This window comes from Molothrus aeneus, chromosome 2, assembly GCF_037042795.1.
Source record: "Molothrus aeneus isolate 106 chromosome 2, BPBGC_Maene_1.0, whole genome shotgun sequence".
Taxonomy (NCBI): Eukaryota; Metazoa; Chordata; class Aves; order Passeriformes; family Icteridae; genus Molothrus; species Molothrus aeneus.
Window position 1 is genome coordinate 109,411,556 of NC_089647.1, and position 72,089 is coordinate 109,483,644.

At 41.9% G+C, this 72,089-nt stretch overlaps 1 protein-coding gene across 1 annotated transcript; it reads right to left on the reverse strand.

The window, feature by feature from the left end:
• Window positions 1–8,053: 8,053 nt before the first annotated feature.
• MED14 (mediator complex subunit 14) lies at window positions 8,054–42,710 on the reverse strand. Its single transcript, XM_066545489.1, has 31 exons — window positions 42,535–42,710; window positions 41,184–41,210; window positions 36,737–36,842; window positions 35,965–36,138; window positions 35,413–35,542; window positions 33,580–33,708; window positions 33,108–33,215; window positions 32,115–32,247; window positions 31,436–31,586; window positions 28,868–28,979; window positions 28,105–28,230; window positions 27,233–27,311; window positions 25,502–25,661; window positions 24,926–25,120; window positions 24,248–24,382; window positions 23,745–23,821; window positions 22,053–22,213; window positions 21,634–21,780; window positions 21,455–21,546; window positions 20,031–20,183; window positions 19,562–19,831; window positions 18,197–18,352; window positions 17,553–17,664; window positions 16,802–16,933; window positions 15,573–15,755; window positions 14,662–14,897; window positions 13,840–14,019; window positions 13,535–13,642; window positions 12,957–13,082; window positions 12,158–12,347; window positions 8,054–8,648 (listed from the first exon to the last, which is right to left on the reverse strand). Exons 1-31 carry the CDS (start codon window positions 42,708–42,710, stop codon window positions 8,575–8,577), a joined length of 4,338 nt encoding a protein of 1,445 aa, XP_066401586.1. The 3' UTR covers window positions 8,054–8,574.
• Between the last annotated feature and the right edge of the window lie 29,379 nt (window positions 42,711–72,089).

Below are 72,089 nucleotides of genomic sequence, written 5' to 3' on the forward strand. Positions count from 1 at the left end.
AAATCACAACTTTAGAGCAGCTGCCTGACTCTGCTCCTAACTCTGCCCAAAGGGATTGAAACAAGATGGGAAAAGGGCAGGTTTTTTTCTTGGATTCTTACAAATATCACCTCATGCTCACAGCTTTCTCTGGCTGACTTCATCTCTGTAGTGCACCACAAAGCTCAGAGCAGTGAGGATCTCCATGAGCCTCCCTCCCTGAGGATTCAGGGAGGCCTTGGGAGTTTAGGCAAAAACCTGTAATTAAGACAGAGCCTGCCAAGTTTATAAACAGCATTTTACAGCACATTTGCCTGTAATTGATCTGGGTTTAGAGACACAGGAGGGCACTGCCAGTCCTACATTTCTTATGGAATCCAAAGCAGAACCCCTTCTTTTATTTTTCTTTTTACAGCTGTATGAGCTGTGGCACCTTCTGCACTGCATACAGTGAATCTTGTGTCTTCCTCCCAAATCCCTTTGGCTATGAGGAAGAAGAAACTCCCATTTCTGAGGAACACTGCAGCTCACTGAGGTCTCCAATCCACCAGGGAGAAGGGAAGAGCTGCAGCAGTGCCCCTGCAGGGCCATGACTGTGCTGAGCTCAGCTCTGGCACTGCTGCCCCCAAACACCCTGCACAGTGTGGGGCTGTGCAGTGCTGTGTGCTGTGAAAGCAAAGAGGACTCTTGGGAAATACTCTGGTCAGGGTCTCCTCTATGACTTTCTGCTGATGTCTGTAGTCCCAAAAGTTCAAAGGATGGAGGAGAGCTGCTGTGCTCCACCAAACTGACCCAAAAAACTTTCATCTGCCCACAAGCCAAGGAAACCTGCACAGCAAAACCCACATGGCTGATGGGTCACCTTGGGCCTCAGCAAGCTCTGTCTGCGGCCACTACCCACCATGAATGCCACTGGAGTTTGAAATTAAATTAAACAACCTGGAATAATCCTCTTCCAGGATGCCCAGGATGTGCTATTTGCATGCTGCAAACAACAGTGTGTTTGAATAAAAGGTTGATTCCTTCAACATTATCCCTGAAAATCTTCAGAAATCTTTCCCTGTTTGAGCAGCTGACTCTTGGGTAAGAGCTGCACACGGATGGTCCCACGCTGTGCCAAGCTGTGCAGCGAGCAAGAGGCAGGAGGTGTGTGGGCAAACTCTGGGTTTTTTTAAGGCACCCATCTGCAACAAAACAAAGCAGAAAAACAAATGCAAAAGTGTGTCAAGAAAAGCAACTTACAAACCCTATTCCACAGCTACCAAGTGTGTTTTCAAATCTAAAATGAATTGAAGTTGACTGTGACCAACTGTGGATGGATCTGATCACCCAAAGCATAGAAAAGAATTAATTTATTTCTAAAGATTGCCCTGGTCCCTGTCTGTGAGATACCATGAAAGGAAAGGCACTACCCACCAGTTGCTCCCACAGAAATCATAAGGAATTTATTGTTTCCCAGCATCCAGAGCTACCCTGAATGTGCATATGTACATTCATTAGGCCTGTACATTCATCCTGGAGCTTTGTGAAAGGGAGGGACTGTGCCTACACTGCAAAGTGAGAGGGACAGGGCCCAGTGTGGGCCCTTGGGACAAACATCCCTGACTGACTCACACCCAAATGCTTCCACATCCACCCTTAGCCAATTCAGCTTGCAGAGATCTCACTGGAGCAGTCCCACACAGAGCCAGGGATCTTGTTGTCCTGCAGCTTCTGCACAGCAAGCCTGAGTCCCCTACCTGGCCCACTTTATCTAGCAGAGGAAAACACACCCAAACAGAGACCACCCTTTGGAGACTCCTGCCAAGCTGAAAACAGTGGGACCACTGCAGGGGCCAAGAGTCTGGCAAAAGCCAAGGTCTGAGTTTGGGTTCCCAGCCAACTCCTGCCTGGCTGCTGGAGCTCTGTGATGGTGGAGAACACAAGGGCTGTTTCTCCACAGCAGTTGTGATTTTAGAAGCATCTTGCTTCTTTCTTTGGCACAAAGAACAACAACAAAATCCACACAGCCTCAGCTCTTTCTAAGACTGTAGTTAATGTTAAGGAGTGGAGGGAGCAGAGGGAGGAGAGCAGCAGGGACTGGCCCAGAGGTGCCCAGTGTCCTGCAGAGGGCTGGAGAGAGGCACAGCCCCTGGCTGCTTCTTCCCTCCTTCCCTGTGGCCTCTCTCCCAGCCCTGGTGCTGGCACATCCTCCAGCTGCTGGGCTGGTGCTGCTGGGAGAGTCACTGAGCAGCTTCTGGTGTGGTGTCCTGACACCTTAATCGAGAGCTGAACTGGAAAACTTGAACTCTGAGTGCAAAGCAGGTGGAAAGGGTAGAGCTGGGTTCAAACACGGGTTAGGTCTCAGCTTGGAGCTGGTAGCTCTCCTCTGGGCACTGATGTGACAGCCAAGCAGGACTGAGCTAGGCTTAAGCAGCTGCTTCAGTGTGGGGGGAGGATGTCTCAGTAGTATTTGGAGTTACACTTCAGTTCTCACACAGTACTGTTGTCAAAATAGCTATTTTCACATAGCTAAATCCCTAGGTATCAGTCAGCTTTACAGGCTGTCCAAGGAGTTAAAGCATACATCTATTTTTCCTTTTTTTTTTCCAAGATCATTGATGGCACATGTGCACAAACACCTCTTTTCCTTGCCTTGTCCTTGTCCTCCTTTTGATGGGAGGACAGAGCACAGATGTAAGTAAACAAGATGTATCTGTCCTGCTAGCTGATGTTTACATAGATCAGCAAGTCAGAGTGTTATTCCACAGCACCAGTGGGATAATCCCAGTGTCAGCTTGTGGAGTAGCTTCCGTGGGGGCACATGCACGGTGAGCAATGTGGTTTCCCAGCTGGGTGTGGAAACCATGACAAGTTCCTACAACATCTCAGCGCTTCACAAGCAGAGGCCTCGTGGGTACAAGGGGGAGAGGAGTGGCTGGAGGCAGCCCTGCAGGAAGGGACCCAGGGGAGTCAGTGATGCTCCAGCAGTCAGGAGTGCAGAGCCCATCCCGGGGTGCTCCAGCCATGGCACAGTGAGGTGCCAGCAGTGATTATCCCGCTGGACTCTGTGCTGGGCCCATCTGTTCAACAAGGATGTTGAAATCCTTGAATGTGTCCAAAGGAGGGCAACAAAGCTGGTGTAAAGGCTGGAAGGAATGTCCTGTGAGGAGTGGTTGAGGACTCTGGGTGTGTCTCCTTTGGAGAAGAGGAGGCTGAGAGGTGACCTCATTGCTCCCTGCATGTTCCTGAGGAGGGCAAATGGAGAGGGAGGCATTGAGATCTTCTCCCTGGGATCCAGGGACAGGATGTGTGGGAATGGCTCAAACCCACACTATCAGGAGACATTTAGACTGAACATCAGGAAGCATTTCTTTACTGAGAGGATGGTCAAATGTTGGGACAGGCTTCCTGCAGAGGTGGTCAATGCCCTGAGCCTGCCAGTGTTTAAGAGGCAGTTGGATTATGCCATTAACAACATGATTTAAATTTTGGTCAGCCCTGAATTGGTCAGGCAGTTGGACTAAAAGATCCTTGTAGGTCCTGTCCAACTGAAATAGTCCTATCCTATCCTATCCTATCCTATCCTATCCTATCCTATCCTATCCTATCCTATCCTATCCTATCCTATCCTTCCTCTGTAACCTCTAGCAGCAAGCTGGGAGCTCACATGCAGAGCAGCACCAGAGGCAGCACCACAGCTCCCAGCGCTGTGCCAGGCTGGCTCTGTCCCTGCTTTTTGGGATCGCCATCACAGAGGTCTGTGCTGAAAGCACAGCAAGGCCCAGCCTGCCCTGCAGCCCCCCAGCTGCCCCCTCCCTCCTGCTGCAAAATCAGCTCCAAAGGACAGGAGTGCTTTTCTTCATCTCTTTTAAATGCTGCTTTGCCAGCCTGCCAGCTGCTTTCAGCAGTGTACTCGTCACGGAGGAAGCCTTAAAACTACATGTGCAGGAAGGAGCGTTGTGCAGTGAGGCAGGGCCGCAGCACCAGAGCGCCCTGGGCAGGCCGGGGGTCCCGGGGGGCTGCAGGTGAGAGATGGGGCTCCCTGCCCACACACACCGGCTCATCACAATGTGGAGATTTGAGCGCCTCAGGGCCACGGGCAGGGGTCCCGAGGGTGGGTAGGACTCCTCGTCTGTTTTTGGTCAGCTGCCGTGACCCTGAGGGGGATGGACATCCATGAGGGATGCACGACATCCATGAGGGAGGCACATCCCCGTGTGGGGCGCAGGAGAGGGAGGGGACCCCCTCTTGCCTGAACCCCCTGAGCTCAGGGAGCTGCCTCCCCTAACACCGGGCAGGGATGTCAGCAACCCCCTTCCCACCCTGGAGCTTTCACAGCCCCATTTTTGTAACTTCTGACGAGCTCCCCCTTCAGCCGCTGCCCTCCAAGAGTGCAGGTGCGGGTGACGCTCCCGGCGCTCTGGCAGCCTCAGTGCAGCCCTTCCACTGCCCCGTGTGGAGGTGGGGATGGCAGGAGGAGTAAAATCAGCCCGTGGCAAGGCTGAGCACGCTTTCCCCGCTGTGGGAGCCCTGTCCCGCCCAGCAGGGCCGCGTTTCCCGCAGCACCGGCTGTGAGCTGAGCTCTCCAGCAGCCCTGCTGTGCCTCCAGCCCTCCGGAGGCCCCTCCGAGCTCCTGTTCTAGGGCAGTGTGAAAAATGCGTATTTTGATTGGCTTTTCGCAAATATTAAAATGAATATTATATGTGTTGTGCTAGAAAGTAATGCTGTATTAATTCTCTTAAGTAGTGTGTTAAATATAGTTTTAGGTTATAAAAAATGTTAAAATAGAAACTATGCTATGTAGGATACTTTTTTTTAAGAAAGGACTTGCAGCGAGATAGCAGCCACAGGACACCTAAATCTTTCAGAGAAAGAGAATTTCTTGCCCTCTTATCAGCCCTCGAAGGCGCTGTTAGGATTCAGAGGAAGAGGATGACGATGACCAGACAGAATCCTGTATTTGAATGGAATTTATGCATCATGTTTGAGGTGTATGAATATGTAACAGGCTATCGTTTTTAAGGGTTAATCCTCTGTTAACGGGTGTCCTTTTTCGGGCTCGTGCTGCCCAGAAAAGGTGCCTGGACGTCCGTAACTCATTGTCTCTATTGTCTCATATTGTCCTAATTCAAATTGTCCAAATTATTGTTACTCTAATTGTATTACAATTTTTATAACCATTTTATTACTATTAAACTTTTAAAATTATAAAAACAAGCGGTTGGCGTTTTTCACACAGGGATTGAAGCTGCCCAGGCTGAAGCTGCCGCATCCGTTCTGCCCTGCACAGCCTCACCCAGCCCTTCCCTCTCAGCATCCCTTATCTCCCGGAGCAGAGGCCGCACGCTTCCTGCCAGAGCCTCCACCAGGGTCATTTCCCAAAGAATTAATTCCTGCTCTGGAGGAACGTGAAGAGCTGGGAGCACGCGGGAGAGCGGCACGCAGTGAGGGGGCAGCTCTGCACCTGCTCCCGGAGCCAAAGTTCAGCCTTAAAAACATTCCCCTAAATAATGATCCACCCGCTGAGCAGCAAACCCCCGGCGGCTGCTGGAGCACCTCCGGAAAAGCGTCGTGCATTTGAAGTCAGCATGATTTAATCTAAATGTGAAAGTCTCAATTACATCGCTATTATGGGGTTACACAGAGTCACAGCTTGGTAATTACAGCCTCAATGCTATATATGGTTAATACATTTCAATTACACGTTAATTTATTGAAATACATTCTTACCTTAAAAACCTCTGAAATTCTGTGGTAGATGGAGAATTTGGGCCAGGGGAACAACTATAACCACTTGAGCTGAGATGGCCAGTGTGGCACAACTTCTGAAGTGACACCTTTGACAGACTAATCAAAGATCTGATTAAAATGACCCAAATATTCTCCGAGTAATCTATTTTTCATACAGAAGATTTTGCCTTAAAATGCCTGTGAACCACAGTAACTTCCAACTGACAGATGAAACCGAGCACATGCCTAAAGACAAACTGCAGCTCGTAAAGAAAAACAGCTTCTGGTTTTATGGAGCTTTGTTTTGTCTCAGCAGTTTATCATCAGAGCTTGTTTCCCTGCAGCCCTTGTAAACTCAGTTTAAAAAACACATCTGCAGACTCAAAGGTGACCGGTGGAACAGTCAAACGTGGAAAGATAACAAAGAATTAAAACTTAGTTTCAAACCAAAATCCCCCACCACCTCACCTTGATTCTGCTCCTTGTCTGAGTATTTGCAGGGCTCAAAAAAGTCTCTTCCCTATTTTCTATCTTGAGGAAACCTTTAACAGGATCAGTATTTGTTATCTGGAAAGCCACAAAATCTATGGCTGCCATTGGGAATGGCTTTCTGGACATGTAAAATGTGTTTCCATCTGACACTGGCTAACATTTCTAAGCCAGAGCTGTGGATCAGCTCAGAACAACTATTTTTCCTCTCTATAATACAATCATTCAATAACTCATCCTTGTCCCACAGGTGGGTTGATCAGGAACTTAGAAACCTCTAGAAATACAGAAGGATGTGGAGTCACTGCAGCACTTTCAGTGACATAAATGGACAAAGAAATCCACCATACGGAAGAAATCTACAAATAGTCTCAATGCAGCAGGTGGTCACATCATCTGGCTGCCAGAAAAAGGGAATGAACACATGGAAAATGAAACTTAAAACTGAAGTTGTAAATACACATGGAAAACAAAACTTAAAACTGCAATTGTAAATAGTCATTGCTTTGAAAGGAACAAGTGCATCTGGTGAGTGGGAAATGCTTCCTTTTACTAGTAGTGCTTACCTACAGAATTTAATTTTTTAGGAGAAATGTTTAAAATGTGGTGTATGTTATGAGTGCTGTGTATAATATAAAACAAAATTCAACCTTCCCATCATCTGGGATTTGGAGTGCCAGTCCATAACCATCTGTCAGTAGTTACATGGTTTGTTTTCTCTGCCCCGTGGGGAGGCCTCTCCCCTCCCTTTTATTTCCAAGTGCTGAAACTCTGCTACCGCCACACTTGACATCTCCTGCCCCTTCCCACAACGGGCAGCAGGTACTGCTCAATTTTAAAACATTAGTTTAGCTGTAAAAAGGCAGAAATATGGGCTCTTTCCAACTGAGCAGCAGCAGCATTTAGAAACTGCAGGTTTTCACTCCAGGGGATGGGTTTTGCTGTTCAGAAGCAGAAGCTGTATAACCATCTGTTAGATACTAACAGGTGAGAGCAGCAGTGACACAGAACCCACTCTCACACCACAGGTCCAAGGATGAAATCTGAGGTGGGCACCAAGCAAAAGGTGATTTCTAGCAACAAGAGGTTCACAGAAAGAAGCACTGTAAGGGCAATGGGCAGCCTTGAAGACAACAAGGTATCATTCACTAAAAGATATTTAAAATTAGTTTGAAGCATCCTTCAGCTGAGCAGGGCTTAGCTGCCAGAGCTCTGCAAAGGCAGGGAGGCAGCATGACTGAAAGTCACTGTTGTAAGAAGTCAGGAAACCAACTTCAACTCCATAAAAATTTGAGAATACTGATCCAAGAGGACAAATGGTTAAATGACAGAGTAACTCCTAAGGATAGACATTTTATTCAATTACAAGAGCCTTCAGTCATTACTGACAAAATTATCTACAAACATCCAATTCAGGAAGTTAAGTGTGAGGTTGTTTCTTTTTTGGATCATCCTCTCCAATTTTGTGGTAGCAGGTCCAGCTTCTACCTTACCTGCCTCTACAATAAGACAAGAGTCTGTTATTACAGATTACATAGAAGATGACAAAAGGTTCTTTCTTCCACTAAGCTTTGCTTTTGGGACAGAAGAGATGTAGTTCTTGATACAAGAAATGAAGCACCATTTTAAGTAGTTACTGATTATTTTTACAACCAGGAAAATGAACAAACTCTGTTCTGCTCTGATTTGGAACAAACGGAACCCAGAGGATAAATAAATAAATAAAGATTTGTTTGGGTTTTTAAGTTAGCAGCAAGTGTGCGTGTGAGTAACCAAGATCACATGCAGAGATAGTGCAGGAAGTGTGAACATAAGAGATCTGATCAGTAACTACACAGGAGAGGAATAAAGTTTAAGATGATACAACATCCAGTTTAAGATTTTTTAATCCAGTTTATTAAATATTGCTTTTTGGGGACATGTTTACAACAAGCCCAAATAAATTGTTTAAGGATTCAAAGCAGTCATATTAAAATACAGCTTCAATATAAAGTTTGTCACAGTTTTACAGTATTCAAAAATGACAGACCTGCCTTAAAAAAAGACTATTACACCAAAACATAAGAAAAACAGAAAAACAAACAAGTTTGGCATTTTCATAATCTTTATAGTATAAAACAGAATATTAAATCTATTACCAGCAAGCTGATACTTCAATCTATTACCTAGTCTGAAGTGTCTCCCATTAAAACACACTATACAACAGCACTATACAAAAGTCGTGGTGATACTCATGTGATGAAAGTGCATCCCTGAAAGTTTGCCAGTTTATAGTTAGCTCTTAGAAAAAAAGGTAAAATTAAAACGTCCTCTTTTAACTGAAGGCTTTATTTTATTTTTTTTTAAATTTTTTTTTGCTGTTTTTTCTCACTTTCAGCCTTCTTTTAAAAGTGTCTAGGGACGCCCCCCAGGGGGCAGCGTAAGATTAACCATCAAATCACGAACGGCTGCAAATATTGTGCATTCACCTGGAACAGGGAAAAGAGACAGGTTAGCACCGCGCCCCGGACAGCCCTTCCTCACTCTGGAGCAGGGAAAAGAGACAGGTTAGCCCCACACCCACAGCCCTTCCTCACTGAGCCCCCTGAGCCCCCAGGCCAGAGCCCAGGGTCCAGAGGCTGCCACTCCCACACCCCAGCAACCTCCAGGGATGTCGGGATTTGTGGGAGCTACCTGCTGAAGGAGCTCCAGCTTTCCCAGCAGGACTGCTCTTGTTGCTGGTGGAATTGCAAGTAGCTCTTAACTTTTAATTGTTTTTGAATGTCAAGATTGAATCTATGCTAGAATTGATTGCACATGGACTGTGGTCCGATTTTTTCTGTATGTTATTAATTAAGTGCACCTCATCATAAGAAAAGAAAACCCCAACTTTTTCAAATTTTATTTCTATTGATTACAAGCAGAAACTAAATATTTTGAAAGACTCAAGTCTGAAACAGCTGGAGGATGTTTTCTGTCCTAAGCTTAGTCTTGGAAACATTTCTAATTCCAAGACTGGGCAACAGCCAGGAATCTGTTTCTTTCAACCAAATTGCTCTGGCTCTACCCTTAACATCCAAACTGCAAAATAAAATACAGAGCAGGTGGACTTTGTTTCAAACAGCTGAGATTCAATACTGAGAGGAAAAACCAGCCACGGCTACCCCAAGTTTTAAATAGCACTTGTTGACAAAAACACACACGTTTTGAATAGCTTAAAGAAGTTAAAACCAACAGAAGCGAAAGGGTTAAAGAAGAACAACAAAAGATGAAGCAACAGGCAGCTGTGATTTTCATCTACTATTTCCTGCTAAGAGAATACAATTAGTAGCCACTGTTGTACCCTGGTCACTGTGGGCTGAATTTTTCCTGCATATTTCAAGAAATATAAATTAGAAGACATTGAATTTTGCTGCTGAAGGAGCAACAGTGTGAGCAGAGAGATAAGAGCAGAGCCTGTTGGGATGCATTAATCTGAACTGCCAGACTAGGGATTCCCAAGATTATTTTGGGTAAGTCATTATCATATCAAAGCTACAAATCTGGACTAAATACCATCCACTGCATCACTGAAAATCAGACACTGAAAAATGTTTAGTTGTGAAGTGCTTTAAGAATCATCACGAGTCCCTTGAGCTCCTCTCTCAGGGTCACCTCCAGCATCCGTAGGGACTTTAATTTCCTTACCAGATTGATGTCCACTACATACTGTAGGTTTTGGACTTACAGCTCAAGTTTAAACTTATTATTGCAGGGCATTGATTTCCTCTCAGTTCATGCAAGTATTTCCCCAAAGTAAAGTATTTTCTCCCATGGAGGCATAGGTAAAGGGGTCTTAGACAACGTGTACTCACAATGAGTCAACACTTTACTGTTAAACACAGCAGAATGTGTTTGCCCACAGATCTGAAAAGAAAACTCTTTCAAAAGAACTTACTTTTCAGGCACTACCATTTTATTAAGAGGAAAATTAAGCTGAATACAAAATACTTTCTCACAAAGAGAGAAAGGTAAAAAAGATACAGCCAGAACAAGGCAACACTGATTCCAGGTTACAACGACAGTGCCAGTAACATCAGCTGTGCACGATGGGAGGCCCTGCTCCTTCCTGACTCAAACAGTGAAAAATTCCCTTAACCAAGCAGATTGCAATTAGTGCAGCAGAGAGCTAACAGGTAGGAAAGACAGGAAAATCCTGGGTACAGCACAGGAGCAGCAGAAGAGAAAGGAGCATCAGACGACAAAGGACACACATCTGGGATCTCCCATCTCCTGCTGTTTTAGAGAAGTCTCCCAGCTATATACCTTCATCTGTTGGCTCTCCTATCACCTTTCAATGGTCAAGAAAAGAAGGTATTCTTGTTGCTATAACAATGTATGTTTTGACAACAAGAACAGAGGAAATTGCATTTCAAGTGTCCTCAGGGAAGATCCTACTTTTGCTGGGTGATGGTGGAAATAAATAAAATCATACAGACTAATTCTTTCTTTTGGAAGTTAGAGGAAGGACTACTAGAAATTTCCTCTGCTCAGCCAGCTACATTTTCCTTTGCCTGGACAAGGTTCTGCTTGTGGCTCCAATGCTTTTCCCCATCTATACTTTGCTCCCTGTAGTGGATTCCAAAACTGCTTCAAAACTTGCACAACAAACAAAAATTGTCCATTTTGATCTATCTAGCGACCATCAGAAAACATCTCACCACGCATCTCCAGAGCACCTTTGACAGTTACTCGCTCTGCCTGTGGTATTTTGTGGAGGGTTTACTTTAAAGCACAACTCAGGGCAATAACAAACAGCAAAGCAACAACCTACCCTTCCCCACACCAGGGGAAATCTGTGGGGAAGCACCTTCCAAAAGCAACACCTGAAGTTTAGTTAATGTATTTTGAAATAAAAGTGCTATACAAACAACAGCTCTTTTCCACATACAGAACTCCTACAGGGAACTCCACATGCTCTCAAGGTTATTTTCTCTCCTATTTACCTACACTATTACTACATGTTAAACAGAAAGTGCATATTAATTTAAATCCCATCACAAGTTTCAGAAATGTATGCATATCCACACCAATTTAAGGTAAACATTTCTCATGTTCTACCAATTGAAATAATCCATCAAGCATAGTTAAAATTACTGCATAACAACGAGATGAATAATTATACAAAAGAGAAGTAAGAGTCAACTTCTGGATTCACAACTTCCATCTATTCACTGGGTTACTGGAAAAAATTATGTTCTTCATCAGAACTGAAAGTTACTTTTCTTATGAACCATCCGTGTACTAGGACCCCAAACCACTGCTTACAGACAACATGCTGCCCAAAGGACCTGCTACTGTTTTTCCATGTTTTAGATAATAAAAGAAAAATAAAAGGTATGACAAACAAGAGGGAAAGCAAAGCACAACGCTGCTCACAGTGCACTACCTACAGGCCAATGAACACTCAGAACAACCTAGCTCAAACACTTCACAGCACGTCTGGTGGACAGAACTGTATGGACCTCTGCTAGTGGACACACTGACAAAGGAGTATACAACCACTGCAATTAGTTTTAAATCATTCACAGCACGTGGACAAGTTCTGGTAACTATTTTAAGATCCCTTTACATGCTACTGTTAAGCTGAGTAACTTCATAATTAACCATGAAAACTGACACTTGGCCATAGCATATTTCTTGTGACTCATTCTAGGCCCATTTGTCAAAAAGTTTGACTCTTACTGAGCAGCAAGAGTTGGGCCAACAAGAGGTGGGTGCATTCTATCACTTGGGCAGAACAGCAAAACCCAGCCTGAATCATCAGTGCAACCTTCTGCTGTGTTGCCAGTACTTCCTATTAATTATGTATTGCCTGTCACATCAGGAGTTTGTAATCACTAAAGAAGCAAGATAGAAACCAAGAAGAATTCAGACTTAAGAGAGGTTTAGTTTTACACTGGAGATTTGTCACAGATGTCTGAGTGAAGAGAATATATCTACTGGACATGTACAGTACCTGGTCGTGGTGAATTCAGTTCAGCAAACCTCTTTAGAATATTGCTAACCATCATTGGAGCAGCAACAGAAGAGTTCTGCTGCCTGGGAATGTCAGCCTGTTGCGTTGTACCCGAAGCCATATCATAAATAATTGGGACAATAATACTAACAGCTTCCTGTGGGACTGTTGTTTTCTGTGTTAGCTGAAGCTGTGGAGAAACAACCCAAAAAGTGTGTTAAATGAAATGACCATGAACTTCAGTGCAACTTCTGATACAGTTAAACACTCCAGGCCTACAGCATGTACTCCCACCCCCCTGTTTTCAAACATCAATTCTGTAACAGAGAAATTATCAGTCAGGTGGAGACTATTGTCTTCTCAAAAGCACCCCACAGTGAGCATTGCCTCGGGCACAACACTAATGCAGATTTGTTCTGAACATCTCATCCCTCTCTCCTCTCCCAGCACCACTAATGTGCACTTCACCCATCTAGGTGGTTAGTGCCTCAAAGAACAACTAAACACCCACAAGGGGAGCACTTGAAAATGCAGCCCAGAGGGAGCTGAACTTTATATACTGTCAACATCTCTCCAAGAACACGAAACACGAGGAGTTGCTGTGCTTTAGTAGGAAGGAGAGTAGGAACACAAACCAAACTCATTACAAAAGAGATCGAAGCAAATCGAGGATTCCAAACAGCACAACACTTTTAGCTATTACAGCTGTCAGATACAGTGGGTTTATGTTTTGCTATGAACTCATGATGATCTCAGAGACATGCAGGGTTAGAATTTTAAAACAGATAGCTCTACTTACAAAAAACAACATTTTGGATTTCAGCACAACAGCAGGTGTTCCTGGAGGCGCAATTGGTGGAGCACTGGGAGGGATTGTTAAACAAAACTGCACGTTCCATTTCAGCTGACTTGCCTGGTCAGGGAACTGCTCAGAGAGCAGCACAGAGAAAGAATAGCAAAGTTCTCATGTCAGTGACATACACAGCTATGAAACAGGGAAGCACCACAAAGCAGAATGTGCCTCTTTAGCTAAACCTGCAGATGTTGCCAGGTTTAGAGAAATCAGAGTAACTCTGAAAGAACTGAGCACAGTAACTCAATCAGAAAGATTCTGGTCAGTCTATACACGTGCCTGCTGTAACATGTCTGCAGTTCCAGAATCATAAGTTTAAAGGAAATTTAAATTTCCTTTAAAAGGAAATTTTGAGCGTTTCCAGGAAAGCTAGTAGCAAAATGAAAACTTCTCCAATAACATTAAATAACTTATGTATAAATTTACAATAATTTGTGTGTTTGTAGATAAAGACACATCAGCTTTTTTTCAAAAATATAACAACTAAAGTTGTGTGAACTAAATAAATAGAACAGTTGACTTACCAGCTCCAATTTCATGATGTGTACACAGTCCCTGAGGATGTGTGTGGGAGCCCCTAGTAACTTGGTGAAGGCTATCAGGGTGTTTGCTTTAAAAGGTGGTCCTGCAACCTAAAGAAAGACACTATTTAGTAGTGCCTATTTAGATAATAAATATATCATTTAATATGCAACCAGCATGCACAGCTGACATTATATCTTTTGCAGCTCTAACACATGCCAGTGAAAGTCAGCAGGACCACTCAAAACAACACCAGAGATTAAAAGCAAAGCATGAAAACATCAACATGCTTGATTTCAGTACATACCCTTGTTTCAAAGAACTTCTCCAAAACCTGTAACTCCTCTGATTTCCACTGTCCTGTATTTTCAGGTGTTACTTTCAGCTGCAAGGTCTGGTTGGTTTTGGGATTGAGAGCAACCCTGCATTTCAGTGCCTCTGTCTTAAACATTATGACACCTGGTTCATTGGAGTTTATTAACTGTAGCTGCATAAAAAGGAGATTCACAGTCAATTAGTCATTCATTAAATGGCACACACACACAAACACACACACACTCTCACTCCCTCCCCAAAGTGTAGTGATCAACCTCCCTTTCCAGAAAGAAACACATGGTATTTTAATACAGGTAAATTTGCCTTGAGAATTAAGCTTATGCCAGATTTGGTTTCTCTGTCACTGAATCCACGCCATAGAAGTGAAGAGGCACATTTGTCTGTCCCAAACCCTAAAGTAACATTCCCAACTGAGTATTAACTAGTAACTCACTTCCCTGCCTGTCCTGCCAAGGAGTGCTATCCACAGTAACCCCGTGGCTGTTCTAGTAAACTCCCAATGGACATGCTAAACCCAAAGAACCCATAGCATCTGAAACTTAGATCATATACTTGGTCATAGACTTGCTATTTTAACAATTACCAAATATCACCTGACCAAATCTAATTTGTGCGGAAAAGAAGTGGAACTAAAAGATTTCTCTAAATTTTGACACTTTAGATGGCAAAAATCAGAAGTAGAGCACAAGCCTAACAGCAAACAGTTATTTTTTTGAAGCATTTCAGTTTATGCCTGATTTGAAAGACACAGAGCAGTCACATACCCACAGGTCCATTCAAACTGAAGCCCTACCGTTTCCTGCTGAATGATCCTCTGAAGATGCCTCCTCATAATCACTGACCCAAGGAATCGCTCAAGAGGGGAGCACAGATAGCTGCCAGCTAGTCCTGGCACAAGCCCAGGGGTAGGAGAGGGCAAGAGCAGAATATTCAAGGCACTGTGGGTGAGGATTGTAGGAATGGATGCAGCCCAAGAGCGCTGAGGTAGTTTCCGAGGTGGAGGCATGCTTGTTGGCATGACTTGGGAACCTGTGGGGACACAAGGACTTGCAGTAAGGGAGGATTTAAGCTGAAACATTAGATACATGTTTCACTTTAATTGCTTCTATTCATATATAAGTCCTCTGGACCAAAGCTCAATCCTTCTTATTTAAGAATTTGCCTGCCTAGTGATAGGCATCAGACAGACAAGGAATTAGTTTTGACCCTGAACCCATGCAAAGAGTCTCAGTAACATTAAAATCCTCCTCCCTTCTCCTCTTTCTGCAGCATGCCAGCAGACAGCAGGTTTGCACAACAAACTCAATGGGATGTAAAAATGGCTAAATCAGTCGTGCAAGAGCACCATTACAAATCTATGATGTGAAAAGTTAGTATTTGGGTTGGCAAATGTGCCTATCATTGCTCTCACTCTGAAGACTTTTCTCTTAGTCATGGAGTTCAATAGTTTCAGACTGATTTCTGCACTTCAACAAAAGCTATCATCAATCCTGCTGACATTTATGCTGTATGCTTTAGGTCACTTTTCCAATTTGTTATTGAAGATTTGAAGTAGGACAGAATCAAGGCTTAATTTCCTTAGACATTTTACTGCACAAGGACAGTAAGGAACTGTTAGACTGACACAAAAACTACCAAAAAGAACACAGCTAGAAATGTTAAACATGAGTGTTTCACAGTTATAACACTGATAAAGAAGCCTACTTGTTCCAGCTCGTGGGGAATGAGAGGCATCAGGGACAGGTGAATGAAGGGAAGGGTTGGCTGGTGACATTCCAGGCATCCGTGCTGCTGGTGATGGACCAGAGACCTGGGGAGATCCTGGCCAATTCCCTGCACGCTGACTGGGTGACATCATGGTGTAGGGTGAGCTTGGGTCTATGGTACCTACAGATGTTACAAGACCATTATTATTTCTTTAAAAAGTAAAAGGCTTCCTAATAGAGAAATCTAAAAGAGGCTTACTAAAATCTGTAAAGCATGAAAGTGCCTGCAAGCTTTCAGACTACTTTTTACAACCATACAAAACACATGAGTAGGGGCAGAGAGTAAAAATCAAGATACAGACTTCAAGGGTTTCCAGGTTGTATTTTTTAAAAAGTAGAATGCTAAGGAAAATAGTCATGTTCAACAAGTAATGGGTTCTAAGCCAAAAGGAGCTCTTGCCTACAGACCTGGACTTCTACTGCTCCTTAGCAAAGGAAGCCTCAGCCAGACAGTTCCTTATTTATTCAGTATCTTACAGTTATTGCTGCAAAGGTATCTCTGCTCTACAGACTGAGCAGAACCTTAAACCTACTCTGTGGTACATCTCTCTCACTTTATTCATCTCAACAGTCAAACTGATGTGTGGTAATTATCATCTGAACTGTTCATTTGTTGTGATCTATAGAACAGTTTCCAATGCACTGTGATTACACAAAGGATTATTTTGGCAGCTTTCCAAAAAACCCAACCAAATTAATAAAGGAAACAACCAAAAGGCAGGTTGCTCACACACAGATATGTCAAACCAGCCAGATTTTGACAACATTTTCCCATTGCAAGTATGTGAATTTCTAACCTGTTCCAGTTATTTTTCCAGGAAATGTAAGCAGTGAAAATCCACTAACTAATCTAACAAAAGAAAATGCTCATTAAAAGCTGCAGCCACTGTTCTGCTACAAGACCACACTGAATTTCCCTACATTAGTAAGCAGAAAGAAGTGACTGAGAGTCAATTTTTACCATGTTAGGAACACCTCAACATGCCATGCAGCTACTTTTGACTACTGTTAACAATTAACACTCACATATATGAAAACAGCTACTTGAGCCAATTACAAACCATGAATTTTTCTCAATTACCTTAGGTCTGCTCTGGAAGACTTAATTTTAAGAAGCAAATCCGCCCTCCCTGTTACTACATATACTCCTGCCAGTAAAGAACTCACCATGTGGGCTGGCAAAATTAGCTGTTTGTCCCATTGTGATTCCAAGAGAGGAAGGTGAAGGAGTTGGACCAAAGGATGCTGGTGATGGTGCTCTTAAAGCCCCGCTAGGTGAGCTTGCAGCATGCAAATTTCCTGATCAAAGACATCACATCACTTGACATACACATTTCCCATCTTTCTGTTCTATTTTTTTTCTATCAACTGCTCCCTCCTATTTAGGGAGACAGCAAACAAGATTCAGGAGAATTTGTTTTTGCACTCAATGACTTTATTTTGTACATGCATGACTGTTATATTTTTCAGGTTGATTTACCACACAAAGGAAACTTCCCATGATATCTGGCTTGAAGAATGGCATTTCCCCTGTGCCCAGCCCTTCCTCAAATTTAAACACTTTCAGCTGTTGTTCTACAACAGCTGGGAGCAGAAAGCAGAGCTTTGGTGATGAAAAGCTTTTCTGAAAAAGCAGGTATTGAAAATTAACAGGTTTATGTCTTAGCAAATTATAAACAGTAATGATGAAACACCCCAAATATTACACAGCTAAAGATGGCAGTTTTACTTAATCGGATTTTTTAGCTTCAAAATGTACTTTCAAAAACATGCATGGCAGGACCCTGCTTTTTTTCCCCACAGTGTAAGGTGCATTCTCTTGGCTAGTCTGGGGCTAAACACAGCTCAAATAATAGAAAAAACACACAAGCACAAAGACCTATTTTTCTAGGACAGGACCAGCTCCCAGCCATCCTACCTGGTGACTGTGTGTGCATCATGGACGGGGAGGGTGTCACTGTGTTGTGGTAGGAGGTGGGTGGTGAGGTGAGAGGATATGCTCCAGAGGCTCCTGCCTGTTTTGCAAATGGCTGAAATTGTCAACACAGGACAATTAAAACTTTTGATCATTTTGTACCAAAACAAAAATTAAGTATATGCAGGAGAATACTAATGAGGCTTTGGTCTTACAGGTTCATCCACACAGTTGTTTGATTTTCTAGACTATCTTGTTTAGTGCTCACTGTTTTTTTCAGTTTCTTCTAAAGACATAATACCTCTGTACCTCTCTCCTTTTATCTGTCACCCTGCAACAGCAAAGCCTCCTGACTCTCCCTCCCATCTTTTATCTTAAACAGTTGTTTTCCCTCCCTTAGTCCTTTGCTTCTAGGCAGCAAGTCTCATGTGACCTTCCAAAGCTGCTGTTCATATGCTATGGGCTGTTTACACTGGAATGAGAAATGCAAAATAAATTAATACATTTTGCCCGAAGAGGAATTCTACAGCAGAGTGAGTTTATAGTCTCCCTTTCCATTTTGTTACTGCTAATCCCTTTAGAACATGAAGTTCTTAGAAATCTACTATTGTGGAAGGCAATAAACATTTATTTTGCCTGAAGGGTACCTGTTGCTGTGGCTGCTGTGGTGGCTGCTGGGGCTGGAGCTGTGATATCAAAGAATCCATCATGTCTCCTCCGATAGGAGAGGGTGGGTTATCATCTTCATTTACAGATCGTCTCCGTGCATCCTGGTTGCTGTCAACAAACATGTTCAGGAATGTCTGTGGAAAAAGCACTTTTGTTAGCAGTTTGCCCATTTAAATTTTACTATACAAATGAAGGCAGTATTTGCTAAGCTTTAAAACTACCTTTATCACCTACAGCACATAGGAGACAGGCAAGTCTCTGGAACTAAATACTAGTGGGCATTCATTAATTACAGTGTAATTAGTCTGCAAATATATCAATTAATAAATAGACCTGGCTCTATAACAAGAAATATTTCCAGTAAATAGAAATACCAACATTTTTATTCTCTCTTTAAAGATAAGGAAAAGTTTGCAGTTAGAAATACCTTTTCCAGAACAACTCCTGAGTATCCAGAACCTACAGGGCTGTTGTATCACATCTGCAACTGCCCTGTTTAGTTAAGAACATCTAAGTCACTTGCTCCACAGCATTCTTTTCTACCCAGAGGAACCTGCCAACTTTATTGAATTAATTCCTCCTCTACTCTCCCATTTCCATTCTCTTCTACCACTTTACACTGGTATCTACAATCTCCTTCTTTCCATTAACCTTTCATTTGGCATTTTTTAAAGAGGCAGATGTTCAGGATCAGTTAAATGAAATATGAGAAAATCAATATTCAGTTGCAACTGTCAGAAAAAAAACTGGCAAATTAACCTGTTTCTCAAAGGGAGCCATTTTACAGTATTTCAGTATAACTAGCACTGGTACAGGTATAATACCTGGTACAGGTATTCTGTCAGTGTGCAGAGATTCCTTTTTAAGAAAGAGTGAACCAGCACTGCATTTAGAGGCAAAGCCACAGGCTCCTGCACACATGCTGATGGGAAGTGTTTTAAAGAGAAGTTTCTGTCTAGAATCATCTGACATGGAGTATTGTCCCACCTGCAACTTGTGAGCACTGTACTGCCACACAGAACAGTCTGTGAGGAGCAGCTGCTGCTAATCCTGGAGCACACATCTAGCCTAGACACAAGTTTCAACAAAAGGATGCCTGAATACACAGATAAGAAAAAAAAAAAGCCTAGCACTTGATGTTACTTTTTCAAAGGAAATGTTTTAATTCAAACTAATTAACAGATCTACCAACAAATCAAAAAATTCCTTCTACGCTCAAAATTTTGGAAGGGCCCACAGAGCTCCACAAAGAACACCTTCACCAAGCTCTTCACTCCACATTCACACTTCCAAGTGAGAAGCTCATTTATTTACAAGCTGCCAGAAAACACAGGGGTGCTCACCTTTAGCCCAGGGGCGGGGTAGAAGCCCTCGACGATTTTGCTGTTGTCGAAGAGGCTGTAGGCGCCGTCGCGGATGGCCACCACGCCGCGGCTGCGGCAGTAGATGTCGATGCAGTACATGTTCCTGAAGGCCAGCCTGATGTGCGTGGGGGACTGGGGCAGGATGGAGAAGCACTGGTAGGCAGTGTTGGTGCGCTGCGTCAGCCCCAGCATGGGCACGGTTGGGAGTTTGTTGATGGCGTTTAGTGGAGCCTGAGTGTCAAACAAAACCTGGGAGAGAGCAGAGAGTGAGAGGTCAGGTAGCTCATCCAAAAGGAAAGGTCAGGGAAAATGAGGCATAGCAGGGAAAATTTGATGCTTTCTGGCAATGAGATTCATAAACAATAACACCCTTGAAGAGAACAGTTTAATCTGAATTCAGCTCCCTAGTGTATTGCAATTCTCTTGATACAAGATTTGAGAACATTACCTGTAACAACTGCACCACGTTTGGTGTCTTATTAAACATCTCCTGGAGCTGGTGCAGAATTGTGTTATGACAGTTACTGCAACCTGAGTTTGGGCCAACTGTTCCCAGTGAAATATGGAACTTCTGGAGGATGGAGTTCCACTGAATGCTGATCTGCAATGTCACAAACATAAAATGGTCTTGGAAGCTAGAACAAGTAGGTTGTAATAACTTACTTATTCTACTTTTATATTACAGGTTGTAATAACCTGTAATATAAGAGGTTATAGTAAGAGATTATAACAAGAAAGTTGGTCAGATTTAATCTTCCCCCCATTTTCTATGAAATCTCAACAGATTCATAATTCGCCTTCCTCAAAAGCTGCTGAGGCTGTGAAGAAAAAAAAAAAAGGCACCCTCAGGTTTAACACCTATTTAGCTGCCTGGATTGTTGGCAATCACAGAACTGGACACTTATATCAGCAACTCAACCAAAAACCAAAAGAATCTTTTCTGCCAAAGTGAGAGAGAGAAAATTAAACTTGGAGAGATTTGTGGTGTGGAAAACTGATTAGTGAGTTGCTGGAGGTGGACTGGTTTTCTTAAGTTACATTACACAAAAATGAGTACTGGATAATATGTAAGGAAGTTAAATGCAAAGTCCATACTGCTGCTCTGGCTACTTACATACATATAACATACATATGTACGTATGTATACATATATATATATATTTACACACACTTCCCATGAAAATGCATGTAAAAATACTTTTTAAAAAAATTCAGCTTAGAAAATGAACACACAAAGGTCCCAGGAAGCAAATTTCAAGTGTATGAAGCTACTTCACATCAGTTGCACCCCAAACTATATTCTTAATCTGAAATAAACGTGCACTTACTTCCTCCTCTACCTTGCACTTAACACAAAGATGTGAGCAAGTAATCAGTTATTTAATTAATAAGTTGCAAATTCAAATATTACAGAGGAAGCTAGAGTTCTGAACAAGGTAACAGCATTGCTACAAAATAATCAATGAATACCTCATTGAAAGCACAGCACCATATTTAAAACTTTATTAGTCCTCTCTTTTAAGGCAGAATTAGGCATTCAGTTTACACATATCCATCCATATATCCCAGTACAGCAGTGAGCAGTAACAACACTTACACAAAGTTTTTCAGAAAAAGGCTGCCACACCAGCTTTCATCAGTCAGAAGCACACAACTGTCCTTCCCACAATATAAAACATCTAACAGAAATTCTCAAAACCACTGAACTTCCAGCAGCCCAGCAAATCAGCAATGTGGCACCCTCTGTCTTTTCTACATTCATCTACATTAATTCCACTACAAAGAAAAATTGTGCAGCAAAATTCTGAGAAGTCTAAGCCTACACATTCTGTTTTCAGTCATACATTTGAAGCCTATTTAGGAGTTACTCACTGAGCTCCCCTTGGTAGTTCCGTAACAAAGGATAAGTTTTCGATAGTTGTAGATCCGAACTTCTGAGAAAACGTTTAAGTGGTTGGGGATGTCTGTGAAGAGGGGAGGGAAGAGAGAGTGAGAAAATTACAGTCATCTGTGAGCCCACCACTTTGACAAAAAGGAGGTGATTTCTGTACCTGGTAAGGACCGTGCAAACTCCAGGACACACTCGTACAGCCGAGCAATACTGTTCCAGTCATTGAGGAACATCTCGACCACCTTGCGCCCTCCAACTGGTTCAGACAACTGGTTCTCATACGTCAGGTAAACATGGCGGGTTGGTCCTGCAGTGTGAGGAGATGGGAAATACTGATCAACCCAGTGGTTCCTGAGCTGTGGTTTACAGACTGTAAAGTGGCAAGTGACCAGGAAGCACATTGAAATAACAAAAATGCATCAACTCAGCAGTCAGAATTTTGATCAAGGTACACTACGGTTTATTAGAAATCTTAGAAGCAGACAGCTGTCCAGTTACACCAAGACACTAAAACTACTGGACCAGACAATGTAAACTACAAAGCAACAAAATTTACCAGTGTTCCTCAATGAAACTTGCCTTGTTCCCTGGATGAAGTGCTGTTCAGAGGGCAGTTTGCAAACACCAGCTCGGCCACCCACGTGCGATTATTTCTACCTTGTAGTCGGAAAGTGCAATCAAGAAGAGATCGGTCCAGAGCCTTCTGCGTTTCCTCGTTTACACCTTTACAGGGAGGAATTCTATACATGACAAAAACAGAATCTCCATTAGACACAGTGCAGTTCCACAAGTAACAACACTACCTTCTACCATTTCCTGAAGGACTCTCAAGGGACATGAAAGAATGAACAAATCAACAGCAAAGGCAGCTGGACTGCTCAGTGAGATAACCTGTTCCTCTTCAAGGACTGTAATAAGTGTGTCACAAAAGCACTCTGAGCTAAGACCACTTTTTATACAGGATTCAACACCTGCAAATTACAGACTGTTAAAGGATCTCTTGAATTGTCCTTATCTCCTGGTGAACTAAGAGCTCACCAATATAAAGCTCTTATACAGAGGAATAAGCCAAAAAAGATGAAAATAACGAAGTTCTGTGGCAATCTGAATTCATTTGCCTTGTAGAACAAGCTTGCTCTACACGCAATGAACACCCTGGCAGTTCCCTTAGTACTCACTAATTTATTCATATCCCAACGTGTGAATTGAGCTCAGGGGACAGACTAAATAAAGCTTAAGTAAAAACATGCCAAACTCTTTTTCAAATTCCTTGAGGATCTAGCTAGAAATCTCATGTTCTACCCTTAACTTCAGCTCACAAGTTCTCTGCTCATATGCAAAGTTAAAAAGGTAGGGCCTGATGCATTTGGACTCTGCTGCCTTTATGTCACTGTACATTTTTGCAGCAGAAAAGGAGTTACAAAGGTTTCACTCTAGGAGGTGTCTTTGGGGTTTGTGGTTTTCTGCTTTAAACTTTATTTGTTGCAGATCCAGTTAGTGGCTGCTTGTGGCTGGATTCCTCAGGGTTAACACAGAGGCAGATACTATTGGCCTGCTATTAAGAATTTCAATATAACTATTTCAGTAGCCTATATGATACAGAAGAATAGTAAATTTGCAGATGATGACAAACTGAAGGGAGCACTTAACATGCTGGAGGTCAGGGCTGCCCTTCAGAGAGATCACAGATGGCTGGAGGAACAAGTTAACGGGAATCTTATGAAGTTCCATGAAAACAAATGCAAAGTCCTGCACTTGGGCCTAAATATCCTATTAAATTACTGCATGATTCTCAGATATTTCCTCTACAACCTCTTCACCATGCAATTGTCTTTTCTGGGATTCCTGGCATTTTCCTCTGCAGTTTCACATAATTGTCAAATACCATATGGAGTATGTAGGCCTCTGATCTGATCTAAAATTGCATGAATCATGAATCATCACCACTTCTTCCTTAGCACTGCCTGGATTTAAGGATGGAGGACTGTCAAACTGTTTTCAGAGCCCCTCAGTTTAGGCTAATGAAGTGAAAAAATTGTAGTTGGCTCTTAGTCTACTCTAATTTTCCCCTTTCTCTAGCTTCACATCCAAGTAGAAGACACACAGTATTAACATACCTCCAAAAAAAATAAAAGGAAAAAAAAACCCAAAATAAAAAACCAAAAATCCTGTCCCTGTCCTGATATTCTTATTGTTATCTCCAAACAAGCCTTTTTCCCCCTCTCAAGTGTATGTACAGTAATAAATGAAACACAGAGAATATCCTCTTACTTTAATAAACGTATTGCATGGCTGAAGCCATCTCCTTCTACTTGTACTCCCTGGTGAGGAATGTCCATATTGGATAACTAGGAGTGAACAAGAAAAATGTTATTCCAAGTAAAAAGGCAAGCAAAGAACTTGCAACATTTTCAAGGACTTTTTTATTTCCCCCTGAGGGTGACAGATGTTTCACATCCTCAAGCACTGGAAAGCCAAAAACCAGTCTGTGCAAATCTGGTATAAAGTTATTTCCCAACCCTTCCCACAAGTGCATCTTTCATCCTCATGTTCCCTTTTCCCTCAACTTTTCAAGCTTTTTGCAGTGCTTTGTACCAAGAGAAGCAGCTCTAACAAGTCAGACTAGAGCAACACAGTGCAGAAGACTGAGTCACCCGGGCTCAGCTGGCAGGGGAACTCCAGAGTGAGCACATGACCACAATAGTCACATCTAGACACCAAAATCAGGAGCAGGGGAGGGGAAGAAGGGAAAAAAATATTTTTTTAATACCTACCTCTATCCGAAGCCCTATAAAGGGCATATTTGTATCACACATGGCTACAATATGAGCTAGCACTTTATTGAAGGCACACATTTCTCCCGACCGTTTTGGTTTCTTGGGTTCTATGGAACATGGATCTCCAGATAACTAGAATTAAAATAAAGACCAATGTAATTGCATATTTGGAGTAAACACTGAAGATATGTCAGAGAATAACCTCATTCATCTAAGTGTTAAATGAATCACACTCTAAGCACAAACTCTTGGAAGGATCCACTTCAGGACTGAAACAATTCAGTTAAAGCCTGTCCTTAAAACAGTACTTGTAGATCACTAAGCCATGTCAGCCTGGCCCCAAGAAATAACTCTTATCAGCCCCTGCAAGTCCTTCAAAATCCACACATGGCCCAAAGTGTATCACCCAGATAGCAGCACTCCACATGTACAATATACACACTCCTCTGCACAGAGCTCTGCCTTGGCTCTGAGAGCAGCGGAGTAGGCCTGGCATGAACTGAAGGACAACTGTTACAAAACACTTTCCCAGCATCTCCCTAGGGAAGCAGTCCAAAGGAAGATGTCAGTCATACAAACACTGGAAACATGGCTACTAAAGCTGGAATTGATGCTCAGAATGTGTGTTGAGCTTTCATGCTCTGTAACCACCCCAGTGGCTTTTGGAACACGTACCTTGCGCTTGACACCACTTTTCATTTGTTTGCCACTTTTTGTGTCCAGTACCAACTCTTCAATGTTTGGTTTGAACTGCTGTAGTAAAAGTGCAGTGGCAGGGCTGTCATCTCCTTCAGCATAGCTCACAGACAGAAAATGGTACTTGTACTCTAGCTCTGTAGGGTTGCCAGGAACATCAAACATTTCTACAACCTGTATTTAAACAAAACAAATTGAGAAGATTCTCAAGCTAAGAGTAAGCCTAATTCAGTTCCTATCCTTTCCTTTTCAAAGAACAGACATTAGTTTTTTTCAATCTATTAATACTGTGGATAGGAAAGGTATCCAAGAAGAGAAGAAAGACCAAATCTTTCAGGAAACACAGAGAATGGGAAGGTTGCTGAGTAATAAATCTGTATGTGCCTTCTTCTGTATGAGCCTGAGTGCTTAACAAACCCAGAGGAGAAGGGAGGGAGAGGAGAGAATTAAGCATTATATCAATCACTTGCTAATGTCAAGAGTTAACAGTACAACAGACTGCCTGGGATATCCATGACAGGGAGCAAAAGACAGAAGCACTTTTCAGTTACTTACAATGTAGTACTGGGGAAGGCGAGTGAGTTTGATGAACAGTTTGTGTTTGGAAAGGTTTCCCACTGGGTGGCTGGCATAATTAGCTAGCTGAAGAGTTTCACTGCTCACTGTAGGCAGATGTTTTATAGACTGTTTGCAGCGCTGCTGTCCAAGCCAGAACCTTGCATGGAAATAAAGGTGTTAGTACGCTGAGATGGTTTCATGATTCTAATACACTGCAGTGTATTAGAGCATTAGTGTCAAATCAGGAGTCAGTCATATTCTAAGCCAACATCTATTACTGCATCACAAGTTAAATAAAGAAAAATCACATAGAAAATATCATTACTTCGTATTTTCTTATCACTATCTTTACATCTTGTCTTCAGCTTAACAGACAGCTGTTAGTTCAAGAAGAAAAGCCCTGAAATTATTTGCTGAATAAATTTTTATATACTACAATATGAAATTACAAACATAAAACATAGAAGGAAAACATAAAAAAACATGCAGATTGCAATCATCTGACAATCTGGAATCTTCAATCACGTTTTGGTATAGAAAGAAAAATCTTTGCTCCCATATGCTGCTAAACAATACAGTAAAAAAAAGTCACTGAAGCTGGATGTCACTCTGAGCTATGTTATTAACAAACTCATTCACCTGAATAAGTTTGGAGATGAAGACACCAAATTTGTTCTCATGTTTGGAATTAAAATTTGTCCTGCTCCAACAGATTTTGCCTATGGTGGCAAGGCCAGGGAAACCAGCTAGGCTTGAAAGGGGCTCAGAAATGCATGGCTTGGGTATTCAGTCAAACTTCCACTGACAACAGCAGTGGGAAGTGTGGGTGCTCAGCACCTCTCCATCACAACACAGCACATTTATTGTCACAGATACATGTCAGATACAGCTGTCCTAAAAGACATTCTGTGGACTGCCGAGCTTCCCCAGAAACTGCAGCACTACCCAAGCCATTATCTCAAGTACATTATTTATAACAAAGGGAGGTTGATTAGTTTCTCCAGGGTGCCAGTGCTTCATGCATCATCAAGCTTCTTTTAGAAGCAGAATTCCTCAAATAGAGATTTCACCCTGCAATTAACTCAGAGCACTGGGAATTTCCAAAACGACAGAGCAGGTGGAACTCAGTTCTCATGCAGATGCAAACTGTGTTTGTATTATTTGCTACAACCTCTTATGGGAGCCAAATGTATCTTGTGCTTATATCTCAGGGCTTTATGGAAGGAAGATTAGAGACTTAAACCAGCAAGGGCTGAAGTGCAAGAAGATAAACAGGTATTATTTAAATCATCCTAGGCCACTTCCTGGTTTTTCCTCTGTACTGTGAGAAGTGAGATCATTCTTGTTGAGAAACAAGCAGAGTTCAGCTGTAGAAATAGAGTGAAATAAAGGACATAGAAGATGAACATGAACAGAAAAAGAGATTCTCAGGAAGCAAGTGGTCTGCTATTTCAAAGTGAAAAGACTGAAAGCAAAGTGTGCATATAGCAATGCATGAGGCTACATGTGAGGGGGAAAATTAAAGCAGGGCTATGGAATCAATTCCAAATAAAACCAGACTTTCCTTCACTGCTTAGAAGAGATGACAAATACTCAAGGTTGCTTACAACAGTGAGAAAGTATAACCCCTAGTGTGGTACAACACAAAGCCATGCAAGTGTCCTCATCCAGAATACAAATGTGGTGATTCATTCCATGCAAACAAAGTGAATTGTACAAGTCACTCACTTGAGCTGCTGAAGCCAAGGAATGATTCGCTTCATATCATCATTAACAGACTTCTCTATGTCATCGAGTGTCAGCTGATCTGCAAGAACATCAGGTGGGAGAATGGTCTTAGCACCAGTCCTTCAAACAAAACTTCAAACTTTCACTGAAAGTGTCTCATCTAACTGATCTCATAATCACATAACAGCCCAGGTTTGGGCTTCAAAGGGGACCTTCTGGTCCAAACTTTTGTGGGAAAGGGAACAGAGATGAGATTATCTAACTGCATCTTGAACATCTCCCAGTGATACAGACTCCACCAAAACTCTCAGGGGGTTGTTTGATTTCTCTGTAAAGAACTGCTTTCTCATATTGAGATTAAACTTCTAGTGCAACTTGTAACTGTTGTCTCTTGCACCAACAGATGATCCATAATGCTTTAAAGACCACAGCAGGATGTTATTAACCAAATAAACTAAAAGAACTTCCTTTCTTTTCTTAAGCAATGTGAAACCTGAAGCTAAGACTTGAACAAAAGTAACTCAAGGTGTATAAGGTCACATCATACAATTCTCACTCAGGTCCACGTGAAATGACCCCATCCATTAACAGCACAAGCCAGGAATCATGAGTCATAAAGAATATGAACTGCATTGACCCCCAACAATAATTACTCTGTTGTCCTCTTAAAATAATCTTAACTGAACTGTGACACTTAAGCACCAAGATCCTCTTTTCTATTCCTCAAACTCCAATACCTAGATTTTGACCCAAGCGTGGGGTTCATTTGCTCACAAAACTTTGCAGATCTGATAGAATTGCTCCCACAAAATTACCTCATAGTGCAGGATTCTTGCAAGATATGAAATACCTCCTGTTTTGTGCCTACTTACCAACACCATACAGCATCAGCTGGAACATTCCAGAGTGGAGATCAACAAATACATGCAGGCATTCTGATCGACCACATGGTTCCAAAATTGGAATTACAAGAGTTGGGAGGGCAGTCTCAATGAACGCTAAACAAAAAATGGTGTTAATAATTTCACTCAAAATTCAAGCTTATTATTATTGTTATTATTATTCAAGCTTATATTAAAACTTAGCCAATTATCATCAAAAACCCTGTATGTTTTTAGAGAAACAAACTTTACTTGCACATTATTATAGTGTTGACATAGAGAGGAATCTGAATATAAGAATTTCTCTGTGAAAACAGTGACAAACCAATGAGAAAAGGCAGACCAAATTTGAAGATTATTAATTCTCAAATATCTTTTAACTCACTGCTTCACAATTATCAATCTAAATCCCAAAAGTTTCAACAGCAGTTTAAGGAAAGTCTCATCCAAAACTAGTTTAAAAAATTTGCTTTCAATTCTGAACACAAACAACTTTTACAGTAGGCAAATTTTAACCCTTCAAGCCAGACTACAATATTCTACCAGCTTCGTTTATTATACTGCATTTAGATGCATGGCTATATTACAATTAGCAATGCAGAATAATTCAAAGCTAAGTTTTGTTAATTTTGAACACATTTCCCTTGATTTTTTAAAATTTAAATTAATGAAAACAAGAAACATCAAGAGAAAAGGAAACCATCCTAGACACAACTGGAAATGAACTAGAAAAACTTCATCAGAAAACACGTACAATTGTCATTAACATTGTAGCTCTTAAGAATGGCTTTCAGCTCCTGGAGTTTTTGATGAGATCTTGCATGGACACTGTCTATTAGGAGTTTTTCTATTGATAGGTGGTCAATCTGTAAAAAAGAAAAATACTTGAGTAAGCTCATATTTGATGTGTAGACTGGAACAAAGGTACTTGATGAAAAAATCACTTCAGAAATAATTTGCTTAGAACTGTGGTGAGCCACATTGACTATTAACTCGAGTATTTGGAGCACTATAAAATACAACAAGCTGCCATGAGATTCTGTCTGTGCAGCAGGCAGTGGGAGGAGCTTTGAGCTGAGATCAGAAGAAGGTGTAAAAGACAGTTCACAAATTATGCTGTTGCCACTCCCTGTGCAGACCTACTTGTTCTGGATCAAGGTTGGTCCATTTTCAGCTTAGCTTTTTTTTCTCAGCCATTGGTAACAAGCTTAAGCTAAAGAAAAAAGACTCCAAGCACACAACACCCCAAAGCAACACTTCATTAGGATATGGTTGCCTCTACACAAACATGCAGCTGAAACATGAAATCCAACAAGTTTAACAGGGTAACAATGCAGTGACAGACACTGAGTATGGCCAATCCTACTGAACACAGAAGTATCTAGGGGCATGCATCAACATTCTGTTGCACTGCCAGTGCTGAAGCTCATGCCACCACTTATATTCACTGTAACTTACTTGTACAATCTAAATTAGAGCATTTGCAATCACATTCATTCACATTCCAGTCACATTATCCACATATTTTGCATAAGCAAAGCTCCAGATTACAGCAAAACCTTTTTTTCTAGGTAACCTAACATTGCTTTGAAAGCTGTTCAAGCTGAATTAAACTCAGATTTTATTCTGGTGTAGGAGATAAATGCAGAAGAGAATTATACTATATTTGGTGCAAGCTTTTGCATACCAGAATGACCTTCCCCTAAAGACAAGCTTTCCAAGACAAGGCCTTAAAAATCATGTTTTCTCCACTACAACATTTCACCTCAACAGCTGCAATGGGTTAAATCTTCCCCACTAAGTGATTACATGTTTTATAGCTCCATCCAATTTTCAGTAGGTTAATGCAGAACAACCTGCTCAGATAAACATGTTTGTTTGTGCCACTGCTTTATACAGTATCTTAAACAAACAGAAACCCAGTGTGCCATCTACGTCATTACAGCTGAGATCATTATTCAAACACTACAACAGCACTGTATTTACCACAGCTGATAATTTTTCTAAGCAAGTCCTCATAAAGGGGGACAGCATTAACTTTGATACATCTCAAATTTACAGGGGCCTCATATCTTAATTTACAGGCTGCAGACTTGATTCAGTGAGCTTAGATTGTGTCAGCTCCAGGGGATCTTCAGCAGATGCTGAAAATAAAGAGTATGTTCTTAGATTTACACATAAATACAGCATCTTCACTAAATCAACCCTATATTTAGTAGCTGAATTAGTAAATGTAGTATATATTTACTATACTAACAGTAGAATTCCTACTCTAGAAGGAGAGTAGAAGGCTACTATGCTTCACTAGGCTTCCCACATCCATCTGTAGCTGAAACCTTGGTAGTTCTTGACATTCACCATACAGACTTGTCTGTCAGCACTGGTAACATGATGGGCCAAGAGGCTGAAACACAAAGTATGTACAGGAGGGGGAGGATACCATCAGGAGGAAGAGACAGGTGAAAGATCTGAGCTGGGGAGCTTCTCCCTGTGGAAAAACTCTACTGAAAGTATGAAGACTACCCCATTCACTCCAGTTTACCAACTCTCCTAAACCCAAACACTGAAAGAAATAATGACAGACATTCTGATATATCACAGCCACATTTGCTGAAGGACTTACAGAGGATTTATTATGATACCCAGAATGCAGTTTTTCTTAACTATCTTTAACCTACATCTAGAATTATCCCCAGTGAAGCATGATCCAAGTAGGAAGTTGACTGCAGTTACTCATTTTGAATCATTGCAACAATACCACCTTTAAAATACAGGAATTTGAACATTCAGATAAACCACACGATATAATCTGGTTAGTGATAATGTAAAACCAAGTTTCACCTAACACTTGTAACAAACAAACCACATGAGCTCTTCAGGACAAGATTTCCAAATCATAATGTAAGATTTTCTAAAGTGCATAGCACTGCTAGGGAGCCAACTCCAGTGATAAGGGGAAGCTGATTTTCAAAGGAGCTCCAAGACAGGAAAGGGAGGAACTGTGTCTCTAAAAAGCATTTCAAGCCAAACCCTAATAATAACTGATACGTTGCTGTTGTTTCCCCCCAGCCTCAGCATTCCATCTCACAAGTGGTATAATGCACTGTGAAGTAGGTGCAATTTTTAAGATTAAGTCAAGGCCAATAATTTGTAACAACAATTTGAGGTCCTCACATAAACATTACACAACCTACAGTAACTGCTTACTAGAAATCTTAGAAACAGCTTCTTAAATAGAATCAAAGTTGAACAGACTGACAGTGTAAAGCAGTTGAGTTTTTGATTCACAATATTAGATGCCTCCTGCAAAGCAAACCTTTACCTTCATGGCTCTTTCTATCAGTTTGGAATCACAGGCTGGCAGTGGAGGCTCATGAGATATTTGTAAGGGTTTTGAGACATCAGTTTCATCAATTTTTATAGTGACCTTATGGACAGATGCAGTCCCTGTTTTCCTGCCAAGTACCTGTTGACTTAAAATAAATAGAATAATTAAACCATGCAACTGGAAGAACAGAAAATATGTTTTTCAGTAGCTAAACCTTGATTCTGTGTGCTCTGGTTAAAAACAACATTATGCCAGCTGAACTGAAAAAGGCATTTGTTTCAGATGACATTTTAAAGCAGAACTGTTGGTAAACTGTAACTACATGAAGAATTTTAGATGACTGCAAATTTAACACCATCAGAAGTGTACTCGGATTGCTTTTTAAAATTTTATCTAGTGCAAGTCAAGCAATAAATACAGTAGAAGCCTGACAGATCTAATCGATTTTTAGATATCTGTGTAAATACAAACTCATTCATAACTGCATCCACTGCTCTTCTGTACATTAATTTGCAAATCATGTAACACATGTAGGTACTTAATTACAAGAATTTAGTAGTCTCACATCAAAAAGAAAGTACAATTCTGAAAATTATGACTCAAGCTTGGTAAATATAATCCCTCCTGTTATTTCATTTATTGTTTGTTAACAGTCCTTTTGAAATGAACTTACTTCCAAACAGAGAGTGAGAGACATTTCCCTGCATGGTACCGCTCCACTTGCACAAGGTCACCCCAGCGCTCTCGGATCAGCATTAGTGTTTGTGAATGCAGGACTTCCAGCTGAAGAGCCAGGCAGAAGGAGTCTAATGCATGGAGCTAAGGAAATACAAGATGTCCAGGAAGTCTGTGTACTACACACACCTGTTTCTGTAAACCGCATCAAACCTTCTGTCATCCAAGTCACATAAGATGCTGTCTGAAAACACACTAACGCACTAATCCAGAGATAAAGACATATAAACAGCACCAAGTATTTCTCAAAGGGGTTTATTTTTGTGGTTTTCTAAACTCTAACCTAGCACAGATTGATGGACAGGACAGTCACAGCCCAGTTTTACAGATTTCTGGTTGTCATCATCTTTTACTGAAAAGATGATTACTAACAGAAATTCCACTCACCCTATAGTTACCACTAACCCAATCTCCCATGGTCACCCTAAAAAAACATTATTCTTTTTGCAGACAGACTTTCACTGAAATCCATTTCACACTGTCAAGCAATCTGCCCTTTCCAAGTGGAAAATCACTGCACATCCTGTATCTTCTCTCATTATTTACACAGATACAATAGAGTTAACACACCCTCATCAACTACACTTTACTGCTGTTCTTGGTAGCAAGAACTGCCAACTCCCAGAACTTCCAAGTCAGCTCTGTATTTCATCTCCAAAATTACCTGCTGCTGCTGCTGCACTGACTTACCACACAACCTGCTGCCTTGAATACCTCACCTTCACCTTTGCTAATTTAGTGTGTAGAATTAAATTTGACATGCACCTGAGAATTACTGCTTCCAAGGCTATCCTTTACTTCAAGGCCACCATAACTTCATGCCCAGACATTTCCCCCAAGCTTAGCAGGGAATCCATCTTTCCTGACTTGCAGCTAACAAGAGCAAGGCTGCATTAGACCCCTAATTCAGAAGCCCCTTTCGGAAGGATACGTAGGCAGTTGTACATGTCCTGGAGGGGCTTCTCATCAGCAAACAGCCTGGACTGGACCAGCTGATGGATGAAATTGATCTGCATGCTGTGAACCAAGGCTCGACCATCTTTAGCAAATGAAAAATAAGTCACATTAGCCATCAGGAAAGTAGGTATTTAAAATAATTCAGAAAATTGATAAAATAAAAATAAAAAAGATACAACTGTACCGAGAAATTTCCATATCAGGTATTACAACAAAATGAGAAAATTCTTGGTTTACTCTGGAAATGTCAGTCATTTTACTACACTGTATAGCTTTGCTAAGGTATTAAAAGCCCATAAAGCAAGGTCAAAACAGGACAAGTACATATAACTTCATTCTCTTAAGTGGTGATATGCAGAAAATTCAGCATAAACAAGACTTATACAGTGTCAGAGATGAATATCATGTTAAAAACAAAGTATAAAGGTTTGATTTTTTTTCTTTACCACCAGTTTCCTTGTCTTCAACCAAAATTTCCAGCTTGAGAAGGCGCCAGGGGATGTCAGGGTCATCACCCATCACTGTCAAGGTGGCCTCAAACTCACCCTCAACTCGGAACTTCACACGGCCATTGGCTAAGGAAGACAAGAATGTTTTATTTCACTCAGCCTCCTAAGATGCCTAAAAAGTAACAGTGTGGTAGCTCCTGGCACTCATAATGGATTACTTCCCCATCATTTCTGCTCTGTTGCTTATGTTTCCGTGCAACTGTGAACATTTTACAGTCTGCAACAGACCCAATGTCAATAAGCAGCATAGAGAGATGTACAAACTGTCCTGAGGTTAACTTGTTAAATCTGATAACTTGTTAACATTTGTGCTTCTGTAATACAGAGTAACACTGAGCTGACTACCAGCCTGACAAACAAAACATCTGGCTGAAATATTCCTATTCTTTGCTACTATCAACAATGAATGCTTTCAGCAATACTCAAATGACATTCAGAACATGGATCTCAGCCCAGGCTAAAATCCAGCCCCAAAACCACATCTCACTGCAAAGCATTCATTTAATATTAGAATATTTTAAATCCATTTTCATGTGAGGAAGATCATCTTTTGCAGAATTTATATATACACAACAAGCAAAGTTTATGCACATTATTTATCTAATTGACATGTGCATCCTCACACCTGTGAACACTGCTATCTGTTTCACAAATTGGGAGCAAGGACTTTAAAACTGTGCAAGCAAGGTCATAAAAAGAATGAGAGGCAGAGCAAACAAGTAAGTACAAGTCTTTACTCTGACATGCAGGTCAACGTTCTCAATCGTTTAACAAACTATGTTATATACCTTTACAATTAAAGACATTTAGCAATATTCCTGCAAAATATTTAACCATTTAACTCAAGAAATATCATTTTCAAGAGCACCCCAGACATGCTCTTAAAACAAACCACAATCCAAACTAGAAAATAGTAGTCATTGAAATGTTTAGCTAACTGAAAACTCTTAAGAGCTCAGACATATTATTCATATATCATTCATATATACTTCCATTAGCAAAAATACCTCTAATACTGATACTGCAAGCACTCACACAGGGACTAGAGAAAGCTGGCAGTAAGATTCTTCAGGAACATCTTTGATCTAGGTCTGTGGGGAATGGTTTACAAATGGCTAACCTTGTCTTGGTTAAAAGCATGGACTAGGTCCATTCCCACCCTGTTCTCTGTGAATCTGCAATAACCTGGTCCAGTTTATAGCCATCCTTCCTGTACAAAAGGTTGTCTTAATGTCTGGGCTAAATGAAAACAGATCTCAAAACAGTTTAAGAGATCTGCACTGTGGTGAGCCACTGAACAAAAGGCATGCATAAATATGAATAAATTCTCTGCCTGAACATGAATATCAAAACAGCTTAAAAAAACAACATTGAGTGACTTGTTTAAACTCAAGTTCAAAGAGTTTCTGCAGAAAGACCGAACATTTTAACTAATTATAAAATTAAATTAAGATGAAGTAGCCCAAAGACTTTCACAAAACAATTACTGAAAGAGCAAGACAATGTCTAAAACTCTTTGGCATTACCTGCACAGGATTTCTTCTTGAAAATAAGCAATATTTCAGCAATTTTATCAGTGCTCTTATTTTTCAAACAGGGGGAAAAAGCACATGTTTTGATGTCATAGAGAGACAGGATCCCAGTATTAAGAGATGATGCATCCTGAATGCTGTCAACTAAGCTATCATTTAGCTTTGCTTTAGTGCTAAAACAGCAGTTTTATATCTGCCTGCAATAATGTATCCTTCAAGAAATAATTGCAGTTCTTACCTACTGTAAGATTTGCCAGCTGTGGAGGGAGATCTGTGGTCACGAGTCGATGGCGAAGGATCTGGTTTAGCTGATGAAGTGTAGTTTGCTTCTCACTCTTTGTTATTGGATCAGGAGGGATTATTTTATCCTGTTACAATAAACACAAGCAAGTCTATGTACCTCAAACACGTGTAACAGATTCATTGCAGCAATTGTGAAAACCAACCAGAGCAGAAGTCTGAAAATATAAATACTACAGGCCATTACCCAGTGAAGTTTATGTCTTACACTCAGATTTGTTTTCTAGCTGATTACATTTGACCCAAGACTGACCACTGAATAAAATCACTGAATTTGGCGGAACTAAATAAATGGAGGGAATGCTTTACTGGGAGAGCATAACTTGTTCAAACAGGAAGTGTTCTGCATGAGAAACTGACACTGCAGAGACTTGGCACTAGGCCTGTATTGAGCTACAGCTCCATCTGCACACAGACAATTAGTTTGATTACTGTGCATTTGATACCATCCAGGGGATTCCCACACCCCCCAGCCAGGGCAGTTACTCACCCTAATGCAGGTGGGCAGCCGAGGGTAGGATCCAGTTGTCAGAACATCAATTGCATATGGGATGGCAAAGCTGGGCAGCCGGGCATGAACCAAAGCATCTCGAGCCAGCGATGCCAGACGATCAGCAGTGTCCACAAACAGGATGGCTTGCTGATCTAAGAAACTGGATATCATCTGCAGAGGACAAGGAGTTTAAAAAAAAAAAAAGAAGCAAATTAAAAAAATGCACAAAAAATCAATGGCCCTTTATATTTAGTTTATCTGTCACTTCCAATTCAAGTAACTGCATTTACAAAACAAAGAAAGAATGAATATTCTGGCCACTGCTTACATTCACATGCAAGGACACTTAAAATCCACATGCCTTTCCTGCTGCTGTGGGGGATCTGTACAGCTCACAGCTCTTTATCTGCTGATTGCTACTGGAATGCAACCATACTTGTTTGTAATCAGTAGGGGCTTTTTTTTCTGCAACATTCTGGACTTTATTCTTATTTATCCAAGATCAGGATGAAAGTGATAATAAGAACTAACACACTCAGATCACCATCTTCCCTGTCCTGTTATCTTAACCCAAATCACTCCTGACATTATGTGCAGAAAAGCCTTTCATTTTATGCCGCTGATGAGTTTTTGGGAATACGACCTGTTAAATAACAAGATTATACAATTCCTAAACAGGAATATTTTTTAAAATTTCTGTAGTAGGAAGAAGTCAGGGTGCAGCAAAATCCCTCAGAGCCTGTTTCGTGCTAGTCTGTGTCTAACTTACCGCACACTTTTCCACCTTCCCAGCATTATTAGCCCACTTGACCAAGGCTAACAAACGAACAAACAGCTGACGAGTGCGACTTGCAAACTGCACTATCTCTATTTTTCTGGAAAAAAATAAATGGTACATTAAGCCAATGTTCAGATATATAATAAAGCTGTAATTTAACTGTGTGACAATTTTAAAAAAAGAGCTGCAATGATAACTTTTAATTGCGTTAATGCAGGCATCAGTAATATGCAGTGGCTTGTTTGATTAAGAGCAAAGGGGGAAAAAAGTCTCTGTTTTGAATACCTAAAAACATACATGGATTCTAACAAATCATGACTGACTGGTGAAACAAAAAGCATATTAATAGGAATTAATTACTGACTGTAAAAGAAACAATTCCATAGTGAGCTCAACTAAATTATCTTTACAGCTTTTATAGGATTTCCCCAAGGCTTAAGATTAAGTTTAAAGTAGGCAACATACCCAAGGATTACAGGACCTGACAGTAACAATACACTTATATTCACTATAAATAGATAGATAAATAAATAAATAAGATACTAAACAAAATATCACTCTAGCATTTTTACAATATCTTTACACAGTAGGCTACAATATGGAAATAGGGTGGTGGTGGGGAAGACCACAAAAACCCCATCCTTTAACTTTGCTTTCCATTCCCTCCTTGCAAAGAAATTAAGGTAAGAACTTACTGACTCTCAATATTCCTCCCACCATTTTTGTACAGTCAAAATGAAGGAGTGTATGTCTGCATGTCTTCAGAGCTAATTTTTGTAAAAGAGAATGCAATAGGGGCACATGAAGATTTTCATGCTTTATTACAGATCTACACTGGAGATGCATCAGACAAGACACAGATCTACTGTGTAGATCTGTAGTACCATACACTCTGAAATACCACTTCATCAACACTTTATAGAGGTTTTCCCCTCCTTCTATGTGTTCAGTTTACTAATTTCACCATGATTTTCTACTTAGTTTGGAAAAAACCCCAAACCTAAGCTGTTTTCCTGATATGGTTTTCTGAAGCAACAGAAGCATTTGGACAAAAAGAACATTAATTAGTGCATAAGATATTGGCCTCTACAAAACAAAAGCTGCATCTCCTTCTGATCCCAATCTGTAAAACACAAACTCATAACACAAAAAGAGCCTGATTCTGCTGAAAGGGCTGGTTGCAATGAGGCTAACTCTTCTGTGCAAGCATTATCTGCTTGTAGCAGATGAACATGTAAGGCCAGAAGCACAACTAATACCATCTGGTCCTGTTTCTTCCATTACATACTGTGAACCTCATCCAATGACTTGGGCATTAAGCCAGTAATGTCTCTGTGTTCTAGAGCACATGTTTTGGAATGGCATTCAGCCTGATATTAAGATCTCAAGTGGTGGACAAGCTGCTATACGTACACATTGCTCAGTAACAGTAACCACACTATGAAAACAATATGTTGAGAATTTTGAAAGATTCAGGAAAACTTTATGAGATTTGAAAGATGACTACAGTGAGACTTTAGAAAGCCAGCAATCTAATCTCTCAGATGAACTCCACATAGAAGTTGCTAAAATCCAGTAGTTATGTCAAACATCTATGGTGAAAGCAGCACAATAGCAGGAAAAATTCGAATTGATGTTCTGTGACTGAAAAGAAATTTTAAAAAAAAGCTCCCAAAAAGCACAACAATTTAATAATGAAAATGACTGACATATCTAGACAGAGTATTCTGGTAACTGTTCCACTAATACCACTTAAATGAAGTTAGAGAAGATTTGTTACTTTGATTTGACAGAACCCTGCTTCCAGAACCAGCTCCGTCATCCTTGAATGACAACTGCATTGGGAACCTACTTCTCTAATAAAACATAAAGGCCTTCAAATTTGCTATATTGCATTTCATTATAGGTACATGACCTCATGCTGGGCTACACAAAAATAAACATTCAAGGAAGATGAAACTTCAGGAAAGAAGATCAAGAAACAAAAATTAAAAATTTTTTTAACAACTCTGTTGCTCAGTGCATTTTTTACCCTTGGTCTTCACTGCTAAATTTGGATCTCAGGTTTAAGATCCTTCAGACTAATGCCTAAGTCTGGGGAGTAAAGCATTAGCTACAGTAGAATTAAATCAAGTTAAGGACTACTTAAGCAAGCTTGACATAAAAAAATCCATTGGAGTAGATGGGTTTCATCCAAGGATTCTGAGGGAGCTGATCCATGCCACTGTAAAGATGCTCTCTATCATTTTCAAAACCCACAGTGATCAAAGGTCTTGATGACAGCAAAAAGGCAAGCACCATGTCCTTCTTCAAGAGGGCAAAGGAGGATCTGGGGACCTATAGGTCACTTGGCCTAAGTTCAGTTCAGAAAAAATTTCATAAGACAAATCTATCTCTAAGCTATGTCCTGATAAACACCAAGCATGAAATTAACCTGGAAACAATCATCAGAAATTTGCCAAAGGCAAACCACCCCTGATCAATAAACTATCTTCTGCAGGATGAACTGCTCTGTGATCAAGGGGAGATCAGAAGATGGATTTACATTCACAGAAAACATGTGGAATACAAGGATGGGCTGGGGAAGCTGCATTTGCTCCTGCTTAAGAAGAAAAGGCTGTGGCAAGATCCTACTGACATCTTCAAGTATCTAAAGGGTATTGTAGGGAAGATGGAACCAGACACTCTTCAGAAGTGCAGAAGGCCAAGGTACAACAGCTACAAACTAAACCAGTGAAAAACTAGTTAGATGTGAGGAAAATAAACAAACACAGTGTGGTCAAAGACTGAAGTAGGTCATCCAGAGAATGATAACAATACTGTGCAAAACTCAGTCTCCATTACCAAGAAGAAAGCCCCTGGATTTCCCCCACAACTCAGCACTATTAATTTTCCACCACAGTACTAATGGTTTTTTTAATCCAACCACTCTCATGTAAGAGTTATTTATTCCTACAATTGATAACTAATAAATGACCCTGGAAAAAAAAGCACTATATTATACCATGATGCATAATTTCTCATCAGTTTTTCTTATCCCAGCATCTTTCAAATAAGCATTGTAGTACAGAATTTATATTTTATGTGAGCTTTATTAGAGGATAACACCACCACATTTTCACCAAAGTGTATGTGCCATGTGATCAGGCTCTAGCTCCAAGAAACAGCTTGAAGCCCAACTAGAGAATCCATCAGAGTCTCAAAGCTAGAGAAAATATGGATAATTAAGCCACGTTCCTACAGATGAACTCCTCCAAGAGCTGGAAATCCAATTCACCAAGAGGAGTTCTAAGTCAAAGCTAACAAGGATGTGAACATCTAATTTCAAGACAATTTCAGATGTAGGACATTTTTTGTACATTGAAGGCTGTCTTATTTTCTTTTCTCTAACCCATTAGGATTTAAGTGGTTACCCCACACCCTTTGTTGTTGCCCAACAAATTAGAATCCAACTTTACCCAGAAATGCTAAATATCTAGATGGGAAAAGCCTGCCCATGAGTACAAGGGAGCTCTGGACCCAGGTCAGAAGTAATTTCTTCAGTAAATACTGTGATAATTAAAAATCCAAACTAAACCAAATCAAAACCCACACTGTTTCTCTTAATAAAATAGTATGCTGAAGGAAAATGGGTACAAGTAATCATTCCAGGTTATCCCATGAAAATGGGATTAATTCCACATGTTATGAGAGTTTTGGAAGGTTTGAGATAATAATTAATGATCACCCTGGTACACAGAATTCTTTATTAAGATTCTTAGAAACATCATAGCTCCTATATCTCTCTAAAGAAATGTAAGTCAATTAACATGTCAAATAAAGGGAGCAATATTCTGACAAGTTTCATAACATTTATTACGAGAAACAGAAAAGTAAATGGATTTTTTTCATCTGAGCAGGATGCTGTTCTGGTCTCTTACATTTGCTCTCTAATAATTTTCACACTTCAAAACCACATAGAACAGGAGCAGAAAACTGTTCATGATAAGAAAGACCAGGTAACATGGAAAAATGCAGAAAAAGGGTTTTTTACCTTGTTGTCATTGTTGAACTGTTTCTTCTGAAGAAAACATTTCTTTATCACACTAACTAGAATGTATTAAATTCTAAAGTTCCCTTTCACATCAGCTTTACTGTCAATTCATTGCTTTAAGATGCATGAAGAGAAAAACACCCTTAGCAGAGTTCACCTATTATAACAGCAACAAAAAACCCCAAAAATCTATAAACCCAAACACCAACAAAATCCAATATTGACAGGATGCTGAGAAAAATCTTGAAACTATGTAACGACAGCAAGACAGACAAAGTTTATTTTCTTGCAAAAAATCTAAAACTACATGAAAAAGATTTTATTTAAGCAACAGTATATTAACATTAACATCCCAAACAAGTTCTATTTTTAACATACATTACAGATTCTCTTATCATAACTCACCTTTCCATATCAGTCTTTCTTGGTAATCTATATGAAAGAGAGGGGGAAAAAAGAAGATGTATTATATATCATTCTATTACAGTCCAGAAATTTTGTTAGACACTTTCAGTTACAGGAACTTCTACACAATTACAAAGTATATAAAAAATAACACCATGGGTCACCTGTCACTAAAACACTGGAACTACTCAAATTAACTGAAAAGTTTGATGAAGGCTGCTGAGATCAGTTACTCTACACACACCATAAACATACAGAAGGGACTTCTTGACTGATATTTTGAAGTTTTTTCAAAGCAAACTAAAAGTCTAAAATTCCTTGTCCTTTCCAGAGTTTGAACATTCTTTAACTCACACCAGGCAAACTTCTGTTTGCACCAGACATGGTACTGTACAAGAGCTATACCTCTCTTTTCCCATTTGTTCTGTATGTCACTTCTTGAAACACACAGCTTCCCCACAAGAACCTCTACAGTTAAACAAAGTAAAAGGGAAACAGGTTTATTCAGAGTCCAAATGCTTTCAGTGGAGTTTTTCTTGGCCCAAAACCATCCCTTTGTTTTGCCACTTCAAACGCAACAACATCAGCACAGCAAATCATTAAGTAAATGTAAATAACTTATTTCCCAAAAATAATCAAATGGTATTTTAAAAACTACAGAGGTAAGTCAAGGAGTTGCAGCATCTGAAAATATCTCCGTTTCAGACATTCTAGTTTCACATTTTTTATATCAGTACCAGCACTCCAGTTGGGGTTTTTTGGCAGTAACTTGGGGGCAAACTTAAGCATAAGCAGCCAATCTGCAGCTGCTCTCAGTTCTCAGAGCCATTTTCTCTGTTTATGACAGATCACTCAGAGCTTTCACTGCGCCCCTGGACACAGCCTGATGCAGAGACCGACCTGCCTGCACAGGCATCTCCCCAGGTGGGAGGATGGACAAGGGTATTTATGAGAGGACGACAACGGGGAATGGGTTCAAATGGAAAAAGAGTAAGTTTAGGTTAGATATCAGGAAAAAATTCTTCCCTGATCGGCTGGTGAGGCACTGGCACAGGCTGCCCAGAGAAGCTGTGGATGCCCCATCCCTGGCAGTGTTCAAGGCCAGGCTGGATGGGACTCAGAGCAACCAGGGCTAGGGGAAGGTGTCCCTTCCCATGGCAGGGGGCTGGAACTGGGTGATCTTTAAGGTCCCTTCAAAACCAAATCATTTTATGAATGGGAAATCGCGACCACCTCCCCCCACTCCAGCCCCGGATGAGCTCCGGGACAGATCTGGCCAGGCCTCCGCATCCTCCCGGGATGCTGCGAGGCGGCACGGCCAGCCGGGTACGGAGGGATCCGCGGCACTCACAGGTCGGCCAGCACGGTGAGCTCGGCGTAGGTGCGGTGCAGGAGGAACTCGATGAGGGTGCTGAGGCGGTAGCCGGGGCTGGCGGCGGCTGTCACGGCACCGGGGGCCGGCGGGGCCGGGGCTGACGCGGGGCCGGCCGGCACCAGCTGGGCGCTCTCCAGCTGCACCGGCGCCATGGCGGCGGCGGCGCCTCGGCCCCGGGCAGGAGCCGCGCGGCAGCCCGGGAACGGCTCCCGGCGGCGCCGGCACCGCGCCCGGCTCGCCCCGCACGGACGGAGCGGGGAAGGGGCGGCGGGAGCGGGGCGGCTCCGCAGCGCTCAGAGCCCGCCGGGCGCAGGGGCCGCCGCCATGATGGGGCACGGGACCGGAAGCGAAAGGGGACCCTTTCCGGGAAGCGCGGGCGGGGCGGGGGCAGCGGGACGGGGGGACAGAGGCGGGACAGAGGGACACGAGACGGACTGAGGGACACAGGGGCACACGGTCACAGGGACACACGCGGGACATGGGGATGGCGCTGGCCGTGTGCCACGGGACCGCTCGATCCCGGGATGGGTCAGGCTGGAAGGGACCACAGTGCGCCATCTGGTCCCACCTCCCTGGTCAAGCGGGGCCATCCCAGAGCACATGGCCCAGGATTGTGTCCGGACCGTTCTGGAATATCTCCAGTGAGGGAGGCTACACACCCTCTCTGGGCAGTCTGTCCCAGTGCTCGGTCGCTGCACAGCAAAGAAATTCTTCCTCATGTTCAGGTGGAAGTTCTGGGCATCAATCTGCCTGTTCCTCTGTCCCATCGCCCCACGGAGCAGACCCTGATCCATGCCCTGACCCTCCCTGCAGACACTGGCAGACAGGGATGAGGGGCCTCGGGGCTGGACAGGCCCAGCTCCCTCAGCCTGTCCTCAGGGAGATGCTCCAGTCCCTCCATCATCTTCATCACCCTCCACTGGATCAGCTCCAGGAGCTCCATGTCTCTCCTGTCCTGAGGAGCCCAGAACTGGACGCAGCACTCCAGGCAATCCTCACAGGGCTGAGCAGAGGGGCAGGATTCCCTCCCTGCCCCTGTATTTGCTGATGTTACTGAAACCCAGGGTGAAGGAGAACCAGATTATAAACTTGGTGCCTCAAAAAGTGCCTTTCATGCAGCTCTTGGGGCTGTCAAGGGCCAGTGAGCTCTGCTGGACACCAGGCTGGCCAGTCCCTTCCTGATGATCCATTCGTGAGGGGTGTCCAGATGAGAAGCACTAGTGGAACACCGACCTTTGAGGTCATTGTTAAAGAGGGAAAAGGGAGCCATGAGCAGCAGAACATCCAGTGGGATTCGGGGATAAACACAAAGCATTGGGAACTTTTTCATATTTCTGCCTTACAGATCAACTGGCACAGCTGAAGGGAGGGAGAGGGGAGGTCTGCAAACAGCTGAAGATTGATGTGTTGTGTACTGGTTACCAAAGGGGACTGTGTAAGGAAACTATAAATCCTGGGTGGTTTGTGTCATGATTCAGTCAAGTGTTAAATCATAAATTCTTGCCTTATGATTACAAAGAAACCCCTGAAATAAACATAATAAATACCCAAACTCCTCCAAGTTTAATAAAAAGAAGGAGAGGTCCTATTTGTTTTGTATGAAGTGCAGACTTTAAAAAACCTCTCCTTTTACCCATATCTTTCCAGGAAAGTTAAATATTAAAGGAAACATTTTTCAACCTAAGAAGTGTGTAATCAGTTTAATAATAATAACAATAGCAATAACCCATCCAGGTAGGAAGGGCAGTACTGCTGCAGCTGTGAGCCATGCAAGGTTTGTCACAGTAAGATGAACTTTTGAACTGGGGGTGGATGATGATTGTTGACTGGGAATTTTTTACTCCTAAAATCACTATGTGTTTATACCTTTTTTTTTTTAATTCGTTGAGAGGTTTTTGGTTTTTTTTAATACAGATGAAAGAAATTTTTGTTCTGTTTATATAAATTAATCTTTAAAGGATTGATAAAGGATAGAATGATAAATACTTTCTGGATCATGTTTTGATATAAATTATTGGCTTAATGTATTTTAAGTTCTGGTCTGCCCATTTCAAAGATTTTTTTTCCAAATGTATGAAAATCTTTTATTTTTTTCCACTTTAGATGCATGAATAAATGCAGTGTACTCATTTTTACAGCCAACTAGCTGCACTAATGAAGAAAATACTGACTTACATGCACAGGAATCTGATTAGGGTCTTTATAAGAACTGTAACATAGAAATACAGGATTTTTAATTGTTTTCCCTCCTTATTCCCATCTCTTCACTTCTGATTTAGTCTGTAATAAAGTTCCCATTGATTTCAGTGGCACAAGCTCCTTTGATTTTGGTAGCACAAGCTCAAACTTTGTTGATGAAAAAGCAGGTGGGAAATTCTGATGCAGTTTAACTTCGCTGCTGTTAGAATCCTTCCTCAGAAAACCTCTGGTCTTGGTGAAGTTTTCAGCATTGGTTGGAGGGATGGATGTCTTCAGTGTGTCTGCCTTGCTCCATTCCTCTTGGAGAGAAGTTGATCAGTGCTATGGCACAAATTGTGCTGGGCTCTCCTCTCACATGGCTGCATAGGAGAGAAACTCTTGATACTGTTTTCAAAGAAAGAAGGAACAGCTACTGAGAAATTTCAGGAGGTCAAGGCTTACAGTTTTGCACCCACAGCAATTGTGCTGTTGGGAGACTTGGCAAGATCATTTGTTTTAACTGATGGAGATGAGCGGTAGGAGTTCAAAAGCAATTGTCTGGCCTACATAATAGTAGTGAAAAAGAAATATTTAAGTTTCCTGCTTCTTGTTGCCTTTCTGAGGTTGGCAGGGCTACCTTTCTTTGACATGAGTACTTTGAGGAAGGATGAGCATTGTGCCTAAATTCAAAACTTCAGCTTGAAGGAACTGGAAGTAGGTTCCAGAAATCTGTTGAGGTGGAAAAAGCAAAACTATGTGAGGCAGAAAGCTGGGCCAGTGGGGTTGCTGGAAAGAGTAGCAAGACTTCTGGGGTAGAGAGGTTTCCTTGCAAAAGCTACTGTATTTTCATTTGTGTTTATTCTCTTCATTCAGCAGGTTCCAACTTCTGCCATTTAAACCTGGTGACAAATTTTCTCATAGCAATGGAAGAGAACAGGCCTGGTAAGTCTCATACAAGCCTTGGCTCTGACCTCAGGCTTTTCTGCAGACAAACAACCCCTCACACAGACACTAAGAGTGGCACTGGGTCCTGCTGAGTGACCAATGTCACGCAGACACTCAGAGTGGCACTGGGTCCTGCTGAGTGACCAATGTCACACAGACACTCAGAGTGGCACTGGGTCCTGCTGAGTGACCAATGTCACACAGACACTCAGAGTGGCACTGGGTCCTGCCCAGTGACCAGTGTCACACAGACACTCAGAGTGGCACTGGGTCCTGCTGAGTGACCAATGTCACACGGACACTCAGAGTGGCACTGGGTCCTGCCCAGTGACCTGATGTGCAGGCTTGACTGGCCCATACACACAATGAATGTGCATTTCTCCACCCCAAAAGATTTCTGGAATGTACTTCCAGTTCCTTCAAGCTGAAGTAGTGAATTTAGGCACAATGCTCAACCCATCATAGAATGGCTTGGGTTGGAAGGGACCTTAAAGATCATCTTGTTCCAATCCCCCTGCCATGGACAGGGACACCTTTCAATCACTACAGCATGTTGCTCAAACTTCATCCAACCTGGTTTTGAACACTTGCAGGGATGGGGCATCCACAGTTTCTCTGGTCACCCTGTGGCAGGGCCTCACACCCTCACAGTAAAGCAGCCATCTTGATGAGCAGCTCTGCCTGGCTCTGTCATGGAGCACAGACAGGGCCTGAGAGCCATAGGGGAAGGAGGGAAGCCTGGCAGGAGGATGTGGTAGGGACCCAGAGGATGGAGGTGATGGCCCAGCATTGCATCCAGTCTCTGGGTCAGCCTGGCCAGCTCCTGCTGTGTGTGCCCCACTGTGTGACATGAGGATGGAGAAGGGTCTGCAGGGGAAGCTGTGTGAGGAGCAGCAGAGTGCACTTGGTGTGTTCAGCCTGGAGAAGAGGAAACTGAAGGGAGACCTCACTGCAGTTACAGCTTCCTTGTGAGGGGCAGAGGAGATGCAGGTACAGATCTCTTCTCTCTCATGACCAGTGACAGGACTCAAGGGAATGGCCTGAAGTTGTGTCAGGGGAGGTTAAGGCTGGGTATCAGAAAAAGGTTCTTCCCCCAGAGGGTGGCTGGGCACTGGAACAGGCTCCCCAAGGCAGTGGTCACAGCACCAAACCTGACAGAGCTTGAGAAGTGTTTGGACAATGCTCTCAGGCACATGGTGTGACTCTTGGGGTGTCCTGTGCTGGGCCAGGAGTTGGACTTGATGATCCTGATGGGTCTCTTCCAACTCAGCTTATTCTATGATCCCACGTTTCTAGTCACTGCACCCCTGTATATGTAAAAAGCCTTACTGGGGAGCCCAGAAGCCTGACTTCAGATAGGGATTTGTTGGTTGATCAGAACCTGTTGCTATTAACTGTGGAGCTGACAGGGTTACAGAGCTAATGGGAAGGACAGCAGGTGACTTTCTGTTTCCAGGGAAGTTAAACATTTACTGTTCTTGGAGCCCTGGGGTGAATGTTCAGTGTATTGTGCTCTACAAGGCAGGCTCTGAGCTGTCCTGTGTTTGTGAGGCTCAGAGCGTGGGCATTCCATTTCTCTGTCAGGCTTTTAAATCAGAGAAATGTTTAATGACACAGGCACCTCCTGGACTTGACATTTAAGAATTTTTTTAAATAATAAAAAATAATACTATGCAAATATAGTGCAAAGATTTCTTGTTAATCATTTAATTCATACAGTGTTGGGATGTTCAGCAATGTTATATCCAAATGCCCATATAAATTAGGAGTAATAAGAGTTTCATGTCTTTCATTCTTTTTAGAAGGCGTGAGAAAATCAGATATAGTGTGGGAGAGTTCCCACATACAGTATCAGTAATTGCAGTGCTACATATTATATACTTACAGAGCTTACAATTCAATAAAAGATATATATTTAAATTCTAATGAGCTTTCATGTGTAACTATTAAATCAAACACACACCAATACTGAAAAAAGATTAGATTTTTCTATTATAACACTTGCATGAATGTAAGACTTTTTCTATAAAGTTATGCTGAAAGTCCAGTGGAAAAATATCAGTGACCTTTTAATCACAAATTATTTTATGTCCTATATCTTTGTTATCTATTATTTTTTAATTAAAAGTACTTTTTAAATTAATTAATTTGTTGACAGTCCTGTACTTCAAGCCACAAATCACTCTTTTGTGATTTGTGCAGGGCTTACTGCACCAAAAATAAAGCATTCTTTGCAAAATTGTGTGTGTGTGTGTTAAAGGAAGAGGGTTTGTAGCTGGTTACTGCAGGTGCTCTGCTTTTTTTCTGTTTATTAAAGGGTCACAAAGGGAACCAACTAAAAAAAGAAAAAGCCTCCAACTTAAAAGCTTTAAAGTTATAATTTTACATCTCTTTTTTGATCTGCTTTGTCTGTGGGATTAAGTTTGACAACTATTTGTTTGAATGATAGGAGACCTATAGTAACAGATTGAGAGTTCTCCATCAGTCAGTCTGGTTAGTGAGACAGAGAATCTCTTGTGTGGTGTGTAGTAAAGTACACCCCAGTTCTAATTATGTGTTGTGAACAACTTAAGAAAAGCAACATTCTCCAAGTCATAAAATAGAATCTTTGATTTACTTGAATTTACAAAAGTCCCCTTTCTTATTATAGGGCAAAATGGATGATTTTTTTTTAATACTGAACATAGCTGTATTACTCTGAGCTTCTTTTGGGGCTTCTTTACTAACAATGTTGATATCCAGTGTAAATTTTAAATTGATTTATTTCTGTCAGACTGGAACTAAAGCCAGCTAAAGACCTTGCTATCCTCAAAAGACTGTATTTTCATTATTATTGCCATTAAGTTAATTACAACTCAATTTACTATTTTAACCACAGAAGATGCATTTTTTTCTGTGCATAAAAAAATGCTTTGTTCACAAGTAATTCTGAAATGGGAGCAAAACAGTGACATCCTTTCTGAACCCCACATCTTTGAAAAGCTAACAAAGGAGAAAGAGCCCCTGATCTGGCAATCTGGCACAAAGGGGTAAAGTGATGAATTGCACTGTTCAGTCATGGACTTGGACAATTTGACAATACCTTCCAAACCCTGTGATTTCTCCCCATCTAACCATCCCTGGGTGTTACTCAGTATTTGAAAAAGATACATGTGTGCTGAAAAAATACAAAGTGAGCCCTTATTTCAACATGAAAGCACTTTGGGGCAGAAAGAATTTATCTGTGCAAACACCTAAAAGAGATGGAGAGAATGTCAGGGAAGTGGATGTGATTAGTCATACCCAGTGGGAGCAGGCCTGCAGCTGTGAAGAATTCTGTCCTGACCTTAGAAGTAGGCAGCTCGATTGTGTTTAACTGTTGCTGCCTAATACATTCAGACAGTGCAAACTCTCACGCTCCTCTAAAGACAAAGGTGGGTACCAGAACATGCTTAATTGCAAATTCTTTGTAGATCTCAGCTGTGCTCAGATAAGGTTTAAATGCTGACCCTCTCTCTCAGAAGTAAGGACATGCAGAATTGTGTCTGAGCTGCCATCCTCCACTCAGACTTTGGATGTGAAGGAAGTTTCTGGGTTAAGATGCTATCCAAGAAATTTCCTTCTTGCACAGCTTCTAGACTGGGATATTTTTTTCCCCAGAAGGGATAAACCAGCATTTTTTTGTAGCAGTTAGAATCTTATCTAACCACTGCCTGTGTCACAAAGCTCCAAGATGCCAGCTCTGACAACAGGGAATGCCAGAAGAGATTTGGCTCCAGACTGAAGAGCTGATTACATGTTTAACTCTGTGACTGCAAACTTGGTTGACTTAGTGAACTCCAGCAACTATTCACTGTCCCTTAAAATTGAAGAGTACGGTAAAAAGGCAAACTCGTATCTGTAGCAGTGCAGGAATACTGGCTCTCTAGTAGATTATAAGGTATTTTGCTAATGGGCAAGAGGTGCAGGTTGCTCTCAGATGCTATAGGGGCTTCCATGCAGGCAGCAAGTTTGGCCAGTGCCAGTTTTGGAAGATCAGAAATTGTAGTTGGAGGGTGGAATCGTCTCTCTTCAAGGATTGTATTTCACCTGGAAACACCAACTTCTCACACCTACTCAGATAGAGCCTGTTGTGGCAGAGAAACAGGAAATCCTTTGTGTGGGGCCAGGCAGCACCTGGCTGAGAGATTGTTCAGAGATTTTTGTGGAGCACAGACCACATCCTGAGAACTGCATGTAGCCCACAGTTCATGCTGCTTACAGTTAAGCCTGGAAGATTCCCTGCCCTACTGATTGCAGAAGTAATTAATAGCCTGTGGCTAGTTGCAGCATCGTGCAAAATGCTAAAAATTGTTACTTTTCTGCACAGCTGTAGAATGCAGAAGACACAGTTGAATCTCAGTAAATCCTGGCAATGTTTTATTTTCAGTTGGGGTTCAGCCAGGAGAGCTGTAGCCCCTTCTATCCCCCTTCTATATTTTGTTTGTTTGGTTTATAGGAAATTATTTGATCCTGAAAGTGAACACTTTTTGTGAAAATGTGCTTTCACCAGAAAGCACAGCACTGCCCAATGGCGCCGTAGTACAAACAAAACAAATTGTGTGGGGAAATGACTGTGCTTCACCTCAGAATGTCACTTACTGGAACTGATTCCTTCAGGCCTGAGAGCAAGATTGGAAAGAAGAGCAACAACAGAGCAGTATCTCTCCCTCTAGTGCCTACAGACCCAGACTTCCCAGAGTATGACAGCTCAAAGGAAGACTGAAAGAGAAGAAAAAAAAATCTGTCTTTCTGCAATGCATTTAGGACAAGCAAAAGCACATTCACAGCTAATTTTAAGCAGCCTTCAGAATGCAACACCTTATTAACTCACTTGTAGCTAATCCTTGCATTCTGGTATTTTTAGAAGGCATCATGCAATTCAGCAGTAGTTTCAGCCCATGTCTCCTTTGTAATAGGACACCACTCTATTTCTCATTTTATAAGAATTAGTTTCTGACAATAAGCCTTGCTCACATAACATATACTGATTTAACTAAATGAATTTAGAAATGATATTAGATACACATGGACACTCTTATTTCTCCCCACCTCTAAGGTGGCATTCATAGTTTGGTTTAAGAGAGCCCTATGACGAGTCTAGGTGGAACAGGTTGAGACCTGCCTCCACCACTTGCCTGTCTCATCCTCTGCACCAGGAGGAGAGTTTGGTCTAATTTCCTATCTGAAACTGTAGGACGGTAAAGTCACCTCCATAGGCTAAGGGTGCTTTTCTTGGCCACCTTTATAGTACAAGAACCACCCCCAGTACTGGACTGCAGCAATTTGAGTGCATGGATTTTGAAGCATTTGAAGACAATGCCTCTTCCTTTGGTGGCTTATTATTTTTTGATTTTGTGGGAACTCAGGGTACAGCTGTATCAAGTGCAAACAGTGCTATTTTGTCTGTGCCTGGTTTTATCCTGATCCAGTATCTCCCAGCCAGGAGGCTTAGGTTAGCTCTGGGCTGCCTCTAATGAGCTGCAAATGAAAACAAAGTCCTCTAGCCCGTGGTTTCTCTCTGTTATGTGTTATCTAATCAGGGCTCTCTGGAACAGGACTTTGGAAACCTGTTCCCTGCACAAGCATATGAACAAGACTTATCAGTGGTTTGTGTTAAGGCTGCTTTGGAGCAGACAGAAATATAGAGCGGTCTTTTTGATTTTTTTTTCCATAAATGTAGAATATGTTTTCTTACAAAGACAGACATAAAAAAATCCTCCTTCTCTTTAGCATCTTGTAGAACCCAGAGGTACAGTACATAAAATACCAGTACATCAGGAGAGAAAAACTGAACATTTTCTGGAATAAAACAAGGAATTAAAACTAAAACCAATTCCTGTTCCTTTGACTTGCTAGAATGTAGATAAAAACCCTAACATTTCTAGGGATGGGTTTGTGTACATGGGAAAGCTGCTGAAAATCAGTGAAATATGTACTTAAAAGCTGATTATTCTGCACCTTTCCCTGGATAGATCCTTTAATACTGTACAAACAGTGTCCTTCTGCAGGGTAGGTTAATCTGTTTCTAATAGGTAAAAAGAGACCACGTAGTACTGTAGTGCAAAATGTCTGCTGCCAGAGTAGCTGGGCAGAGCCTTTTCTCCCTGCAAAGAAGGTCTATCTTAATTGCAGTTAATCCAGTCAGAAAAGAGCAACAAATCTCTACACAAACCTCTACAAGAGGTATTTATCAGTCTAAAATGTGACAGGAAAACAATGAAGATTTCCCCACAGAGTGCTGAGTCTGAGCTCTTATCTGGAGCTGTCCCTTCATTTCACCCCAAAGTTTCCCTGTTGAAGAGGTTCCCAACTTAGGCATGTATCACATCACCTCCTTGTTTGTAACATCACATTGCATGAGGAAATTGTGTCCAGGGCTTCACTGTGCTGGCAAATTGTATCCCCACATCTTGGAGAGGGGTGAGAAGGGACAAGTGAAGGACAGGGCAGGTGTTTATCAGCTCTGGGTGTTTTACCTGGGAGGACTCAGACTCTTGCCGTGCTCTGAGCTGCATCCAGCTGGGTGCCCAAGGGGGCAGAGGTGACAGGAGCCCCTGTGCACACACACAGGCTCTGGAGGTGTCCATCTGTGTGCACAGCACAGAGCAGCAGGCAGGGATCAGGGCATTAATCTCTCCTGTGATAAGAGCCATAAATCACAGTGTTCAGAGCATGCAGGAGAAGTGGCAAAGAGCACTGAAGATGGGGGATGTCATCCTCCCTGCCTACCCTGAAGTAGTAAAGCCTGTCTTGTAGCCCACAACAATTTCACCCATTAGTCTGTTTAGTCCTTCCTGTCAGAGCACTGTTTCATTTTCAAACACAAAAACTTTCAAACTATCTTGAAATAATAATTAATTTAATTCCCTTAAGCAGACCCACCTGCAAATGGTATTTCTCCCATCTGCCTCCAGTATCTCAGTATATCAGAAGGCTTTCCCTACTCTCCTAATTTTTTAAGGACTCACCTGAGCCCTTTGTCTCAATGACTGATAATCTTCTACAGCCTAAAAATAACTGTTCTTAAAATGGGTCAGTCTCTGAACAGATGTGATTTCCTTAGTGTGGGTGATGTTGCAACAGGAAACCATCTTGCTACAGAACAGAGTCATTATTTACACTAGTCCTGGGCCATGGATAGAAACCTGTCACAAATTTTAGCTCAGAAAAACAAATGTTAGTCATAGGAAAAAGGGAGAAAGTTAGAGAAATGAAGGAGCTGTAGGAAGCCAGACTAGTTTTAAATTGAGGGAGGAGAAATGCAGTCCATAACTTGTCATGACTGATGGGGATGAAAGCTAACTAGGATACTGGTTAGACCACTGGAGGACTCTGATTCAAGGAGCTTTACAGAAACACTTTTTAAAAAAAGACTTACAGACTATTGCCAGGGCAGGCACCCACCACTTTAATGTCTGTAGTTCAGACTGGATTTGTCTGCATGTGTTCTGAATGTCAGAAGTGATAATGAAGATAGGAAATGAAAATATTTCTCCTTAACCCATGAAGAGAGGCTGAGAGCCTTGTTGAAATAAAATATCTTCTGCAGATTTTGCAATCAGAATAAAGATTACATTTTCAGGGCCTTGAAGGTCTCCATGTGGTATATAACCCTTTGATGCACATTCTGCTTTGTGCTTCCATCACAGCCTGAGAAGGAAAGTCTGGGGCAGAGCATATAATTTCTTACACCATGGGAGAAGCAGAAGTGACAAAAGCATTTCCAGAACATTGCTAGGAGAATGCTGAGATGCCACATGTGCATTCAAAAATTACTTTTCTAAAAACAGAGAGGACACCTGCAATTGCTGTAATTGCTGGTTTGGTGCTCATGTCCACAGATCAAAAGAAAAGGAGCTCTCCTCCTGTTAGATAAGGATTACTAATGCAAAGTGAAGGACATTGGGAGAAGTCCTCTTTGTTTTGGAAGAACAATGGGAATTGGTTGTGCCCATTAAGTAAAAAGTCTTGCTTTGGTGTAGTTTTTTTCTCTTTGTGTAATCAGTGCTTTACAGATTTATGGAATATGAGATTATTTTCTTTGACCTTCAATATATCACAGAACCTTCAGTTTCACTGAACTGACATTGTTGCTGAGCAGAACATGTTGTGTACCTTATGCTTGGCACAGTGTACCATGAAGAAAGTGCCCAGTCTTGGTGTGGAGGCATCAAAAAATGGAGCAGCCAAGGTTTTATTTCATTGTCACAGTTTCACTTTTACAGTCTGACAACTGTGCTGCTCTAAGCTCCCCTCATGTGATTCTCCACTAGAGTCCATGACAGAGCAGGTCATAGTTGATACCTAATGGTTTTCAGTGCTTCTTGTATTTGTGAAACATCTGAGAGACAGATTTTCTTAGCAGTGTAGAGATGCTGTGCTTGAAGGGGGTCTCTGTAACACTCTCAGGCTATGAATTGTGGTAGAACATGCCAGCTGAGCATAGAAGGGAAAGAAAACGAAATATAAATTTGTTACTGCAGAGCCAGAATAGCAAGGATAAATTCTGTCTGTTTCCAGGCATCTACTTTATATTCCCACCTAAGGATACCATTAGTGGAGACAAACTGAGCTCTTTTGATCACTTTCCACTGTGAAAAGGGTCAATCTTCCTTGCTCTTCACACTCCCTCCTACATGATCCTGACTCACCCTTGGGCTGACTTTCATATTCATTGAGCTGATGCAGCTCATTAACCCATCAGAAAACTGTTCTTTTTTTTTTTTTTTTTTACTTCTCTGGATTTATTTTCTGTCAGTTCAATGAGCTGAATCTGCTCAGCCAGGGGTCAGGTAAGTGTCAAAAGTAAGGAAGCACGGGTGGGAAGCAGGTAGGATTAGGGGAAGGAAGAGGAGGAAGATGGGAAAAAGCACACAAGGTGAAGGAACAAGACTGCTTCTTTCAGTGACAGAAAGCCTTAAAATCAGCTGCCATGTCTGAGTATATCCTTAGGAAGGTGATTTCCCTGGAATTCCTGTGGGTTCAGTGTAGAAGAGGGAGTTTCTTTACAGGTTGATTAAAAAGGAAATAAAAGGAAGTAATCTAATTTAGGCACATAGGTTAGGCAATATAAATAGGCCTGTTCTTTACTGCAAAGACCCCTGTGACCAAAGCTTTAAAACACAGTTAGTGACTAAATGCCTGCAAAAACAAAACAGTTGTCTCTAAATGGAGCAGTGTCTTCAGAGAGCTCCAGAAGGCCTCAAGTGCAGTCAGAAAGACCATGCAAGGCCAGGGAGCAGGGCATGAGCCCCAGCTGGGTTGGCTGCGGGAGTCAGAGTGCAGCAAAGGCTGGTGAAGCTGGTGTCACTTGGAATTTGCTCAGGCTCTGCCTGAGGAGGAAATCAGGAACACTCCTCTGGCATACACCTTGTTTTCAGCACAGCAGAGCTCTCCCCTGCCATTCCCTGCGTGCCACCAGCTCTCTCCTTAACTTTGTTTCTGTCTTGCTCTTTTTTCACTTCTTGCCATTATTTGTAAAACTACTACTGAAAATGACCTACATAAATAAATAAATTGAATGAATAAATCATGAGGGAGAGAATGAATGTGTGAGTGTGTAGGTGGATGACACAGAGAGCCGGGCTGGTGGGAGCAGCAGGAGCTATCAGTTCATTTGCTGTCAGCAGCAGAGCCCCAGGGAGGGTAAGGACATTAAGTACCTGATTGTGCAAGGTGCTCAGTGCCTTCATCTTCTGTCGTTTTTGGAGATAATCAAAAGCATTTCCAGACCTTGCCAGTAGAGGCTTCCAGGAAGGATGAAGAAGGCAGAAGACTAAACCTGTGACTTTTATCCTTTGTTTTTTCAGTTTTCAGATCCCTAAGGATTTTTTCCCCATAATGAATCTTTTGAAAATTACCTTTCATGGAGCCTTTTAAAACAATCAATGGACCCTCAAGGGTGCAACTGAGTTTCTGGCCTTCAGATAATGTAAGGCAGGAGAAACTTCCCTTTTGCAAAAGCAAGTCTGGAAGGGTAATTTCAGAGTTTATATTGGTTGTATCCTCTCAGGTATGACTTTTTCTCCATGGAAGACACTTGTAAGCCACTGGCCCCTTGCCACACCACTGAACCCTGGGACTTTTCTGTATTGGAGGATGAGGTGAACTCTGCAGTTCAGGGAGGATTTTGATGCTCCTTTGAGATTTGCCACATCTCACCCCAGAGATGAAATGTGCCCATTATGCTGACAGCTTTGCTCTTCAGAATGAGGCATATACAGCTGGAATTCAACTGATTGCAGAAATGCAAGGTATTATTAAATGGACAAATTCTGACCAAAAAAAAAAAAAAAGATAAAGTGGCTTAATTATCAGTGGTGTTTGCAGTGAGTACTCAGTGCTTCTGACCTTGCAGCAGTCCTCCCTTTTTGTTTCTGAGAAATTCAGACCTTTGTGTGATATGTCCAGAGGATAAGGTTGTATTATGGTATGAGGTAGATAGAGCAGCTTTTTAAAGAATGCTTGGAAACGTGTGTCCATGCCTGTGGGTTTTGTATATGTACATTTTCTTTTCACCTTTTTAAAATATGTGGCTCTTTAGCACTCATCACAGGAGTCTAGACATACCTCCTAAATTATAAGTAGTGGATTAGAACTAAAGAAATTGTCTTGAATTTCTCTTCAAGTCAAGTGTGGCTTGTTCCTGTTCTCTTCTAAAAGTTTGCTCTGCCACAAACATTACAATTGACCATTGGAGGTGTTGTGGGAGATCCAAATGACACACAGTGCAGCCAGCCCTTGGGGACATTATGCACTTCCCTGAAGAGCCCAGGAAAGGAACACAGGATTTTTCACTTTCTTTTTCAGTATTCAGGGTAGCAGCAGAATTGAGAATAGGATGTAGAGGATGAGGTATTGTTGGTTGCAGGCTGTGCTTTTGAGAAGATGTGATGTTCTAAATTGATTTCCTCTTTAAACTTGGCAATTGTATATGGAGGAATAGGGAATTACAATAACAAAGTTTGGAATTCATAAATACACTTATAACTCTGGTCAAGTGCAAATCCCTCAGGTGGTGAGGAAGGCACAGTGAGCCTATCAGTCACAGGTAGAACAGTCTCCACAGATTTCTACAGAGATTGCTCAGAATCAACCATTTATTCAGCTCTGAGATGCTGTTCACATACAAAGTGGGCCAGGATGTCACCTGACTGTGGCTGACAGCCAGTCCACTGACTGTGGCTTATTGCATATGTGTAAGTCCAAGGTTACCTAAGCTAACTCAACAAGAAAGAGAAAATTCAAAGGAAAATGTGGGCAGCTGCACCAGAAACCTCATTATTGTAAATCTGGGAGAATGTCTCGTGAACATCCCTGTCAGGTCAAACATTATTGCCCCCCATTCCTCCAGATAATATTGCTCCCTGTAGGACCTGATGGGTCAATATCACTGGCAAACTGCATGAGCTTCCTTTGTGCCAGGGCTGGGCAGGACATGTCCAGCCCTTCCAAGTGGTTTTGAGCCTGTGACAGCAGGCCATGGCCAGGAGGGATGCAGGAGCTGTGCTCCTTGTCACCCTGGGAATGCCACCACCTTTCTGGATCCTTCCTGGCCTTGGATTTCTTCTGTCCATCCTCACAGTGTAGTCCTGAAGCAATGGATGAAGAAGGGAGTTGTGGCCATAGGCTGATGTGTGTGACGGTGGTGAAGTAAGAGACGAGAATGTTGACTCCATGATCAGAAGGCTTGATTTATTATTTTATGATATATATATTACATTATAACTATACTAAAAAGAAAAAGAAGGGAAAGGTTTTCTCAGAAACAAGCTAAGCTAAGAACAGAATAGAAAATAATGAAAACAAAAGGCAGCTCTCTCAGACTCTGTCTGAGATAGCTCTGTCTTGATTGGCCATTAATTATACACATTCAAGATGGGCTAATCAAAAATCCACCTGTTGCATTCCACAGCAACAGATAACCATTGTTTACATTCATTTTTCTGGGGTCTCAGCATCCCAGAAGGGAAAATCCTAAAGAAAGGATTTTTAGTGAAAAGATGTCTGCGACAGATGTGGGCAGCCACACAAGTGCTGCCCTGTTAGAGATTCTGTGCCTTATCTTCCATTTGATCTCTTTTCCAGATGGGTGAAAACAATAGAAATTAAGAGGTATTTACCTGATGCAGAAGCCTCCATTCCACCTTCAGGGGGAACTGAGCCATCTAGGTACATAAAGCCTCAGTGACAGTCAGTGGGCTGGATCCTATAGAATGGAAAGGGGAAGACAAAACACCACACTTGGTGGGATTTCCAGAAGGATTTCATTACTTAAGGTTCACACTGATTTAAGAGCAGGTGCCTAACTACATAAGCACATTTGTAAACCTATCAAGTGGGGATTTGTATGTGTAGATGTCTAAATATTTACCTTTGTACAGCATTTAGTAACTCTGAAATAAGTGTTCCTGTCCAGCTCCAGTGCAGGAGCCTGTACAGTCATGCAAACATGGCCCTGCCTCTCAGCAGGGGATATTAAGTCTGGCACTACATGGATTTAACTCAGACATTTGGCTTCTCAACCAGAACTGCACTTGAATGCTTTTTCAAATGCTCCCTTATTCATCTAGAGCAAAGAAGTGGTGTTAGCACACCACCTGTCAGTGCCCTGCACTCCTTTGGGTAAGGATTGTCCCTTGGTGAAGACAGCATCCATGGAAACTACAGAGGTGGCTGCTCTCCACTCTTTTCCAGGCATACCCTTGTCAGCTTTCTTGTATGTTTCTCAGCATTTGAATCTAAAAAAGCTATTAAAAACCTTAAAAGGATCAGAGATAACATTTACTTACTATTTACACACCTATTCCCAGTCAGATAACTCACAGTGCCTCGGCCACCTTGCCTGATAATCAGGACAGCATATGGAATAGAATGTGCTTCTCCCTTTCACCTCCACTCTCTCCATCAGTGCTGCAATCCAGTACCCAGAGCACTGTCCTGAATACAGATTTCCTTCTTCCTGCTCTGCTTATTTCCTTTAAGGCATTTTTCCCCCTCTTGTGGATTGACAGACTTATCAACACCAGCTAAGATTCATTTAATATGCCCAGCATAAGCCCAAACAGGATCCCGGCCTGTCTCTCCATATTCTTTTCTCACAAAGAAATGGTTTTAGCTGCAATTATTTGCATTGTCTGCTGAAATATTTAGCAAATGCAATAGTTTGGTAGTCAGGTGTTGCTGTAAACTACCCTGAATGTTAAGTCTATAAGCCAATTCTGCAGATGCTTGCTTGGATTTTTGTTTTGTTTTTCTTCCTGGCTGTGATGAGACGATATCCCCAGGAAGCAGGGACACAGCAGCACCCTGGGCTAGATGCTGCACTCCTGGTCTCTCTGTTGGAGATGTGCAGGGGCATCCACACACAGCAAGCCTGCAGAATTAATCCCAGATGCCAAATGTGGAGATGAGTATCACGTGGCAAAGCTTTGAATTTTTCATTTTTCATTCATTCAAAGGCAGTCAAAAAGAAAAAAGCTTCGTTCTCATCCTCTTGAGTGCTGTCACACTCACTCATATGCGCACATACACTGCTGCCTTTCCAGTTAATACCAAGGGATGTAATGCCACAGTAAGCAGAGAACTGTAGCAGATTTCCATGGATTATGGAGTATATTTTTATGGATCCAATTGCAAAAGAATCATTGCTATTTTTTTTTTTTGAGGTTTTAGTGTCTCACAAAAATATTTCTCTTTTTTTTTCCTCTCTGTCCAATTTAAAATCTCCTCTGACATTAGGCAAAATGTTTCTCTTATTAATCCCCATCAGTATAGTCCTAGTTTGCTGCAGATGCTCTGCTGCATGTTAGAACATGCAGCACCTGAATGTGCTTATCTACCTGTAGGAATTCCCTCCTTGGGTACCACAGCGTTCCTGCAGGCAAGGAGCAGCTATCCATGGGCAGCAGCATGCACAGGCACTCAGAGGCATCCCTTTAATCTGAGGTTACAGGCCACTGTCAAGTGCTGGTGGACAGAGTGCAGGCCAGACTGTCAGAGGTGCCAGCTGAATGCAGAGCAGTCACATGGATATCGCCTCTTGGTGATAACAGCAGAGGAAAAAATGCCTTTATTCACTGTAAAGAACATTGGCAAGGCATGCCCAACTCACCCACAGCCCTGAAATCGAATGGAGAAAAGGAAAGACTTGCATCTCTGTCTCTTTGTTTATAAACCTGTCTGTAACACACTCCAGGGCTCCATGCTCCTTTTCTGATAGATGTGCAAAGCCTGCAGATGGTGACTTTGTCCAGCTTCCATGCTAACACAGGGCCATATCTGGGACATCCTGGGGGTTATGCTCTTGATGTTGGCACATCAGAGTCTGTGACATCAGAGGATATCCTGCCTGCAGCTTCCCAAAATTACTAGAAAGGCTTTTATGGGAGATTGTACCTTTTTACAGTGTGTCACTGATAGACAGCGGTGATGCTGTCACTCTTAGGGAAGTGACAATGTTCCTGCCTCCACAGCACGTTCACCTTGGTGCATGTGTTCTGATTTAAGAGTTTAAAAAACCATCTTAAAAGAATCCTCTCAGCGTGTAACTGATATTGACACATCAAGGACACAATTATCATTCTGCTCACATGGAAGGGAAATGTTGAAAAGTAACCCTTCAGCCCATTCCTAGTATTTTCTATTTATCATTCACCAAATGTACACTTTTAAAATTGTAGTATTTGACTAGATTTTTTTTTTAAGTGTTGAGTTTTGGGGTTTTTTTCTCCGTTAGCCCTCTCTCTGTCATCAGGCCAATGGCTTGGGGAAGTCCCCACAAGTCACCTGGGAGCACTTGTTGAACAGTTGGAGTTACAGAGCAGCATTCACCTTTGGCAAGAGCTGTCTCTGATCCTCAGGACAGCATGGGAAAGTGCATACAGGGCATTCTAATCCTTGCAGGCAGATATTTGTCCTTGTGAAAAAAAAGCATCTTCATGGCATGGGAAATCTGTCCCAGGAATCTTTGTACAGGCAAGTCCTTGAGCTATGGACTTCTAGAAACAGGGAAATTAAGGAAAATACTTGCCCTCTACTTCTAAACTCTTCTAGGCATCTGGTTTTGGCCCTTTTTGGATAAATAATTATTGAGCTAGATAGACTACAGGTCTAACTGAGTGGGATATTTGTTATTAGAAGGGATGATATTTGTTATTTTGGGATATTTTTTATTAGAAGTAGTTAATGCCTAAAAAAACCAGCTAATCAGGAAACCATTTTTCATGCATTTTTTTCACCTCAATTGGCTTCAGCCATAATGACAGGTCCCAGATCAGAATCACGCCAGTGGCTGAGAAGTGTTTTTTTCAGTACAAGCAAGAATTTCCTGTTCTGTTCAAGTTGGTTGGGTCCACTGAATAGCCTCTGTGATCTATTTCAGCACTGAGAGGCAAGTGTAAGCCACATCTCGGGGATGACATATTCTGTCGTGGTCAAAGGGCAGCAGATGGAAATGAAAGTTGGTGAAGTAAACAGTTAGGAGAAGGTGCTTGTCATATAACAAACAGAAGTGACTCATGCAATGTCCCCTTCCCCCTCCAGCCATTACATGAATCACCTCACCTGTGTCCAAGGAAAGGTCAAACCAATTTCTCAGTTCTTGGAAGAGTTTTCAATTTAAAAGTACCGCAGGATCGTGACATTATTTAGTGTGAAGAGTTGTATGGGCTCTGATTCAGTTTAACATGGGATTACAATTCTATTAGAACTGTCTCGATTACACAATGTGATTAATGTACATCTTGACTAGCTCTCACTGCCAACACAGATTTTCCTATTCCAAACTCCTTTAGTGCTCTCTCTAGCTCTCCCTTGTTATTTGTAATTGTTTGGCTTAGAAATAAAAAGTGAGGAGATGGAGGATAGTATACTTTCACTGGAGGAAGAAGCATAGACTCATTTTAAGAGGGTGAGGAATTGGGATTATAAAATAATTACTCTTCATGGTTTCAACTGCAAACCCATCCCAGTTATGCTAAGGAGGATGTTCACTCTTTTTTGCCTCTCCCTCACATGTGGGCTCAACTGGCCTCTTCTCTGTATTATTCAGAACCTAAAGGGAGGATAAGTGCTGCTCTGGAAAATTTCAACTTGTCAGAAGTGACACAGTGTTGGTAGCAGGAAGGGTTCTTTCATCCCTGGCTTTTCCATGACTCTCCTCCTGCTCCCAGCCCCATTTGTTTCCATATTACATGCTTGTTACCGGGAAGAATACAGGAAGAAATTAATCCTGGTATGGATTTCTTTCAAGGCACATTTCTTTCATTTCCATTTTGGCTTGATCCTCTGTTAACTGTCATAAGATAAAATCAGGCAGCTTGACATTTTTATTTTGTTCTCCACACAACAGGTTGGGTTAACCTATGTGGAATTCCCATATGTAATTTACCCAGCTAATTTATGTGGAAAATACCAGCTCTCTTGCCCTAGCTTGAATTTGAGTTTGACTGAGTTTCCTTAGCATAAAAGCAAACCTCATTTCCAAATGAAGACATGCTTTTTCCCCTTCTGAAGTAGTTTGTCCTCCTGCATAGATGTGATATAAAGGAACATATATTCTGTTTTTCTGCCATTTAATTTTCCTCTTTTCAATTGTACACTCCAAAAGCAGGGGGTGAATGGGAAGGAGATGTCTTGGCAAATCTGGTCACTGCCATTATCATACCTGTAAATGAATTAGGAGGCAAGTGAACCTTTTAAAAGAAGATGTTTAAATTCTGTACATAGGATCATGCTTGATTTTTATAATAAAATCCACATATTTCTGTCTGCATCTCATGCAAGACTGCACCCATCCTGGAAAAATCAATTGAAGTGTTTCTGTGTTATGAAACATAGGCACTTATTTTTTAATTATTGCACTTAGCTTGAGGCTATGCTTCTCTGTGACTGGCTAACCTGGATCTGTTATAACTCCATTACAACTCAAAATTCAACAGCATTAGCAGTTTTCATCACACTAAATTGTTATTGGAAATGTTTGTGCTGAGTCTCACTCCAAATATAACTAAAGCAACTAAAATGTTAGTTCTTCCTATAGATTACTTAGCCTAAATAGAAATTAATAAGGATGCAAGACTCCATTTTTATGTTTTGAAAGAATTTATTTGCTTGTTTGTAGGAGCCAGAAAGTAAGTTGAGGTGAATGAAGTGGAAAGAGCACTTTTGCTCAGTGAACTATAGGCTTGAGATTGAACAAATCATTGACAGTTTTACCAGAGAGGGCTTGCAGATGCCCATCAAAATGTCTGCACACAGACTGGCCCTGCAGCATGGGAGCAGCAGAACACACTGCCATGAGGGAGATCTGGCTGGGTATTTATACCCTGCTCATTGCCATGGAAACAGAAAGTCTTATGAAATGCAGACATTGCATACAGAGGTGTTTGTGCTTTCCTGCCTCTCTCACACTCACTCTTTCCTTCCCCCCAACCCTGGGGCTTTTATGGCTGGTGGAATAGTGAGGAGGCCCAGTGTCAGCCAACAGCTTGAACAGACTCCCAAAGCCTTGGGATCCCTGGGGCAGTGCCTGCTGGAGGGTGCCCTCAGCACTGGATCCTCCAGCCCTGCAGTGACCCACCTGTCACAGGAGCTCCTGAGCCCCTCTGAGTGCCTGGCCACTCCAGGCAGGGCTGGGAAGTCCTTCAGCAATACCTGAAGGTCACAGCTGTGGAGAAGGAGCACCAAGACTTAACTCACATCGTGCCTCCTGCCTCCCCAGGGATGCAGAGAGTTACAGCCGTGGGGTGGGAGGTCCTGAGCTCAGAGTTTGGTGGTGGGCTCTCTGCCAGGAGCTGAGGGGGGGTTTCCAAGCTCTGGACCAGCACACATCCCCTGCTTCTTACACAAAACATTTCCTCTTTAAGCAGCCACATGCCAGGGTCGTTCAAAATGGGAGCTCTTCCTCCTGTGGTCACATCTGGCACTGACTGTGTGAATTTTAGGTAGGTATTAATGATGTTTTTGCACCTCCATACTTCACTGGCATGTTGTGCCACTTTTTTTCATCAATATCACTGTAATGTACCTAGGAGCTTATCAAATAAAGCCAATAGCAATAAAAGTATCCTAGCTGACTTGAAAAATAAATTAGTCTTTTTCTGCTTCTGTCTATAAAAGAAGTCTACCCTAAGAGCTGGGTAATTGGTAAGCTCTGGCCCTCTTAGCCCACATCTATATAATTTGCAAAGCTGGGGTTAACATGATGCTTCAAGTCAGTATGCTGACACAATCTAATTTTCTAAAGGAAAAGGCTGACTACAGGTCTTCAGAAATTCTTAAAAATGTTCTGCTTAGTCTTATGGCAGTACGTTGTACTAGCCAAGAAAAATGCAAAACCAGGTTTTGGGTGTTTTGGAGCAGTTAAGATTCAGGAGTGCTGTGGAAGGAAAGGGAAGTTACCTCTTGTTTCCTGTGAACATCTTCTCCATGCTATAAGATATTGCTCACTCTCTTTGGCCAGAGAAGAAATTTATAAATGGCAGAGAAATCAAGAATCCAGAAGGCTCTGGAACTGGGAATTTTGATGTCTAAAGCAAATGAAACGGTGCATTTCAATGACAGTATATTGTTGTTTTTGTGAATTTGTTAGTCTTTTGATTTAGAAATGGTTGTATTGTTAACATAGTACTTCTTTTGCTGTAGCTACACACTTAAGTAGTCATGGTACAACACCCAAAATTGCTACCTAGAGATACAGTATTTTGTACACAGTAGGATTTCTAATTGCTTGAATAATACTACACAATGGAATAATTTCTCACACAGTGAGAGCTGTTTCTCACTGCTTGAGCTATAATAACCTCTTGGGAAGTCATGGAGCTGCAAACTGTAATGATCTATGTAGAGCATTTTTGCTCAGTCTCTACTCTTAAAATGCTCAGCATTCACTAAAAAATGAATCAGGAGAAACTGGTAAAAATAAGTTGCAGAAACAGAATGAGATGGCTCTTCAGATTTATATATAGAAGGCTTTTTAGACGCCCACATCCCCTATATTAAAAACAGTGATTCAGAAAATCAGCCAGTGGATTCCTGAACCAAAGTATTGTGTGTGATTTTTGCAGTCCACATTTAAAGAGATGCATTGTTTACAAGAATGAAATGGGCATTACAAGGCACTTTTGCAATACAGCTGCCTTGTAGTGTAGTCTCTTTACTTGGATGAGATGATGCCAGTTTTAATTTACCAGTTTAGGTTGCTATATGCATCTATGCATTAATAAAAACAGACTTTCTTCTCAGAAATATATATGAAACAATTCACCCAGAAGTGTACATGGTAATAATAAATAACCAAAACAGAGTGAGCCTGAAAAGAGTAGCAAAGTCACATATCTGTTGCCTACAGCAAAGAACTGGAGTTGGGAAGATTTTGTGCTTAAACCTGCCTGCAAGTCAAATATTTGCCATCCAAATCCAGAATCCTCTTTTTGAAAGGACAGAAGGAGCTGACTACAGCCCAAACTCTCTACATCACTCTTCCAATCCTCCTTAAAGGCGAGGGGCCACTGGAAACACTTTGGTTTGTTGGTCAAACCACAGTGGCAAATGTTAATTAAACTTCCTGTCACAACCTGTGGAATTGAGATAAGGGGGAGGTTCCCAAAATGATGCCACCTACTCCTCTGGCATGACATGTCCAAGGCCAGGGAGGTGCCCTGGGACCTCAGTGCCAAGGATCCAGCTGGCAGCAGGACCTGGTACAGGGGCAGCAGCTGCCCTGGACCCACCTCCCAGACTGGAACTTCCACTGACTGGAACCTAAGGCAGTGCCAAATGCAGGATGATACATTTTGAATGGTCATGTGCCCCCCAAAAAATTTATATTGGTGTGTACTGATGAGCCTAGGTGTAGTTTTTAATAAAGTTCTTTGTGTTTTTGACCCACCTACCCAGGATTGTGAGCCCAGACTGCAAAACTCCAAGCAGACTGACAGCTTGGCACCAAGAGTGGGGACTCTGCTTTCCCAGATGGAGAAGCTGCTGTGCAAGAGCTGCCAGCCCTGACAGCAGCTGCCCAGGGGGAGGCGAGAATGCCCCAGAAGGACAGCTCCTTGCTCAAACCCTGCTCAAAAGACACAAAAGAGAGGAATCACATACTGCAGAAACCCTCCTTCCCCACCAGAGAAGACAGCCTAGGACCTTCTTGAATGCCCTTGCCCAGCTGAGTGCTTGATTTTTGTCCTGAATTATATTCTAGACTCAGAGTGGAACAGCACTGATGGTGGCTGTGCATGTTATATAGGCATGTGAATAGACTGAAATCTGACAATTTTAAAATTATCAGATTTAATTTAAAATATCTAATAATTTTAAAAAATACACACCCTAAGGACTTTTTAGGCATTAGGGGTACCTAGTGGGACTGAAGAACTTTAGTTATTCAGTTTAGTTATTTAGTTATTTAGAACTTTAGCCCTTCCTGGCTCCTCTGCTAGAAGAGCAGCGCAGAAACTTTTTAAAATATCAGTCAGTGTTTCACCCACTGCCATCTATGCTCTTTTTCAGGACAGAATTAATGTTGGAAGGGCTTTTCTGGATGGAAATTAAGAGTAGGTCTAGTACTTCAGAGAAACAACAAGCCTTTTTTTCCCTTCCAGTGTTACAAGGAAGAGAGGTTTGCTGTACAGGCTATGACATAACTAAAAGTAGCTGTCACAGAGGATGAAAGTTAAGAATAAGGTACATATTCAAAATACCTCTGTGTGCTCTTTCAGACTAGAAATCAGTGCTGTGCCATCTTCTGGGTTGATGTGGAGATCAGGCTTTGCTGGATGCTACACAAAGGGAGCAATCACTGGCAGAGCTCCCATAGGCGTTAAGGAAAGGCAGGACTCACACCGAAGGAATTTGAAGCAGTCGGTTCCATTCAGAGTGTGGCCTCTCGTCTGCTATTTCTCCTCTGCTTTTCAAAACTAAGCTGGTGATCACAGAAAGGCTTGTCCTGCATGCCTTCATTCCAGAGGAATTTTATTTATCCCAGAATAAAGTCACCCCCCCATGCATTGGCAAGACAAGGCTTCCTGCTTAGTCCCCTTTTATCCTGTCAGGCTGTGCTGGAGCAGCCTGCTCTTAAAGGAAGTGTGAGACCCAGCTGGGGTTGACCTCTGCCAGCAAATGGAACAGCAGCTCAGCCAGTGTGGCCAGTGGAAACAGCCCAGGTAGGATCTGAGATGGTCATTTGTGTGTGGACAGTCCAGGGCAGTTTCAGGAAGCAATGGGTTAAGTCCACACTGGTGACAAAGATGGTGACACACACATGGTGAGTTTTGTTCTATTGCTGTCACTTGGGGAATTAGAGCCCTTGGAGGTGGCACCAGGAAGAAGTGAAGCCCTCAAAGAAAGCTGTGTTTGAGGCAAAGGAGATTCCCCTAATAAATCTCTCACTCTCTCTCTCTCAGGTTGTGACAGCCTGTCACAAGTCTGCAACACTTTTGTCTGAAACTCCACATAACCCAGAGCTAGAAAAACAGCATTTCACAAAAGGCAAGAGATCCTGCAAGTGATGGTTGCCTGATCTGTCCTAGGGGGAATACACCAGAGGGATCCTGCAGTGTGGGATTTCTGGGAAGGGTTGCCTTTAACTCTGAGCTCTGGCTGTGGGAGCTGCCCCTGTGGGGCATTGTGCAGGGTTGTATAATCCCAGTGAAAGACCTTTTTGTGATGGGTGCTGCTTATGGCATAGGAAATTGTTGTGAGATTCTCAGGCTGAAGTCTCCTGTTAACTCTATCCCAGCACTGTGCTATTTGTGCAGAGATTGTGCCATGCTCTCATAAAGAGCTTTTGGAAGACAGTCCAAGTGAAAGATATGTATGCTGGAAAGGAATAAAAGAAAAGAAAACCAGTGTATGGGTTGCAAAAGTAGAGGTATACTGGAAACCCCACCATTTTCTGGCCTTCTACAGTGAAGCATTGCATCCATTGAGCATAACATTTTTCTTTCTTCTTATCCTTCAATTTTGTATTTAATGAAGAATATTAATGCATATTTAAATTAGGATAAAACCACAAAGTTGATAAAGCTCCATGTGGACAGACTTGAGCATTAGAGAAGAATCCAGGAGACTAAACATAAAAGATCAAGGCATCAATAGGACTAAAAATTGTTTAAACCTATGTCTGGACTACCAAAATATCAACTGTCACGTCAGATCACTTTTCAGATATTTGGAAGCCATACAAAGTTTCCTCTGTTAGTTAATTACTCCCTTAACTGTCCACTACAGAGTTTCTTTCATTTCCTCTCCCAAACATCTGGCAGTAGATGCTGCAGAAGCCCACAGTCAGCAGGATACACAAGCAGGGGCCTAACTTTAGTTCATGAGTCATCTCTGTGGCTCCAGTGGGACAGTTCAGGTGGTTAAAGTTAAGCATGTACTTGAGCACTTTGCAGAAATGAAATGGATCTGTGCCAGAGGGAGGTTGCTGCCTAGGTGGGAACTGGCTGTTCACTTCTCCTTAACCATTTATAAAAGAGGTTTGTATAAAATATAAAGTCACCCCTCTGCTGTGAGAGCAATGATTCCTGATTTTTAAAAGTAGACCCCCATCAGCATTTACAGTCTCTCTCAGCCCCCCTGTTTTTATCCAGCCATTAGTTGGAAATACTTTGATGGGGTTCAGCAGAGCAGAGAGTGACTGCTCACCCTCACCTTCCCCAGCTGAGTGAGCCTGCAGGGCACAGAGAGACAATCCCTGCTCCAGGGTTCCTGCTCTGTTACAAATGTTCTGTTCTCCTGGTAGCCCCAGTGCAGCTGCTGACCTGGAGCTGTGTTTGCAGGAAAGCTGTCAGTCTGTGCAGTCACCATCTGCAACCAGCCCTTCCCACTGCAGGGACATGGAACCAGAGAGCTTCCTCTCCTCCACCAAATATTCATGGAGCTTTAAAAAATCCTTATTCTTTAAAACTCCACTTGGAGCTCTCTTATCCAGGCCATGGAGAGCGCATTCTCTGGAGCCCTGATCACCACAAGGCCTGCAATTAATTCTGCTCGGGCTGTGCTCCTGTCTCCACCACACCCTGTTTGCCTTGCCCTGGCTCCAGTGCCACCAACCCAAGCACAGGTGACCAGGTGGTGGGTCAGATGAGCTGCAGCTTCATGGGAATTCTGCTCATGCAGAATACAAGACTTGTATTGTTGTACCTATACAGGAGCTGTAAGATGTGTCCCAATAATCCCTTTAATAAAATCAGATAGCAATTTGTAGCTGAAAGAATGGTTTCAAAGCTCTTTAAGAGTACCTGTGTCACCTGTAATTCCTTTTTTTCTGAACATAAAAAATGAAAATCAACTTTTGCCAAATAGAGAGCAATTTTTCCTGAGCCCTAATATCTGTGAAGTATTTCTCCTTGCACATTTTTCCCAACCTGTCAGAATCATAAGACTGAATATTATAAAGCCAGCAGCTTTGCTAGAAAATGTCAGGCAGCCACACATTTTTCAGAGGAACACAGTCTACTTTATGCTGGGTAGCATTGTTTGAAATTGAGTTTTCAAAGTGCACAATTTTTCATTTCCAAGCCCAGGCTAATGGAAAAATTTCACTTCCAAAGGTGAGATATGGAGCAACTGAAAAGAGAGATTTAGAAAAGAACTGCCATCTCAGCAATCATTTTGAACATTAGGATCATTTGACATTTTAAAACTGGTGGCAGTGATTCACTTATCAGAGGGACTTAACTAGGATTTGTTTATATGTCTTTCAAATGCTAAGTGTAAATCATCAGTCTTCTGTGTCTCTGTTTTCTCCTCTGCAGGGTTCCTCTAAGCTCCCGGAGTTTCTCTCACCTATTGAATCATCATGGGAAATGGACTTGAATATTTACACCGCATCCAGTATTAAGCCCTCCCTCCCTCCCTCCCTTCCTTCCTTCCTTCCTTCCTTCCTTCCTTCCTTCCTTCCTTCCTTCCTTCCTTCCTTCCTTCCTTCCTTCCTTCCTTCCTTCCTTCCTTCCTTCCTTCCTTCCTTCCTTCCTTCCTTCCTTCCTTCCTTCCTTCCTTCCTTCCTTCCTTCCTTCCTTCCTTCCTTCCTTCCTTCCTTCCTTCCTTCCTTCCTTCCTTCCTTCCTTCCTTCCTTCCTCCCTCCCTCCCTCCCTCCCTCCCTCCCTTCCTCCCTCCCTCCCTTCCTCCCTCCTCTATCAGGAGACTCTAGAACTTTAATAGGAGTCTCTGTTCCTACCTGCCTCAGCGGCCAAGATCATTCACATGAAAGGCAGATTATTACAAATTAATTAAGAAAAGGAGCATGAGAGTGAGTAACAGCATTATAGAAAACTACAGAGGAAAGTTTTGGGTTGACATGTTTAAGAGAAGTCAACTCAGGGGACTTTTTTTTCCATGCATTGCATGGGAAGGTTGCTTTAGTCAGATCCCAGGGAATGGATGCAGGGCAACATTGTCACACACTAATGCCCTCCTGCTGCTAAGCAAATATCATGGCCTTTATTTAAATACACATGCATAATAAATCTTTGCCAAACAACCCATGACAATTACCAGCAGTTTCCTTGAGATTAGGAATACTCAAGTATTTCTTCATTGCAAGAAATTTTTGGTGCAATGCCTCTGTTCTACCTGAAAAGCCTTTTCTGGCCCTGCCACATAATTAATTCCCACCTTCCTCTGAAAATCCTGCTAGAAAACAGAGTGGCAGCCTGCTGCCCTGGGCCAGGGTGCTGTCTGATTTAATTTCAAGGCAGGCAGAGGAAAAAAATGTGGGAGAGGAGGAGCACTGAAAGGGCACATGGGAATGAGCTACCATGGCAAAGGGGAAGAGTGGTGGAGTCAAGAAACAAAGCCATTTTCTCCACAGGATCATCATCTACACCATTTAAATATGGTCCTTGCAGAAATGCTTCCTGCTTGTTTTGACTAGAGGAAATAAGGTAGCAGGGAATATAAAAGTGTCAGGCAAAAGGATTTGTGTCAAATTACAGCTTGTACAGCTGTCCCTAGAGCAAGACTAGGCTGCCCAAAGAAGGCTACAGAGGAGAAAAAGTCTAGCAGAAGAAATCCTTCTTTCTGCTCTTCTTTCTGCTCCTCACATCTCTTTTCCCTTCCCATACCTTTTGCCAGACTCTTCTGTCCTGCTTTCATTCCTTATAGTAACCTAAAAAATGCTGGTAGGTTGACATTAATCTTGTCACCATTTCTTGTGCAACTGAGTAAAGAGTACAGCCTGAGCAAGAAGGCTGAGCATCACACACCAGAGTTTGGAATTAGCCTTGTATACATCTTGGATTTTCCCTCTTGTCCCCACCTTGTCCCCATTTAGGTGCTTCATACTGAATTTATCTATAGCCTGGTCTCACATGCTGGTGTCAATGAGTTTTTCTTTTAGCAGTCATTTATCTATGATCCAACAGGCTCATAGATTTCATAAAACTTCCTTTAAAAAGCCTTTTACTTTGCATTAATAGCAGCCAAGATGTATTCTCTTGAAATGCATGCCTGAACTTGCACATCTATTGTGACTGCCACTTACAGAATCACAACAATCTTCTGGATTACTGGTCCCTAAACATGGAGTTTATCACTCCAAACACTTGAATATCCTTCTAGAGGGCAAAGGCTTTTACCCAGGGCAATTACTTACCTAATGCAAAATTTTCTGAGGATCACTTTCATTTAGAGAAGAGGTCAAGAAAAGAAAACCTGCTGAAAAAATTCATTTTAAAGTGCTTTGTGTGAAAGGAATGCAAGTGTTTCATGCAGTAGTCATATTAATGTGCTTGCTAACTCTGTCTGGAACAGGAAAGGAATATAAACAAATTATTTCATACAGTGTACTTCTCTCTGTCTGAGAGGAAGTGAAACTGCAATGACACCATTTAACCCTTGCAGGATCAGGTACTAGCAGCCTGGTTTAAATGACAGCATTGTTTTTTAAGTTTTCTCATCCCATGTAGAAGCAGAGGCAAAGGGATATGCATTCTTCTTAAAGAGAAAGGACCTGTCAGTGTGTGCCTGCGTCCTTTCCAAGATGTTACAGGAGGGCATGGTTTTTACAAAACCAAGTAAAAGTTGTTATTCAATGGCAGTTGTGACCCCTCATTTAAATAAAACAGCAAGTGTAGCCAAAATTTAAGGAGGGAGAAGAACTTATTGTTAAACATATTTTACACTTCCATAAGCATCTCAGACATATTAAAAATGAATGTAATTTGAATAGATGCATATTATTTAGCAAGCTAATGCAAGGGAAGTTTAGCAATCTGTGATGAAGTGTGACTGACAGAGAGTGTTTATTTCCATTAATATGCTAAAGAGCCCATCACCAGCAGCCCCAGACTGAGTGAGTTGAAATCAGCAGTGTGTGGTATTTTCAGGGTCCCCCATGGCAGGAAGGAAATGATGAATCTGACTCCATGTTCTTAGAAGGC

Bases quoted from the DNA above. Each gene is read 5' to 3' on its own strand.
- MED14 (XM_066545489.1), bottom strand. From the start codon at position 42,710: ATGGCGCCGGTGCAGCTGGAGAGCGCCCAGCTGGTGCCGGCCGGCCCC. The intron at 41,211-42,534 runs GTGAGTGCCGCG...TCTTTCATATAG, and splicing joins CTCACCGTGCTGGCCGACCT to ATTACCAAGAAAGACTGATA. The intron at 17,665-18,196 runs GTACCCTTCAGG...TGACAATTTCAG, and splicing joins CACAGCAGCCACAGCAACAG to CCATTTGCAAAACAGGCAGG.